Genomic DNA, 72089 nt, shown 5'->3' on the forward strand with positions numbered 1-72089 from the left:
ACACACCTGGGACCGCATATCATTCCATTTTCAGTATTAATGCGCCTCCCATTTGAGAATATAAGAGGTTATCCACTTTTTACCCGGTAACACACCCCCACCTCCATGTTTCTTTTAGGTTTGTCATTGCAAAGGATTAAAAGGATAAAAATTAAATATCCTACTGCCTCATAAAATATATTTATAGCTAGTATAAACAGTTCATAATAGCCTATTATATAGACTAGCATACATAGCCTACAATAAACAGTTCGACGATGATGATGTTGATATGAATGCTTCATTTTAGTAGCCTAAAACTTTTAGATAGGCAGACTTGCAACTTACCCACTGTCGTAAAAACAGTGCAGCAGAAGAACAAGGATCCATAGAATGACCACCTGTCCGGAGACTGCAGCCAAGTGGACTTGAACCCCTTTTTGATACCTTCCTCTAAATCTTGCACTAAATTGGACGTATTCCCTTCAAGAGAAAACAAAGTTCAATCATTATAGGCATCATTACGCATTACGCATTACGCATTACCACATAGGCTACAATAGCCTGTTATCCTAATATAGCCTACTAGAATAAACTATTGGTCTTATAAGATATATATATATAAGTATACTCATCTTACCTGAATGATTCTGAATCTTTTTCACTATACCTTCCAAAAATAACCGATAATCCTGTCCTATCGTCACGTCTCCATACTCGATATTTTGGAACAGCAGCGCGCCCAGCGCCGCGTACGCGATGAGGGACACGATGAGGAACACGTGAGGAAACACTCTCCAGACCCTCGACGCGCAGAAAGACTGCTCTCTCGAACTCATAGACCGTTTCTCCAAAGACATCTTCGAGGATGGAGCTGGGCTTGTACTGAACTCAAGTCGTTGCGAGCATAACTCCCATTATGACAATCGAGGAGACGACGGTGAGGCTACGAAACACTCTGGCAATAAACAGACCGCACCATCACTCAGCACTGTCTCCAAGTCCCCCGGGGGACATAGAGAGTTACCCCTCCCACTGTACTCTAATCATTGTGGGTGTGCAGATTGAGACTGCTGGAGTCAGTAACACACCAAGGTAGGCTGCCCACTGAGCAAAGACACGTCTAAAAGACGTCTTTTAGACTTTGTCTTTTTAGGACGTCCAAAGACATCCAATTAGGAGCCAGAATGAATTTTTTTTTTTTTTTACGTTCAGATATTGGACCCGTTTTGCACGTCCACAGACGTCTTAGAGGGGTCCAAGCCAGACGTTTGAATATTGAGGGGTCCAGCAGACGTACAAACGGGGTTCTGGACCGACGGACGTTATTAAGACATGATCTGAACGTCTCCCTGACGTTGCGTGTTTGCTGGGTGCCTACACGTACAGTATAATAACACAGTATGCGAGGTTAACGGAACTAGTTAGACGTTACAATAGTAGGGTACCCAGCAAACATCTGGGCTTTGTGTGAGATAGTAGCCTATAGCCCTAAATGTTCCCCAAGTCAAACATTTAGTCTTCACACAATGTGGCCTTGTCCCAACCCCTTTCCGGGGGACAGGTGCAAAGCTATCATCCTATATTTAGCTGTCCATATGGTCACGCTGTTGTTTTAACAACTGGGCTGAAATACCAGACAGCAAAACACGCAGTGCTGAAGGAATTAAGAGACAGGAAGTATCTATTTTTACAGCCCAGTCAATTCAAATGCATTCAGATGAAATTAAACTTGAGTACCACTCATTAAGAAAGTATCGGATGTTAGGCTAATTAGATGTAGAATAGCTTTTTATTTGATTTCAATGTTTTCAGTCCCTTTCGGTTTTTTTTGTAGGGTACCAGTAGTGGCCATGGCCATGGATCAAAGATAACAGTTGTAAATTACCTTTCAGAGGGTGGTAAGTGTTGTCTAGATATATTATTGAGCACAAGAAGTCATCACCTTGCCTCTTTGCACTGGCGTCCAGTCACTTTTAGAGTGGACTTCAAGATTCTGTTATATTTAAGGTAAGGCAGGTAAATGGTAATGGTAAATGGACTGCACTTATATAGCACTTTTCCACCTTAGCGGCACTCAAAGCGCTTTACAATGGCCCCTCATTCACCCATTCACACACACCAACGGCGGCAGCTGCCATGCAAGGTGCTAACCTGCTCATTGGGCGCAATTTGGGGTTAGGTGTCTTGCTCAAGGACACTTCGACATGTGGACAGTCGGAGCTGGGATTCGAACCGCTGACCCTTCGATCACTGAACGACCCGCTCTACCAACTGAGCTACCCCAGGGTCTTGCTCCAGAGTATATTAGTGATCAGATCCAGCCTTAAAGCTCTCTCCCCTGTAAAGCTAGGTTGTGGTTGAGGTGAACTGCCATGGACTGTGTGACTGACGTCTATGTCCACATCTTTAGTCTCTCAGTAATGGACCATTAGCTGCTAAACCACTACTTCAGACTGATGGCAGGACCGCTGCTTCAGGGGAATGTGCATCAGGCTTACCACATATCCTCCTCGGGAACACCACAATACAGGACATGCACAATGTCCACACAGGGAGGAGGGGACGTCCCGTCCCAGCAAACACGCAACGTCAGGGAGACGTTCAGATCACGTCTTAATAACGTCCGTCGGTCCAGAACCCCGTTTGTTCGTCTGCTGGACCCCTCAATATTCAAACGTCTGGCTTGGACCCCTCTAAGACGTCTGTGGACGTGCAAAACGGGTCCAATATCTGAACGTAAAAAAAAAAAAATCATTCTGGCTCCTAATTGGATGTCTTTGGACGTCCGAAAAAGACAAAAAAGACATCTAAAAGACGTGTCTTTGCTCAGTGGGGTGCTGACTGGACAGTTAACAGTAACGGCAGCCGCCAACATTAACACTGTCGATCGTACTACTGGCGTGTTTACACTTAATCATTTAGCTAAAACATTGCTAATATTTCTTGAAATGTTCAGATAATGAAAATAACTTTTCCATGCTTATTGATATGAGAATGCACTACGGTCTAATATACTAGTACTCAGAGATCCCTGTAGACTACACACATATGAACGCCAAGGGAAAGCTGGTGGTAGGCCCACTGTTTCCATAAAAGCTACTGACTTGTCATGTTAGGCCTGGTTAAAGTCAATAGCATAAACATTTAGCTGACGTCACAGTTTGTGTATACAACACAGACCTGGGTGTCCGGGAGTCTCATAGCTCGAGAGATGACTGTCTGATCTGGGAATAACCACGCTACGGAAACGTTCGGGCCACTCGCTCAGCTATGACATAGTTTCTGGAGAATTTCTGCGCCTCCAGAACAGTCTAAAGTGATCTAAATATTCTGTTGTTTGGGTTAAGGTGAAGTTCTACAGGACGCGATGTTGATGCAAGAGCGGAGTGTCACGTGGTTATGCGCGGGCCTGATGGATGGGTCAGGGTAGAGTATGTCAGCTTGGAGAAGAACCAGTTAGCGCTGGTGTGTTAGCTGAAGTTGGGTTTTATTTAGGCTGGGGACTAAGTCATGGAAGTCATGGAGTCATAGGAATAGGGTATATTGGGTATTTCCGTTAAGTATTGCTGATTCTGATTTGATGTGGTCTTAAAGTAGCACTGAAATGAAAAAAGCATTCTGTCCCATTTTGGTTCACATAATTGGTCATAGTGTTCACCTATTCAATGATGTATGCCAAAAAAAACAACTAAATTCTACTTTTGTTTTAGCGACGGTCATTTGGCGTTAAAACGTAAAAAACAACGCATCACAAACTCTGATTAGAAATGTCAATAGGCCTACATGTTTTGGAAACTTCATTCCTGAATTTTCTGGATTGTTTTATCATTTATTTTTTAAACAGGGTTATCCATAGACTACAATCTTGCTGGACAAAACATATTATTAATCTTATATCAAAGTATATAATTTCTTACTTCCTGGAAAACGGTAGGTCACGTGCAATGACGACAACAGGTACCTTAGATTTTAGGCCAATAATCTCACGACATCCACCCGTCAATCAACGCTATCCTTCTATCGAATCTGTCTAAAGTTCTTAAAACCCGTCCACTTGTCAATGTTCCAATCAAATTCCTCTAAACATATGTCCCGCCCTCATAGCTTGTTTGCGTCGGAAATACGTCAAACTACGGAAGTTAGTTGAACTCAAACGTCCGTTTCAGTGCGACTTTAAGGGTATACAGAACAGGTATACCGTCTTCAAAGAAGATCCTGGCAACTTAAGTTTCCAGAACTACATACAGTAATAACACTCCATTAGAACCAGTTCACTTTGCCCGTATTATGAAGACTTAGACATTTGTAATTTGATGCTCTTGGATGAAGTGTAAATGCTTTCGATATAGTGCACTGTGCATCTTACCCAAGGCCATTAAGACAATTACAGGGTTCTCAAGACACAGCCCAGAGGGTGAAGTAATGCTCCTCGTTCTCTCTCTCTCTCTGTCTCTCTCTCTCTCTCTCTCTCTCTCTCTCCCTCATGGCATGCAGTTTAGACATCTCATTTACTCTGGGAGTCCCAGCTGCACACGACCGACCTTCAACATTGAAATATAGTTGGATTAACTACGAGGAATTTGCCTTGGTGCATAAACATAGCGAGGCAGAACAGTGCAAAATGTCAACGTGATAGAATACGATATACAATAGCCTACAGTCTACAAAAATGTAGGCTATATAGCCTACACAGCTGTCAACGCTAGCAGTTGACAAAAGAGATACCCTATCTGATCTTATCTACATACTGTAGAAATGGTCTTTATTGTGTCATTTGTAAATTGAGTATTGTAGTTTATCTGTAATGACCATAACCTTGGAGCCGGCGGCAACATTTCACTGTGACTGGACATTACTGCATGTGACAAATAAAGGAATCGTGAATGTTTAATCTGGAGGAGAGATATGCAGGCTACTGGAGGGGGGCCGGCGTGCCCACCGTTGTCCGCGCAAATACTACCTGACAGATTTTCATGAAACTCGGTGGAGGGGTGTAGCATGGGACAACAAACAACTTTGGAGCAGATCTGAGTCACGGGTTGGGTCCAGGGGCCGCCCAAACACAGCCCAACTGGCCATTCACCTCCATTCATTTTTTTAAATTATGATTACGCAAAAACTCCCAAACTGATTTTTACTGTATGAAACTCAGTGGAGGGGTCACCATAGACCACCTTAGAACCCATTACATTTTGGAACAGATCCGAATCACGGGCCGGATCCTTGAATGAAAACAAAACTTAAAGGACAGGTTCGGAACTACAAATGGTGATAACAAAATTTCGTCAAACGGTGCATTCTCAAGATATAGCCCATCGCCGCTAACACACTCAATGGTAAATGGACTACACTTATCTAGCGCTTTTCCACCTTAGCGGCACTCAAAGCGCTTTACACTGGCCTCTCATTCATCCATTCACACACCAATGGCGGCAGCTGCCATGCAAGGTGCTAACCTGCTCATTGGGAGCAATTTGGGATTAGGTGTCTTGCTCAAGGACACTTCGACATGTGGACAGTCAGCTGGGATTCGAACCACTGACCCTTCGATCACTGAACGACCCGCTCTACCAACTGAGCTACAGCCGCCCCAATGGATCCATAGGTGCATAGACAAAATCCCTCAAAAACACTATAAACTCATTTTCAGAGACACGAAACTCACCTAGTGGTCACTGGTGTCTGTTGATGTTCTGGAAAATAGTGTGTACACAATACACAAATGTGCAAGTACAGTACACACAAGCTTCTGGGTATAAATTCCGCACACACACACACACACACACACACACACACACACACACACACACACACACACACACACACACACACACTTGTTTTTCCAGTCACTTAGCTGGCTGACCTGTTGACGGGAAGTGGTGGAAGGTCAAACGCAGCGGTTGTAAGTGAGGGTGGAAGTGATACCACTGAGGCAGTGACCCCTGCTGGTGTGGACCTTGTGGACCATGTGGTACCGATGAGCCCAGGTACACAGCTGGTGTGGTTCTGATGAGCCCAGATACACAGCTGGTCTGGTTCTGATGATCCCACGCTCTAGACCTGTGTACTTCAACCTGTAACTGTTTTTAATTATTATTATCGTTCATGGCATTTGTTTTGTTGATTTGAGTCTCGGTGTCAACTCGTCATCACTGTAAATGAGGGAAATCTCAGTGATTCACAAGTATAAATAAAGGTTTGAGATGAAATGAAGGTACACAGCTGGGTCTGGTACCAGCCGGACTCCGCTCCACCTGGGGGCGCTGTGGTGTGTGGAGTTGGTTTAGGGTGGTGAGTGTGTCCCAAGTTGAGGGTGGAAGCAGTACTGAGTAGTGTGACACTGAGAGACATGCCTACACACACACACACACACACACACACACATGTAGTAATGATTGTAATATTATGAGTAATAATATGACGCTCAATGGCCTAATGTAAGTTTACAGTTCAGTTCAATTTTTTGTATTTAAAAATATATACATTTTTATTGTAATAATAATGATAATAATAGTAATTACAAAAACAACAACAATAATAATAATAATAATAATAATAATAATAATAATAATAATCATATAATTCTGGACCTCAAGGGTCTTTATTGGCCACATATATTGTCAGAGATACGAACATGACACAAACAATGAACAGACAAAGACAAGTCACTCAGGAGACAGTCAGTGAAGGGTTAACTGAAGAAAACACAGAAAACACAACAGGGCTGAGGGAACGAGGGCTAGGACTTGGACTAGGTACTAGTTTTCTCCTAGTCACTAGGACGATGCTTTTGTACGGTACAGCACGCTACGTACAGTACATACATGAATTGGACATCACTGGATTCCTCTTGGCCTACAGAATCTATCTATCTGCTTTTGAGAAGTTTGGAGTCAATAAGCACAGAGAATAACTGCCCACTGACCACCATTCAGTTGGGACAGAACAAACAGGGGCACACGGACACTTTGCTTTAGTGTTTTAAGTACAGTATACTTTAAATCGTTTTGTCCACAAGAGGGAGCTGTTGATCCAGGAACGGACATGAAACGACAGCACACTGACAATGTGTAGCGTAAATCACCTGCTCTCAAATAATCTGAGGATACTTTACACATTTCTCTTTATCGGGCCACTTAGAAGGGGTTAAATAATGTCAAGTTTGGCCCACTGTTGAACAAATTCTTTGTCTGTAAAAACGTAAGGTAGTCTTAGGCTGTTAAAATACGTAATATGAATCTAAACCTTACGCAATTGGTGTTGGTGTAGCCTATTCAGTGACTTTATAGAATTAATAGCCTCCTATAATAACCTACTGCTTTGATAGGATAGGCCTACACATACTTTTTTATTTATTTCGATCATATAGGTAGGCAATATATATAATTAATAATTATATATATTGATAATTAATGCCAGTGAAAAAACAAATGTCCTATGGTGGGCGTTGTGTGATAAACTCTACAGACAACAGAACTATAATGGACAGAATAAGTGGTAGATACGGATCTCACTTTACTTATGGTGCATGTAATTGATTAAGTGTTTAAAGGCTAACCTTCACTATAATCTACTTGGTGTTAACATTTACACACGACAACGTAGGCTTATTGATATTTCATTATATGATGAAAACGGTTGTCATTCAGTGTTGTCAGTCAAGTGTCATGTGAGACAATTGTTGTTAGCACATATAACAAGATTAGTGGTGTTATGTAAAGTAGCTTGCACTCTTAAGAATGGCTTTAATTAGTTCAGTAGATCTCTTTTTCGTAATAATGAGATAATGTTAACTGACGAATCCACCATTTTATGCAATGCACAGAACTACTCCAACATTCCATTGGCCTATTTGAGTTAATTGATTGATTGAATTGATTGATTGATTAAACCAGGGACTTTTTGGAGCAAACGGTTTGTGATTTCAGGAGCTAAAATGGGTCTTATGAAATAGATTTATATGCTGGCCTACTTCATTAGAACTGTTCAGTTGCTGGTTATTGCCTGTTTTGGACCTAAAGATGCTAGAATCAGCTATGGTGCCAGATAGGATTCACCCCCTACATGGTCTATTAAGGATTAATGCGGGCTGACTACACCAAGGTCTTGATCCACCGAAGGACTTAGACTTATCATGAGATAAAGGTGATCGAATCTAAATCAGATAATATAGACAACTGCGATTTCAATTAGATGGGTTTGAGCTATTTTAACCATTGCAATTATAACGCCATTCTAAAGAAACCATCAATTTACAACAAAAGCAGTACGTCTTTAAAACTGTACTATTTTATATGCCTATGATTATTTTGAAATACGCGACTTCAGAGAGCCTACAGGCCTAACTTTTACGTATAGCCTATTATCCTGATGCCTTAACCTCGAAAAAATACGTATGCTATAGGACCATCAACGATCCATTCATCCAACACCTGCAAGTTGGACAACATGACAGGATAGTATTTCAGTTAGAGGCAATTAAGAATGACACTCACGTAGACTGTTGGGGGACGAGACGCACTAATTAGGTGTTACTTTTTAATGTGACCGTTATGACACCTGGCAGACTGTTTAACATATTTTGCTAAACAATTAAAACGTGTGAATTCAATGCGTTCGCCATCTTAGTTTGGCTTCACAATCACGACACGTAGGCCTATTATTTAGCCTATTAGACTATATTTATCCTACTTGGGAGTGAGACGTTTAGACGTTTGCGACGGTCATTTGGCGTTAAAACGTAAAAAACCAACGCAGCACAAACTCTGATTAGAAATGTCCATATAGGCCTACATGTTTCGGAAACTTCATTCCTGAATTTCCTGGATGGTTTTATGATTTATTTTTTTAAACAGGGTTATCCATAGCCTACAATCTTGCTGGAAAAAACATAGGGTAGGCTATTATTATTATTATTATATTATTAGGCCTTATTGATTCTTAAGTGCCTAGTTACCAAATTAATTATACCATGACTTAATAAAATCCCAGGGTATAGACCTATCCCATATCCACCTTAAATACGGCCCTATAGGCCATAGGCATACACCCCTAAATCCTATAGGCCAATAATGTAGATCCTCAAACCCGTGACAAATGGTTGGTTATAGTGAGGGTCCCGTTTTTATTGAGTCAGTCCAATATAGTTTTAGGTTTTTAAATGTTGGTTGGTACAATCTAACCATTTGGCGGTTTATATAAGGTTAAGCATGAAGGTAATTTTATTTAGCCACATTTTATCATATTGCTCTTGAAATGAAAGGGGCTCATAGTAGACTATCTAACTTGATATAATCGTTTTTTGTTCTTAATTAGCATTCACTTTCTCTAGGATATTATTGAAATCAGTGCGTCAGGCCTAGGCCGACACGACTATACGCACACAGGCCTATAGCCTCGTCCTTTTGTAAGATGAAACAGGTGATGCTTTAGTGAATATAACAAAAGGTCAAGGGATTCGAACCCCAGAGCATCAGGGACAGGGGACGTAGGGGACAGGGTTTTGTCCAGGCGGTGTCCAGCAACAAACCATAAGCTATACCCTATAGGCCTAGTAAAAGGGCCCTAACAATCCTAGACTTTCGATTATTTCAATACATTACATCTTAATCGAGCTTTCCACGGTTGATGTTCTGACTGGATTTTTTTGTAGACTATTGAGTTAAATGCCCTTTGTTTCCTTGACAATGTTGGTTGATAACTATATAGGCTAATGAAATTAATTAGGCTATGTGTCCGCTTCAGCGCTTTGAACCCTCCCAAAATAATGATGAAGCAGTTTATTGGGATCAATACTGTGTGGCAGCACTAAAATAGCGTGATGCCCTCTCAAACTGAGATTGTCTTAACATTAAACTTTTGTTGCGTCAGATATAATTTATGTCAGTGTTATGTTATGTATGTTAATTAGACTACCTGTAGTATATATTTAGTTAATCCCTCAATTAGCCTATCTCATGTTTAATTGTCCAAAGGCTTGATAGAAACGAAAGCAATACCATAGATGTTTGTGTAGGCTCCTGCAGGGTCAATCAATCTAAACAATAAATGTTATATTTGTAGGCCTATAGGCTACATTTGCAATTAGCCTAGTCCTACTACATTCTAATTCGAACATGGAGTTTTTTGATGTAAGGATTAGAATAAAGCAATTGCAAATAGCCTAACTTTATTACAAATACTTTTAATAGCACCGTAACAACTAAGACCACCTTAACAACTAAAACAATAAATCAAACAGCACCAATTGGATTATTTGTTATTTGTAAATATTATTTTCAATCAATCAATCAAAGCTTTATTTGTATAGGCTTATTTATTTGTGAGGCAACACAATGCGCTTCACAGAGAACAAGGGAGGAGGGCATACGACCCACTCTCTACATATTCCAGAGGGAAGCAAAAAACAGTAATCACCCAGGGGCCAGAAAAGTGAGCTATAAAAAATTTCTTCCCTGACCCCTCTCAACAAGGCGATGGAGCAAGCTCCTGGAGTATGTTTGTCTACCGGCTAAGAACATTTATAAAGCAATACATTACATTAAATTACATTTTCAGAGTAAGAGAGGCTAATAACATCATAGGAGAGACATGGCAAACACTGGTGTGTGTTTGCTATGGTCCAGGCCTAAAGCCGGAAGTGGGCTGGTCTATGTCTGTGTGTGTGTGTTAACTAAATGCTACGACATCCACAGCAGACACAGGGGTATCTATCGGACTCAGGGAGGTCTGCTGGTGACAGTGGGGCATCCACTGGACCTGGTTAGAAGATAGGAGGGAGAGAGAGAGGCAATCCACAGCTGACACTGCTGATCTATCTATCTATCTATCTATCTATCTATCTATCTATCTATCTATCTGTCTGTCTGTCTGTCTGTCTGTCTGTCTGTCTGTCTGTCTGTCTGTCTGTCTGTCTGTCTGTCTGTCTGTCTGTCCGTCCGTCCGTCCGTCCGTCCGTCCGTCCGTCCGTCCGTCTCTCTCTCTCTCTCTCTCTCTCTCTCCATCCATCCATCCATCCATCCATCCATCCATCCATCCATCCATCCATCCATCCATCATCTATTTAATCTAGTCCAACCCAGTCCAAACTGCGTGTCTCTATGACCTTCCCACCCGGAGATATGGCCGTTGCAATCCCACCCATCGCCCTCCGGTGGATAGGAGGGGCAGTGTATGGTCGTCCCAGCGGTGACCCATCCAACCGTCCACTGATCCACCCACCCACCTGCCCACCTGCCCGTCCATTTCCATCAGATAGATGATGATCATCTAGAATGCTAAACTGTGTTTTTCCTTATCTAAATGCATTTTGCCTGTAAAATTGATTATTATTTGCAAATTGCTTGATAATCTTTATTATTTTCAACCAGTGACAGATGGTAATTTACATTTTCAGGGAGGATGGGACACTGAGAATATTTCTGGAGCAAATTGGGAGCAGTGGGTACGGTGCTATATTGAGCATTAAAAGGTGTGATTATCAAAAAATAGGCTATGTGAGCCTTTCATAAAATAAATATCACTGTCTCGCATGATTATCATCGTGCAACTATTATGAAATCTATTGACATTGTCAACAAATAAAAACTAGGGACAATTTGGGAAGAGATCCAGTCAGCATTTCCATGTTCTCAATATTAATTATGCTCATTAGCCTATAAATTCTGTATCCATTTCATGCAGAATATGAAATAGCTGAAAAAGAAAACAAAAACCATATGGTTTATTTACATTTAAAGTGATGTCATGTTTCTTATAGTGAATAAAACGGTCCAGTCACGTGATCAGAATGGAACGTTAGTCCTGTCGTGATGTCACGTTGCTAGGCAACCGCTGCGCGTGTAAACAAACCGGCTTCTCTCTCAGTTCGGTCGAGTATCCATTCAAATTAGATTTAACATTATATTTAACTGTTAAAATGTCGTTTAAAGGCTTCGTTGGATGCAAAAGTCGTATCTCTAAAGAGGAGCAAGAGTTTAACGATTTGAAAAATAAAGCTGTGGAGTTTTATAGGGCAAATGCGGTCCCGCAGAAGATCGAGGGGGTTTTAAACCAGATGTTCTTCGATAAACCCGATGATATCTACGGTTACCTGGTAGGAATTGATGTATTTAGCACTCAGCTGGTTATACTACGTTGTAGCCAACTATACAGCTGCGATTTGATAACTTTAGCTTTCTGTAGTTTGATATTTAGCTCCTTGCTGCGAGGCTAGAGCTAAACCTGGCAACCCTTGCTAGACCTAAACCTGGCAACCCCAACCAGCGCATGTTGAATTCTGGGAAATGATTGATTCATTTAGGAAGCATTTTTCATAATGAAACAATATCAGTGCTGAAACAATCACAAAGCCATTAAGAAAAACACATAAATTAATATATAAAATATATACACATTATATACAAAAAGCCTTTCTAAATAAGTAATTAGACTGAGAGACTGGTGGCCTCAGATTATCTATTAAGTTATGAATATGAAGTTATCTAGCTTGAGAGAAAAAAGGTTAGCTATCTATAGAGAAAAAAAAATTCTCGCTAGAGAGAGTGAAAAAAAAGTTCGCTATCTAGAGAGAAAAAAGTTAACTATCTAGAGAGAGAAAATTGCTAGTTAGAGAGAGAGGAAAACTACGGAAGAGCATTAGGGCCAACAGCAGAGTTTTTTTTTTTTTTTTAAAGCTTCTGAGTTTAAAGTCATAAATTCTGACTTTTTTCTCAGAAGTTATTTCTGACTTTTTTTTCTCAGAAATTCCAAGTTTTTTTCTCAGAAATTCTGACTTTAATCTTAGAAATTCTGGCTTTAATCTCAGAAGTTATTTCGGACTTTTTTTCTCAGAAATTCAGACTTTTTTCTCAGAAATTCAGACTTTTTTTCTCAGAAATTCAGACTTTAATCTCAGAAATTCTGACTTTAATCTCAGAAATTCTGACTTTAATCTCAGAAGTTATTTCTGACTTTTTTCTCAGAAATTCTGACTTTAAACTCAGAAGCTTAAAAATTATAAACTCAGATGTTGGCTCTAATGCTCTTCCACAGCTAGCTAGCTAGCTAGAGAGAAAAAAAGTTAGCTTGCTAGAGTGCTGCTCTTACGGCTCAGGGGAAGCACAGCACTGTTTCTCCATTAAAATGCCATTCCAAACTGTTTCACTAACAAATAGATTTTATTTCAGGCAAATTACTTCACAGCATTTTCAACGCCTCCAGTGATAAGCAGAGTGTTTGGGAAAGACATTTACGATGGAAAAGGTCAATTATCTGTCCAGGCTGAAATCTTCTGTATCATCAGAAATGAAGAAAAGGTGAGGATCATGAGCAAATTAAGCTACTTAACTTGTTTCTTGTTACATCGGCTCATTATGGCCATTAAATTGCAATAAACTCCTAACCTATTTGGCACTACCCAAATTCAAATATGTCAATTGTGGTGTTGTGCACTGTTGACAAACGATGGCTTCAGGTTTTGAACAGAAATGTGACATTTGGTTGTTTGGTGATGTTTTGACATACTATGTATACTACATCTGGTCTACATCTGGTGTACTAGTACTGTAGCATACATAGTATGGACATTCGGACACATCCAAAGTTAATCATCAACTCTATTGGTTTTTACTTTGGCCATTTTTTATATTTTGTTGTCGTTTCACCTGACATTCATTGACATCTCAACACAAGCAACAGACTGTGCTGAGACTAGCTTTACATCTGACAGGGACTCACACAATAAACTCAGTGTTTTTCCTTGCGTGGGAGTTTCAAGGTCTTATTGTCCCCCCAATGTGCAGAAGACATGTTCTGCAGCGATATCCAGCCATCGTGAGGCCTTGGAGGACAGTTCTCAGAACCCGAGCGGCGTGGTCATCAACGCCGACACGAGGAGGGATTCGGTAACGGCCGCCATCCGCTGGATCAACGACCCGCTGAGCGTCATGCTGAGAGGCTGTGACCCGCGTGACCAGGCGGGCGTGGATAAGATTCTCAGGTGTGTATGGGTCAGGGACAGGTCAGTCTGAGGTACTGGGGGTGTAAAGGAAAAATCCTACTTGGTTTAGTTTAGATTTCAAAGAACACGCTGAGTGGTCGGTCAAGCTGGTTTCAAACAAAGACGATCGTTTATTCTATGTTACGATTTGCAAAAAGGACTCGACCGCAGGAAGTGAATCCGGGCTCGAGTGAGTCAGATGTGGACGAGGTCGATAGGTTTTAACGTGAAAAAGGAAGTGACATAGTTTCAGGATGAAGAGGACAGGGAAGTGATGTCACACAGGAAGAATATGTAGTTTTAACAGACTGATCTATGAGAACGAACTACAAAGTTAGAACAACAGTCAAGTAGGAAAACAAAACACTTTGATACTTGAATTTCATTCACAGGGGTTGTGGATGGACAGGTCAGTCTGAGGTACTGGGGGTCAAACCCCAAATTTCTCCCAATGACCTTGCATAGCAGCTGTCACCATTGGTGTGTGAATGGGTGAACGAGAGGCCATTGTAAGCGCTTTGGATAAAAGCGCTATGTAGGTGCAGTCCGTTTACTATTTATTTACCATCTTGCAAAGACCACAGCCAGATCTGGTGTGATGTCGTCGTGTGCCACAGTGATTTCTTCATGGCTCGCTACCTGGAGGAGCAGGATCTCCAGAGCCAGGAGAAGGAGGCGCAGGCTTCCAGCCAGCCTGTCCCAGAGTCAGCCCCTCCCTCAGCCCCCTCCAAAGACAAGAAGGCCGGGGACAAAGGTAGGACGGCTACACCCGTCTCTTCGTTTACGCCGTGCCAGTGCTGGAGAAAGGTCTGGCTGGACTCGTCGCCATAGGGGGACATTTCTATAAACCAATCACAATCGTCTAGAGCAGAGCGGCAGCTAGGTAGTTGTTTTTTCACATAGTCTGAGTTAGCGATGGAAAGCGGCTTGCTTATCAATCTACTTTCGTCAGATATATCCATTGAAAAACATATTTTTCTATCCAGGCATCTTAGTTTTAACAGTATAATTGTGACTGAACATGTTTTGTTTGCTAGTAGGTGGTATTCATTCTGTTTAGAGCTCGGCGGGTTAGCCGCGAACTTCATGCCCCAACGAGAGATCCCGTCTCTGGGTGGACAGCTGTTCAACTCGCCTGGGACCAAGTCCCCTGGAGCTATTTTGCCTGGCTGCCCATCGCGTCGTTGTGAACAGAATGAATACCACCTACTAGCAAACAAAACATGTTCAGTCCCTGAGCGTCGTGCCGTTAGAACAAGGCCTCGTCTTTGCGCGGCGGTTCAAAACAAAGGCAACAGCGCGCTTCTTTGCGTTTGCGTCTTTCCTAGGCAAAAAAGGCAACAGCGGCGAGAAGGCCGTCCCCCCGCCTGACCCCCCGGAGCGCGCGCTGCCGGGCAGCGAGGCGGTGGGCGCCGTGTCCTTGGGCGTGGCCAAGACCGGGGCGCTGCTGCAGGGCCTCCCCCTGTACCGCCACATCGCCGCTCTGAAGAACCGCCAGGTCAGCGTGGAGTCGCTATGTTTACTCTCTCGTCTCTCTCACACACACACATTTCAATTTCTTTATTGGATTTTCAATCAAAGATACAAATCAATATCAAAATCCAACAGTAGCAAGAGTCACACGACGCAGCGCAAGATCACATTCACATAATGTAGTCCCAGCAGGGAGGTCAAAGCTATTTATGGATATAGGCAGCAGCGTCTTTTCCATATGAAATGACTGCCAAAGACACACACACACGCACGCACACACACACCGAGTTGTACTGTACAAGAGGTCGTCAGTCAGGTTTGGGTGTGTGTTTATAACCCACCACATCCTCAGTACAGCATGGACAAATGAACTTGTGTCTTTTACATTCTTGACAGGAAGTAGCAGAGCTCCACATTCCCCTGCCCCTGCTGACTTTGTTGAGCTGTGGCAAGACGTCCCCCGGAAAGCTAAACTTGCTGGATGAAGTTATTTTGATCCCCAAAGCAGGACAAAGAGTCAAACAAGTACTGACATTCAAAACCAGGACTTTTTATCCTTCATTACCTCAGAGACGTAATGTTTTAGTGTTTAGTGTTTTGTGTGTGTGTTTGTTTGTTTGTCCGTCTGTTAGAAGGATTACGCAAAAAAACGCCGGACCGAATTTCATGAAACTCAGTGGAGGGATGTAGCATGGGAATTTAGAACCACCATAAAATTTTGGAGCAGATTCGAATCACGGAGCGGAGTCCACGAGCCGCCCAAACATGGCCGCCCGTTCACCTCCATTCATTTTTTGGACTTGAAAAATTCCCTCCATTCATCATTATCAATTGAAACGGCGATATCTCGACATGGGAAGGTCACAGAGACATGGGGTTTGGACTGGCATAAAAGTCTCGGCCTAACGGATGCAGCGATATCAAACGAGCGTACAGAGCCGCGAAATGCATCCGAGGGGCGAAGGCCTGTGCTCTCTGAGCCAACATTTCTAGTTCTCCTACAGTATGTGTTCACCGAACACAACCCTATGGCCTAGAATCGTCTGTCGGCGCTCGCCTTTGTGCTACAGTATGTTTCCTATCGTCGCGCTGCTTGTTTGAAGGGTTTGTCTGAAAGAGAGTCCAACAATAATGCTCAAAGTTACTCATACCCTCATATTTGTCAGAAACCTGGCATAAAGCAACATTCAAGTCTTTCAGCGGAGCTGTTCTCGTACCCGCAGGTCATCACAACCGCCCTGGTGCTGCAGAGGGAGATGAGGAGAATCATAAATGCCACCTCAAAAACCGGGGTGAGGAACGCTGTGGCAGTACACCTTCTCTTTTAACAATAATACCTATTTTGTATTGTAATAATACCTATTTTGGTGAGTCAAACGTCTTATAAGATGCCGTAAATAAGGTCCAGGTTGTCAAAAACAAACATTATCCTTTAATGGTATAATACAGAGTTGGACTGTGATCTTTACTTTTCTGGGAAGCCTTTGACTGGCAACTTTATTGTCATGCTGGAAACATTCCCCTGCAGTCATTCTAATTAAGTTTATGCATATGCTTCCTGTTTTTGTGAGTGAATTAGATGATCCATTAGTCAGTCTGTCTCCCCTCCTCGTCTTCCAGCCCGTCCTGATGTCTCTGTCGGACTCAGGAGCCTTGGTCGTGGGTTATGATCGTGCTGAACAGGCCCTGGATCTGCTCACTGAAGCGTGCGGCAACCTCGGACTGACACTCGGCAAGGATGCCCATCTGGCCGTGAACTGCGCCGCTCACGAGCTGATGGATTATGTATGTAAAGGTTGATTCGACTTCATTGTTCTGTTTATGAGTTTTACTATTAATACCAGTGTGAAGATCAGTGGACTTGGAGCTCATTTAAAAATGTATGTTTTGACACGAAACCCTCCTAACAGAAGCTACAGAGAAATCTATATTGAAGCACTAACTCATGAGAGGGTGTGGTACAATATATATGGCCAATATACCACGGGTTGTGCAGCGGTATATCCGTCAACCAGCAAAACCCGTGGTATATTGGCAATATACCACAACTCTCAAGTGAGTTATTGCTTTTATACAACGGTTACATCATTGGCAAACATTTATGGGATGAATACCGACTATTTCAATGTCTTAATATCGATTTTCTATGCGCTGTGCTCTGCGCATGCGTGCTGGAACAAGTGGGGAAAGACGTTTCTAAAGATCATATTAGAGGCAACAGACCACAGATGTGAAAACCACAACAAGCCCTCGCTCTAAGGAAGCACAACTAGCGATTCATAAAGACAGATTGATGAAAACAACCGTTTCGCGGCAGAAAATACATTTTTTAGAAGCTGCATTCTCGGTGCCCCGTCCGCCGCCATTACATGGATATACTGGCTCGCGCTGGATTTTAAATTTCTTCTACAGGCCTCCGAACTACACCAAAGTGATCTCGGTGCGTCAAACGTCTTATAATATGCCGTAAATAAGGTCCAGGTTGTCGAAAAAGAGCCTACCCCTTTAACACCACCTGATATCAGAGTTTTTTCACTAAGCCATAGTGAAAGAGTGTTCTACCTAATAGTGTTCTACCTAATAGTGTTCTACCTAATAGTGTTCTACCTAATAGTGTTCTACTTCATTGACTCATCCCTACCGGTGGCTTAGCTCTTGTTATTCCAGAATTTCTACCTGTGTTATCAATAGCCAGCCCTGTGCCTCATATGGCTCTGGCCATTCCTCTTAGCCGTTGGTTTGTAAACAAGCTCGCACGAGTCCCTTACTGCCATCTAGTGGTAAAATGAAAATGAATGAATGCAGCTTTAAATGTATTTTTCTGTTCATGTTGTACCCCCAGTCCAGAGGGAAGTATGAAGTGATGACCGGCTGTCCCAAGTCACCTGATGAGCTGGTGGATCTGTACGAGGCTCTGATCAGTAAATACCCCGCAATCAAGACCCTCATCGACCCACTGAGGAGAGAGGTGAGACCAGTAGGGCTGAGGAGAGACCAGTAGAGCTGAGGAGAGAGGTGAGACCAGTAGAGCTGAGGAGAGACCAGTAGGGCTGAGGAGAGAGGTGAGACCAGTAGGGCTGAGGAGAGACCAGTAGGGCTGAGGAGAGAGGTGAGACCAGTAGGGATGAGGAGAGACCAGTAGGGCTGAGGAGAGAGGTGAGACCAGTAGGGCTGAGGAGAGAGGAGAGACCAGCAGAGCTGAGGAGAGAGGTGAGACCAGTAGAGCTGAGTAGAGGTGAGACCAGTAGAGCTGAGTAGAGACCAGTAGAGCTGAGGAGAGAGGTGAGACCAGTAGAGCTGAGGAGAGAGGTGAGACCAGTAGAGCTGAATAGAGGTGAGACCAGCAGAGCTGAGGAGAGACCAGTAGAGCTGAGGAGAGAGGTGAGACCAGTAGAGCTGAATAGAGAGGTGAGACCAGTAGAGCTGAATAGAGGTGAGACCAGTAGAGCTGAGGAGAGAGGTGAGACCAGTAGAGCTGAGTAGAGAGGTGAGACCAGCAGAGCTGAGTAGAGAGGTGAGACCAGTAGAGCTGAGGAGAGAGGTGAGACCAGTAGAGCTGAGTAGAGAGGTGAGACCAGTAGAGCTGAGGAGAGAGGTGAGACCAGTAGAGCTGAGTAGAGGTGAGACCAGTAGAGCTGAGTAGAGGTGAGACCAGTAGAGCTGAGTAGAGGTGAGACCAGTAGAGCTGAGTAGAGAGGTGAGACCAGCAGAGCTGAGTAGAGAGGTGAGACCAGTAGAGCTGAGGAGAGAGGTGAGACCAGTAGAGCTGAGTAGAGAGGTGAGACCAGTAGAGCTGAGGAGAGACCAGTAGAGCTGAGGAGAGAGGTGAGACCAGTAGGGCTGAGGAGAGAGGTGAGACCAGTAGAGCTGCGTAGAGAGGTGAGACCAGTAGAGCTGAGTAGAGAGGTGAGACCAGTAGAGCTGAGGAGAGAGGAGAGACCAGTAGAGCTGAGGAGAGAGGAGAGACCAGTAGAGCTGAGTAGAGAGGTGAGATCAGTAGAGCTGAGTAGAGAGGTGAGATCAGTAGAGCTGAGTAGAGGTGAGACCAGTAGAGCTGAGTAGAGAGGTGAGATCAGTAGAGCTGAGTAGAGGTGAGACCAGTAGAGCTGAGGAGAGAGGTGAGACCAGTAGAGCTGAGGAGGGACCAGTAGAGCTGAGTAGAGAGGTGAGACCAGCAGAGCTGAGGTGAGACCAGTAGAGCTGAGGAGAGAGGTGAGACCAGTAGAGCTGAGGAGAGAGGTGAGACCAGTAGAGCTGAGGAGAGACCAGTAGAGCTGAGTAGAGAGGTAAGACCAGTAGAGCTGAGTAGAGAGGTGAGACCAGTAGAGCTGAGGAGAGAGGTGAGACCAGCAGAGCTGAATAGAGAGGTGAGACCAGTAGAGCTGAGTAGAGAGGTAAGACCAGTAGAGCTGAGTAGAGAGGTGAGACCAGTAGAGCTGAGGAGAGAGGTGAGACCAGTAGAGCTGAGGAGAGAGGTGAGACCAGCAGAGCTGAATAGAGAGGTGAGACCAGTAGAGCTGAGTAGAGGTGAGACCAGTAGAGCTGAGGAGAGAGGTGAGACCAGTAGAGCTGAGTAGAGAGGTGAGACCAGTAGAGCTGAGGAGAGGTGAGACCAGTAGAGCTGAGGAGAGAGGTGAGACCAGTAGAGCTGAGGAGAGAGGAGAGACCAGTAGAGCTGAGGAGAGAGGTGAGACCAGTAGAGCTGAGGAGAGGTGAGACCAGTAGAGCTGAGGAGAGAGGTGAGACCAGTAGAGCTGAGGAGAGAGGTGAGACCAGTAGAGCTGAGTAGAGGTGAGACCAGCAGAGCTGAGTAGAGGTGAGACCAGCAAAGCTGAGTAGAGGTGAGACCAGTAGAGCTGAGTAGAGGTGAGACCAGCAGAGCTGCGTAGAGGTAAGACCAGCAGAGCTGAGTAGAGGTGAGACCAGCAGAGCTGCGTTCACACGGTAGATTTTGCAAGCTGTTAAAAAAGCGAGGCGCACCTCATTGTCCCTGACCGACGCTATTCGCTGCCAAGCGACAGAACACAACAATTATAGGGCGCCTCCGTCCGCGCTCCGCGAAAAAGTTCAAACATTTTCAACTTTTCGTTGCTGATAAAACACGAGACGATGATGCGGAAACCACGATGATGCGGAAACGCTTTGACTTCATCAGGGAATATTTTATTTGTAGATTATTACGTTGGTTTTTAGTCGTGATGTATTCAGAATCGTGTTTTTAGTTGTGATGTATTTAGAAGCACCTGCTGTGTGACTCCTCCCTCAGGACCGGGATCAATGGCAGAGGCTGAGCGCTGTGATTGGTGCATCCTGCTCGCTGCTCTCCGACGCCACCTCCAGGCCACCAGCTCGCAGTGTGAAGGAAGACGCCCCGCCCCTCCGAGGGGTCAGAGGTTACATCCTCAAACAGACCAACGAGATGACCGTCAGCGACCTGATTAGAATCAGCACCGAGCACAAGGGTGAGGTTGGGAATGAAAGCCGTGGTTGTAGAACGGCCCTGGTAAATGTGACAAATGTGTCAGTCGGACGTCCCGTTCACCTCCGGCGTTGCTGAAGAGGTTCTGATCCGGCCCAGGGCCCTCGGGGTCGCGGGTTTTTGGGATTTAAGGGGCGTGTTTATGTTTGTATTCGTCCGTCAGGCGCGGTGGTCGTGGGGACGACGTGCGGCGAGCCCTGCAGTGACCACTCGCTGGCGGATGTGGTGAGGCTGTGTTCCTTTCTGTTACTGTACCCCATCCATCTGTACATCAGATCTACAGTTACATGAATGAATGGTGAATGGACTGCACTTATATAGCGCTTTTATCCAAAGCGCTTTACAGCGAAGGCCTCTCATTCACCCATTCACACACACATACAAACACCAATGGCGGCAGCTGCCATGCAAGGAGCTAGCCTGCTAATTGGGAGCGATTTGGGGTACAGCGTCTCGCCCAAGGACGCTTCGACATGTCGTCAGGAGGAGCCGGGGATTCGAACCGCCGACCCTACGACCACTGGACGACCCGCTCTGATTTATACAGCCGCCCACATAACACTATGGTCCTGATCTATACATCAGATCTACAGTCAGGTTACATACCACTATAGTCCTGATCTGTACATCAGATCTATAGTTAGGTTACATAACACTATAGTCCTGATCTATACATCAGATCTACAGTTGGGTTACATAACACTATAGTCCTGATCTATACATCAGATCTAGTTATGTTACATAACACTATAGTCCTGATCTATACATCAGATCTATAGTTAGGTTACATAACACTATAGTCCTGATCTGTACATCAGATCTATAGTTAGGTTACATAACACTAGTCCTGATCTATACACCAGATCTATAGTTAGGTTACATAACACTAGTCCTGATCTATACATCAGATCTATAGTTAGGTTACATAACACTAGTCCTGATCTATACATCAGATCTATAGTTAGGTTACATAACACTATAGTCCTGATCTATACATCAGATCTACAGTCAGGTTACATAACACTAGTCCTGATCTGTACATCAGATCTATAGTTAGGTTACATAACACTAGTCCTGATCTATACATCAGATCTACAGTCAGGTTACATAACACTAGTCCTGATCTATACATCAGATCTACAGTCAGGTTACATAACACTATAGTCCTGATCTATACATCAGATCTACAGTTAGGTTACATAACACTATAGTCCTGATCTATACATCAGATATAGTTAGGTTACATAACACTATAGTCCTGATCTATACATCAGATCTATAGTTAGGTTACATAACACTAGTCCTGATCTATACATCAGATATAGTTAGGTTACATAACACTATAGTCCTGATCTATACATCAGATCTACAGTTAGGTTACATAACACTATAGTCCTGATCTGTACATCAGATCTACAGTCAGATTAGGCCAGAGAGGAAAGTATATTGCCGGTACTGAATTGTAGATCAGATTCATTATTTATTCAGCATAACAGCGTACGGATCCGGCGTACATGTAGGCGCTCTGCGGCCATAAACCTGTCCCTCTCTCTCGCTGCCCCCCCCAGGCTGTGGGAGTCGGCGCGGGCTACATCAAACTGGGAGGCCTGAACCGCGGCGAGCGCCTGACTAAATACAACCGCCTGATTGCTATAGAAGAAGAGCTGTCCCAGCAGGGAATCCTGGGTATGTCTGTCCCCCTTTCAGCCGGGGCGGGAGGAGAGAAGACACACAAAGCCAGGGGGAGATGAGGGCGTAATGGCCGACAGGGCTGAGAACAGCTCCTCTCTCTCTCTCCTCTGCACTTGAAAGGGAACCGTGTGTCAGGAATCATAAGAAGGGCGGGCTGGCGTATGAAAAACCCGACGTTGGTTCTGTTAATTGGCTGGATAATTACATTCCCCGTTTGCCCCCCCCAAAAAAGTGTAGAAGTCAGGGACACTGGACAGTGAAAAGCAAGTTTATCTTTGTATAAATGAGGAATTAACTCGTGGACCAGTTGCATGTACAAGGAGAGCATTAGGTTCTGGCTTGGTGTGTTATATATATTTTATATATATATATATATATATATATATAAAACAAAACTCTTTCAATACACCACCAAACATGGCTTTTTTTCCCTTTGTCCCTCTTTTCTAAAGCCATTGTTGTCCATTCAACTTATTCTCACAACTTTTTCTTGTCTACAGATACAAGGAAGCAACACCCCCCACCTCTATTCAACCAGGCTCAGGAGCAGTCATCACAATAACACGGATTAAACGGATGGGAAATATCTCATTCTGAAATAAGATTTTCTCTTAGAATGTATTCAAATGATTACATTGTTTTCATAGAAAATCTGTGATCACTTAAATCACAACTAGCTCTCGTTAGGATTTTCCCATCTTCCTTCAGAAACAAAACCACAACGATCAAATTGAATTTGGCATTTTAAACTCTAAAATAAACCATCAATTAATTGCTCGGAACAACAACAAAAAAAAACCTAACCCAAATTATTCATTTCAAATTGACTCGAAAACCGTTATATTGAATAAACCTGTTATCCATATATCAATCGTGTTTGTGTGTTTTATTCCTGTAGTCCATTCAAGGGGCTAGTCTGGTCATTGTGGTCCAGGCAGTGTGTCTGCAGGACGTTACTGTTCGATTGTGGCTTCCATTTTGAACAAGGCTCTTTATGGATGCTTGTGTTCTTCACCAGTCCTTTGTGTAGAGAGAAGGTCTCATAGCCAGTATATTTCTTCAGGTAGCTTGTGTAGTAGTGGATGTCAAATAGCTGTTGATGTACGTAGGCTAATGGACATAATTTGGTGACCTCGTCCGCTTCTCTCAGTCACAGCCCCGGCAGGTGCATGGCCGCCCTCCGCAGACAAACGCATGAAAAGGCGCGGCGATAAGACACCGAGCCACACCGACGATCGCTCCACTCACCAGGCTCAACGAGCCGCTGGAGTGTGAACAGGTGGGACTACCTCACATCAACCTTCATTAGGAACACACAGAACCAATGCGACGGCTTGATATCGACAGTTGAGAAGCTCTCCGCGAACGTTAGATGAATGTTTGATATTACCAACAGACGGTAGTGTTGAATATCTTTATTGAACAGAGCTGGATCATTTAGTGCTATCGCTGTGGTAACCTGCAGTATAATGGCGGTCAAACCGAACGGTGCATCTGAAGAACCACCCAAACACATGCCAGCGCTCAACAGAGCGAGCTCTCTCAGTGTTGGCCCAGCAAATACAGCCGTCTCATTGTGCGAGAAAGTGCCCCTTCAGAATCACTCAAATCCCCCTCTCACGCCTCCACAGTTCCTAGAGGAAACGATTATGTCACTTTGAAAAGACACAAAATTCCGGCCTGAACAGTTCCGACGATTCGTGGTGCGACAGAGGGACAGCTGTGGCAGGAAGAAGCAGAGGATTCTGGGAGGAGAGAAGACGGCATCAATGTGAGTTCTCATCCGCGCCTCTTCTCGACTCGACAGAAAACATTGAGGATTATTTTTCCTTCAGTGTTACGTGTAGGCGTTCGCATACGAGAACATATCTACAGTATTTTGGTGGTTATTTTATGGATGGATCTGTAAATGCAAGCAGATTTTTAATGACTGCACAAAAAGTATATGACTAACATAATGTGTCATGTCCTGAATGTGCTCTACATCCAAGGGAGGAAGAGACAGAAAGAGAGTGTGTGTGTGTGTGTGTGTGTGTGTGTGTGTGTGTGTGTGTGTGTGCGTGTGTGTGTGTGTGTGTGAGAGCCGTCCACATCCTCTAATCAATATGCAGGCAGAGAGACAGCCCCCCAGCACCGGCGGGGGCAACCAGGGCGTCCCACCAGCCAATTACTGTGTTTGGAAAATAAATTAAATTACACAAAAAAGAGGCTAGATTAAGTGTTTCTCAGACACACTAAAAAAGGCCTCCATAATTGCCCGTCCCTTTAAATAAAAGCAAAACAACAACAACACAAACCTGTATTGGCTGATGGTAAAAAGACTAGCGAGCCGTAGAGATGGGAAAAGAAAGGGAACAGCATGGCGTCGGGTAATTATGGACACTCGCCTTGATTGACAGAATGTTTACTGTTGTCAATCACTGTCACGCCTGATACAGTAGCAGGAGCTGCAAGCAAAGGAAGACGATGAAGAATGTTACTGTTATAACCAATGAACAGGTCTGTTACTGTGTTATAACCAATGAACAGGTCTGTTACTATGTTCTAACCAATGAACAGGTCTGTTACTATGTTCTAGATGACTTCTACCAAGCTCTGAAGTCATCCAGTACTACTTTCACCGAACATACAACAACCATCTCTTCGCAGCGCGGATGAATTTCGCAGAGGTTTACAGCGTGAAGAGATGGTTGTTGTATGTTCGGTGAAAGTAGTGCTGTTTACAAGTTGGCTGTTGTTTCGAAATGCAGAGGCGAAAGGACCTATGGTGTTTACAGGACGACTTCAGAGCTTGGTAAGAATAAACCATGTAATTCCTGAACTTGAAATCCACGTATATCATACTTTTTAGAGTTTTTCGAGTGTGCCCATAGCTAGCAATGAGCCAGGGTGCGCGCCGACGTTATTGACACAGAACTCTGTACTGCACAAAACAGAAATATTTTAACCTGTACTAGTCAGATACATGCCAGGGAAGCCAGGAATAGGGCTAAACATGAAATTCAGTGTACTTATCCTTTAAAGATGACATACAGCTCAAGTACAATGGTTTCATAAAGGAGATAAGTAGACTGAGGCACTATGTCTGTTATATCTGTTGCCTCTTGCTCTCTCTTTCTATATAGTTATTTCGTACATTCTGGTGCGTGGATCAGCTGACTCCAGCAAAGTCTGCTACTCAATGGCCCTCTAGTCCCCCTGGCGTTAGCAGACTAATGCTGAGTTAACCTCATCTCCCTTCACCATGAGAAAATGGAGGGCTAAATGAAAACAAGTCAGTTGGCACAATCTGTAATTTCCTAGTGCCCGGTCACCTGATCCACATCTTCTTTTGTCCATGAGAATAATGACAAAATACTTGTTGAAGCTAAGTGTGCTGTAAAATAAAATTAAAGAGGGACTTCCTCTGTCTTTCTGTCTGGCGATGAATGGACGTGCGAAACCTTTCGACATTGGACTCCAGATGAAGTCAACCCATCGAGACGCTTTGTTGATAATCTAATGCAACGCCACAAGGCTTTCCTTCTGGAAGTGTTATTAAAACCAGAGTAGGCGGCGTAGAATGGTCTCCCCAAATGACATTTCCTTCGTCGTGCTGGGGGGCTTTGGCGTCTCCTTGTTAGCTGAGCTCAGAGTGGAAATTGTACCTCAGTGTCAAATCAACAGACAAAGGACAAACGGACCTTCCTCATGTTCTCCTCCTCCCAGGTTTTCGCCTCAGACGCAGACAGTGCAGGTGATGGACAAACAAAAGCGAGACAAAGCCCACCCTCATGGTCATCTAAGCGTGATGGTCATTGTAGTTTTCGAGGGCTTAATATTGAGCCTTCCTACTCCTGTGTAAGCAACACCGTTGAGAAGCTTAACCTCTAGGTGACATAGACAAGCATGTGGAGTCCATTTTAAAGCTCTGGCAACTCTAGTGGTGGCATCTTAAGCCCTTTCATTGTACTGTGACATGCTTCAACATGTCCAGACCCCATTAATGGTGATCAATGGATTCTCTTCAGTTGAAAAAAAAATCCATACAGCATCGCAGTGTCTGTAAAAAGCACTTTACTTTAAAAGAGAAGTCCCATTACCTTAAAAAGTATGTTTTTCTTAAAGTGTAGTCGTAGGTGGGGTTAGAGGAAGGGGTGCAGTGGAAACCAAATCTACAACAGATCCTCTGTAATTGTTCCCTGGGAGTCTGGCAAGGTTAAGAGCGGTCTAGACAGACCAATTTGAAGACATGCTTTGGTAAATGTTCAAGGCCACCAGCGCCAGTGGACGGATCCTTGTGGCTCAAACAAAGCCTGTCAATAATATGAGCTTCACCTTCACCATTAGAAGAGTTTGACAAAGGCTGGTGACGGCGCGGCTGCAGAGTATTTCATTTCATCCGAATTAAGTGCACCCGACAGCTGTCTTAGAGGAAGACATTACAACTTAATACAATGTGAGGTCGAAAACACGCCGGGTCCGTTTTGTAAAATGTTCAGGGCTGAGTTTCCTAGAGGCATCGTAGTGCTACGTTCATCGTAAGCTACAGCGCTAAGCGCTACGATGCCTCTGGGAAACTCAGCCTAGCTTTATGTAGGGAAATGTCAAAAATAGTCGAGTAACTTATGTGAATCCAGCTTTATCCTGCAGACTGAGGTGGAATTCACCCTTAAAGGATGTTTGAAAGACTTGTAGAACATGAGCCAGGTAAATGTTAGCATGCTAGCTGATAGAACTGTTGTTACCTCCGCCCGAGGGACAGCGCAGGGTACCACAGAGAACGCTACATGCAATATGCTAATGTTAGAAACATACAAAGAGCCTGCAAGAGGAAGGAAATGACAACACAGAAGACCGGAGGTTTGTACCAAATTTAATCTTATTACATAAACATGATACATGATCATTTCATTTCTCGGCTTGTGGTGACAACAAAGAAAACCTCCAACAGTTTCTCTTTGAGACACGGTCTACGTCCAGCAAAGAGCAACTTCAAGACATCACTTTGATAGTTGGACATGGGTCCGAGTGTCATGTGATCAGAGTGAGCAGTGGCACAGAGCTTGAGGTTTTCCCACTACAAACACTTTTCTCAATACAGGAGGAAGCAGGCGCAGACGCCCGACTGTTGCTTCACTGTGCGCATGCCTCAGTATAGTTCACATGTTGTGATCAGCAGTCCCGACACTGATGTGTTCATAGCCATCGCTCTCTTTTAGACGTATTTTTTGTCTTTTTCGGACGTCCAAAGACATCCAATTAGGAGCCAGAATGAATGTTTTTTTTTTTACGTTCAGATATTGGACCCGTTTTGCACATCCAGAGACATCTTAGAGGGGTCCAAGCCAGACGTTTGAATATTGAGGGGTCCAGCAGACGAACACACGGGGTTCTGGACCGACGGACGTTATTAAGACATGATCTGAACGTCTCCCTGACGTTGCGTGTTTGCTGGCCTCTAATGCACTGCTTGGCCTCCACTGTTTCAGACTGTGATGCAGTGAGTGTGTTCTATGCTAATGGAAAAGTCAAGGCAGTAAAGATACTTGAGTCCAGCAGAGAGCATTGTGTCGCATTCCTAACATTGGGAACAGCTTTCCGACTACCAGAAGAGCTGTATGAACAAACAGAGGCATTTACCTGTGACCTACATGACCTTAAAGGCTGTAGGGATGTCAATTATGCGAGGTGTCAAATGTTTAAGAGCGGAAAGTGCAATGACAGAAGTCTACATCCAAATAAGACGCATTGCATAAACACAGGATGTCCCTGCAGAGTAGGGCTGGGTATCGAGTCGAATTTCAAGAATCGATTCGATTCCGATTCACAAGGTTCAGAATCGATTATCGCAATTCAATTTGATTCGATTCAATATCGATTCGGTTAGTGTTACTAAAACTTTTTTTTTTTGCTGTAACCTTAATTACATGACTGCCAAGTTATGCAACACATCAATACTAGGGCTGGGTATCGATACTTATTTCCAAAAATGAATGAATGAATGAATGAACCATTTATTCATTCATTCATTAAATAAAAGATCGATTTTGGGATTCATGAATCGATTCTGAATCATTTGATTCCCTCAGGGCCCCAGAGGAGAACCAGGCCGGCTGGTTGAGTCTAGCATGGACTGGAGTCCTGGGAGGCGTGTCCGGGCAGCGGCGCTCTCGTCCTGGTGACGTCCAGCACACTACTGGGGAAGGGACGGGCTGAGGAGGGCGAACCTGAGACACACACACACACACACAGACACACACACACACACATTGTAACCTTCATTGGAAGAACATACAGAGAGGGCTGCTGACCCATTTGCTGCCATACTTCTTTTGGTCTCAATTGCAACAATTTTGGTGTGAAGTTTATACTAGGCCACGTAATACAACATGGATCCCTCAGATAGTTAATTAAAATGAATGACGTCCAGATGAAGGAGGCAACAACCACACAGCAGAGATGACTGTACTCTTACCTCTCCACAAGAAAGCTGAGAGCAACTCTTCACTTATGAGCCAACAGACTCTTCAGAAGCCTGTCAGCGAAGGATACACTTATGGATATTCTGGACATAACTCACTATTTTGTTTACAAGTTTAATAGTTTCCATTGAGCTATTGTATCTACTGCCTTTAAAAACACGACACAAGACTTGCTTTGTCCAAGTTTTTATTTGACCAATAATTACCTCCGCCCCAGCTGGGCGACAGGTAATGTTTTCGGGGCCGTATTCATCCATCATGTTGTACTCCATCAGGGTTTTGCCTGTAACCCCAGGTAGGGGGGCTAGGGGGTACTACCACTTGCCCAAGGTGGACCCCCAGACTAGTGGAGGGAAGTGGGACCACTGAAACATACACAGCACAAATAAAAGCCGTGTCTGATAGAAGCTGTGTAGTAGAAAGGAGACTCACTGTTGTCCTGTGGGGTCTCTGTGACGCCCCGGCGTCTCTGTAGAACTCTCTCCAGCTCCGACTCGCTGGTCGCTGTTGGACGTCCTGTTTGACGTTGAGGGGACGGCTGCTTGACGGTCTCCTGGACATTTTTGGAACCAAAATGATTCGGTCACGGTCTTTCGGAGAGAAATAAAAATCTTAAATCGGATATCAAAGACGTTTTTGCATAGATTTGCCAAATACATGGTCTCGTTGATAGCTTTCTGAGTTTATGCAATGACAGCGGGTAGGTAGAGAACAGATTCTCTTATATTTAAATTGAAAAATCTCTCATTGTAGCCGTCAAAATGTTCCATCAAGAAAATGTGCAAGGTCCATTACCAGAATTCCTTTAAGTTGCTGAATTGCAGAATTAGAGGGCGCTCCTCCTCTCTAACAAAACCAAGAGGAGACAGAAGCGTTTGGTAAATAAACAGCAGTTTATATCAACATTAGTGATATTTTCTATCATTCACTCCCCACAGCCTCTTAGCATTATAAAGGGCTAAATTACCTACAGCCAAAATGACAGAGGTACGAACACAACAACACACAGGCTGTACGGCTTTATTTAAAACCAAGGAACTACTACCGAATAGAATAATATCAATTACAAATCAATCTTCCAATCATCATATTATCAATTACCATGTCAAAGTATCAGAGTAAAAGATTTCGATCTCAACTGTTTTTTTATCTGGTTAAATAAAGGTGAAATAAAAAATTGATTGAACTGGTGTTGCAGGGAGGCTATTCCACCACGGAAGAGTGTTGCAGTTGTGCATCTACTGTTCTGTCATGTTTGGCCACCTTTGACCCCTCGTCTGACCTCCCCACTCCGCCGGTCAGAGGACTGGTGAGGCGCTGGTGTGAGGGGCGCTCTGTACCTGGACGGGTCTGGTCCTGCTGACAGACTGGCCCACAGGCCGGAGGTGAACTCCCTTCTTGATTCTCTGCATCATCTCATCCACGGCTTGCTGCCTGACGTCCGGCTCTGAGAGAGAGAGAGGCAGAGAGAGAGAGAGAGAGAGAGAGAGAGAGAGAGAGAGAGAGAGAGAGAGAGAGAGAGGAGAGAGAGGAAGAGAGAGAGAGACATAGAGGAAGAGAGAGAGGAACAGAGACAGAGAGGAAGAGAGAGACGGAGAGAGGAAGAGAGAGACAGAGAGGGAGACAGAGAGACACAGAGAGAGAAAGAGGCAGAGAGATAAATGGAGAGAGACAGAGAGAGGTAGAGAGAGAGGCAGTGAGAGAGAGAGGCAGAGAGGAAGAGACAGAGAGAGAGAGAGGCAGAGAGAGAAAGAGAGATGAAGAGAAAGAGGACACATAAAGGAATCAGTTCCTCAGGCAGTCTGTACCATTTTCCCAGTATGCATACCTGTACTAACAATACTACTACAGCAGTCACCCACTCCTCCTGCTGGGGAAGTATGCTAGGAAATAAGAATGTGACGTGTTAAGAACAGAGAGATCATGCATAGGTACTCAGGCCACTGTCATTGCTAGTCTGTTGATATTTTATTTTGGAATAATCTAAATTCCACGAATAACAGAAGGAGAAAGACAGTATTTTGCTGCCATTCATAAGTTCTAATGATAATGAGAACGTCTCTCAAAATGGTACACAAAAGATCTTCCTTATTTCTTAAAATGATGTTTCTCAAAAGGATTCTGAGAAAGATTCCTGTTATTCACAAGTTAAGATAATAGATAATTGGGGACTATTCAGGTCAATCTCGTCTTCCACCAAAAACATTGAGATACAGAAAGTGAGCTGGTTTAAAAGGACTGAAGATACTTTGTACTATCAGACAATGCAAACATCCCTCCTCACTCAAACTATTCAAGGTTTCCTTTTGTCCGAGTAAATTAATGAGCGTAACTTTAACTGACCTGAGAGGTCAATGCCCAAGACATGGAAGATGAAAATTCAAATCACACACTGTCCTTATTGTTCTGTCAAATCATCTGTTTTTCATACGTTCTTTATTAATTGAATTGCTTTTGGATTATATGTTGCAGTATTTTAGTTGTTCAGTTTCAACTGCCAATTTCTCCTGCTAAAGTATCTCAATACATTGAATTATAGTACTGAGAAAGATGACAGGAACCAAGCAATTTTGTACTGAGAATTAACATTTTATGTGAATTTGCTGTTGATTGATGCTAGACCACATCATATAGTATAACTGAGAATTCTTAAATCAGGATGATCTAAGATTCATCCTAAATAAATTATGAAGTCAGCCTAATCCTAACATGGGATTAATACCAGCTCATAAATAAACTGAAATGAACCCAAAAATTGATGGTCAACTAATTATTATTACCTCCGCAATGTTCAGCGTTTGAGCGAAAGTCCACATGCATGGTGTGTTATAGTGCTGTATTACTGTGCTAGACAGGACAGCAGAGAGAGCGAATGAGTAATTGAAGGATACAAGAGTACTATTTGATCCGTTAGCAGTACCTGGCTTCTTTGAAGAGTGTTGGAGCTCTAATGGAACATCATTACTGGCGTTTCTTTTTCGGAGGAGCATGGACAGAAGTGAGCTGTAAAGAACCACAAAAGCAAATTGTGAGGGACGGACGGTTGGAATTGAAAAATTGTTCGTTAAGTAGGTAGTCAATCAATTTAGGACCCCAAAATATTGCCTGGACTGAATTTGTAAAGAATTAAGAGACATTTTGAAAGCAAATGCTGTTTACATGTTCTTCCCATTAAGCCCATGTCAAAGAAATTCTTCACTATCATGCAAATTTGATGTACAAAATATTTTTTTCGGACGCTGAAGCTTATGAATGCCTTATGAGGACATGGTACATGGTAAACGGTACATGGTGCATGGTACTTGATGGTACATGGTTGTATTATGGTACATGGTGAATGGTAGATGGTACATGATGGTACATGGTGAATAGTAGATGGTACATGGTACATGATGGTACATGATGGTACACGATGGTACATGGTGAATAGTAGATGGTGCGTGATACATGGTACATGGTACATGGTGGTACATGATGGTAAATGATGGTAAATGATGGTACATGATGGTACATGGTGAATAGTAGATGGTGCGTGGTACATGGTACATGGTGGTACATGGTGAATAGTAGATGGTGCGTGGTACATGGTACATGATGGTACATGTTAATCTCACCTCAGCGGGTTAGCAAGCATCACCGGGGGGGGAGGAGGAGGAGGAGGAGGAGGAGGAGGAGGGGGCGGGGCTTGAGCTGGCGGTGGGTTAGTCGCTGTCTGGAGCTTTTTCTGAAGTTCCTCCACTGGATCAGCGGTAGACACACCAACCATCCCATAAACCAATCAGTCCAGTTACCGGAGACACAACGCTGCACTGTTCTGCCACTGGCTATCGGGGTACATTTGATATCTTATTATATCTGAAACAGTAGCCATGTTTCCATCCACACGTTTTATGCGAATTAAGTTATATCGAATTAAAAATGCCTCATGGAAACAGTAAAATTCGATTAAAAATCATGATAATCGACAAAAAGTTTGTACTGTCGATCTCATCGGATTTTCTCTCGTTCGATAAAAGTCTTTTGTGATAAATGCTTTATCCGATTTAAAGCTCTAGATGGAAACGCACGTTCGCCGGCTTTATTCGCATTCGTATTTTTAGCGATCCTCACACAATTCGATCGACAAGTGGATGGAAACATGGCTAGTGACTTTATCTCACAAATATAGAATATTCTGATATTCCAAACCGTTGTAGCAGATGGCTGTGGTCATGGTGATGGCCAGAGGCCTAGTTCTAAGTATGGCCATGTTTTTCTAGCACTCCTTGGTAGGATTGAGTGCAACTAGGTATGTTTTGTGCCGTTTTCTTCTTGTGTTCAATCCTTTACAGTTTGTTCAATCCTTGACTCACCGGTGTGGCGGAGATCCTTGGCCTCCGTCTCAGCCTTGGAGCAGCGCTCCTCGCCCTCCTTCCTCTCCTCCTCCAGGAGCTCCAGACGCCGGCGCAGCGCCGCCACCTCCTTCTGCAGCGCACTGGCACTCAGCTGCTCCTCCTTCTCCTTCATCTGGAGCCGCCACACACACACACACACACACACACACACACACACACATACATACATAGAAAAACACATACACACACATACACACACACACACACACACACACACACTCCCGCACAAACACACATACAGTACACACACATACACACACGCACATACACGCACATACACGCACACACACATGCACACACACATACACACACACATAAACATACACAAACACACTCATGCTTACGCAAGCACACATACGCACACACACACATGCACACACACACAAACACACACGCACATACACACACACGCATGCATATATACACACACACACACACACACACACACACACACACACACACACACACACACACTGTTAGGGGCCAACCAGAGAGAGCCCTAGCAACAGTGTTTTCCATGGTGGACAGAGCAGTGGTTCATGAAGACAGTTGGAGATCCTGTCCTTGAAGTGCAATAACAGAAGGATGAATGTTAAATTAGTGGTACAGTATGGTTCTGTGTGATAGTGAATCCCCTTTTTGTCCTCTTTATAAGACTGACAGAAAAAACATTGAAACGATGATAAGCTATGTCATCGTGTGTCTTTTATCTCCTGGAAAGCTATCAACCAAGACGTACAGTAAGCTGTACAGTAAGCTGCTCGGCGCCTCCGCCATTAACAGCTCCTGTGGTGATAATTGCTGATAAGTAGCTTTGGGAGGATTCCAGTCCACTTTTTTTTCTTGTTTCCGCTCCTCATAATGTGTTAATTGTTCTTTAAATGGCCGGTCTGGCTCACCTCCACCCTACGCTAGGGAAGACTACTGATCCCACTCTTGTGTTAATTGTTTTCATCGGTGTGAGTGCCCACGAGACACGAGGGGCCCCCGCTGTTCCTGGTCATAACGGAGCCAGCAACGTCCTGCCCACAGAGCTACTGACAGCCATTATGGCCGTCTCGCCTATATTACTCAATTACTTTCAAATTTCTGACACGTATGAATATAAATATTGATCCTCAAGGGAATACGGTAGGTAGAATATCAGGCTCCAAGCTCCATCTGTGCATCGATGAGCGGAAGCGTCCAACGCCGGTGCGGACACAGTTAAGCCTTACCTGGGTCCATTCCGGTAGGGGGAAGGACCAGCGGCCGGGATGACATCAAGGAGTCTGGAGGTGTTTGCCTCCCACTCCGCACGCCAGGTGTAGTCCGCCCATCCTGCCTCACTGATGTTATGATCTCTGCATTGCTGCAGGAGATCCCGTGCGGCCGGCACAAAAGAGTATCGACTTGAGACGCCGGGGAGGCTCTGCTGTTGCAGTGAGCCTGTCGTGGAGCAGGTGGTTCGGCTCCACGGCCTGGCAGGTGAGATGTGCGATGCCTTCTTTTTGGCCGAAAAGCTTGTCTTGAGTCAAGTCTCCCACGCTCCTGTCAATCGATGATTGGTTAGACGCGGGCGTAGATGAGACGCTGGAGGATCTTGAAGGGGATACATAACAGAGAGATGCCGTTGGGGTCCCCTTCAGGCTTGTTCGGCTTAAAAATCGGACAACTAGGGCTCTTCTCCAGATTTTGTGGATCTTGAGTTGGCGCAAGGAGGAAGAGAAGAATGCTCTTAACCAGGACTTCAAGGCAGGGGTGGTATGGAGTATAAGCTCCGGGCAGATAGACTCAGGCCCTGGAGCTTTCCCTGGCTTTACAGGCTGGAGGGCAGCAGCGAACTCCTCCGGTGTGAATTCACCAGAGACGTTACCGCCGCTAGGAGTTGTGGCCTTCCAGAGGTCAGAGGTCAGACACTTCTTTTGCCACGAGACGTGACGATTCGTGGTCTTTGCCCTCGTATGTCCCACTTTTCACAAACTGTGATGCAATTTTGTTTGCAGAGATGGGGCAGTGACAGGGGGAGCGTCTAGACCTACCAGTGAGGTTGTTATGGATGCTCCACGCCTTGCGGCTGGAGTGTGAGAAGTTGATGGAGTTACCGAAAGTCTGTGTTTATGTATGTATATGCTGAACGCTGTTTGTGGAGTAGCCAATCATGTTGGAGAGACAGAAAAGTGGGGATTATGCGCAGTGAGGTGTGAGGGAGGAAGATATACTGCACTATCACAGTTCACACACACACACACACACACATACACGGACACACACACATACAGAATCCTAGAAAAGTAGAGGGCCAATAGAGAGAGCGCTAGCAACAGATTTTGTCATGCGGTTGTGAAGAGAATTGTCTTCAAGGAGAGACCGTGTGTTATCGTCTGTCAGGCTGGTATCTCTGACCTGCTGCTGGTGCTCCAGCCTCTGTGTCTCCAGGGCCTGGGTCAGCCTGGCCACCTCGCTGAGGGCCGCCTGCAGGGCGTGGCTGGGACAACTGCTCTGCAGCAGGATATGACTCTGCCGATTCAACTTCTTCTGCTCGACCAGCATCTACACACAGACACAGCAGACACCCAGCTAGCAACACAGGTCTACACACACACACCCAGCTAGCAACACAGTTCTACACACAGACACAGCAGACACCCAGCTAGCAACACAGTTCTACACACAGACACAGCAGACACCCAGCTAGCAACACAGGTCTACACACACACACCCAGCTAGCAACACAGTTCTACACACAGACACAGCAGACACCCAGCTAGCAACACAGTTCTACACACAGACACCCAGCTAGCAACACAGTTCTACACACAGACACCCAGCTAGCGAACAAGTTCCCTGTTATAGGTCTTTTTAATTCAGAGATTAACAGTACCAAATTGACTAATATTACTGTAATAATGACATGATTCCACTGTTTTCTTATGGGGAAACAGCCTTGGCATATCATAAGTGTCTACGCGTTGGGGAGTTGTTAGGACAACAGGCCAGGTGTGTGGGGTTGGGGTTAGGTGAGCGCCATGCTAACCGCAGCTGAGGTGAAGTGTGAAGTTGACAGAAACATCCCTCCAAAGCGGCTGAGCTCGGTTCGAGTGCTGAGAGAGAGAGAGAAGGTCTCACCTCTCTGGCAAAGTTCTCCGCCTCGGCCCTGAGGTCCCTCTCCAGGTTCAGGTTCTCCTGTAATGACTCGTACTCCTCCACCGCATACAAGGACACTGGACAGAAATCACTGACTGTGAACATGACAATGCTTTTCCTTAACCTTCAACCTGACTTCAAAAGTGTATGATGGAAGACGGAGAGAAGCAGGAATAACTGAAATACAACAAACACCTGTGGATGTAAAAAGGTAGGGCTGAGTTTCCCCAGAGGCATCGTAGCGCTACGATGAACGCCGTAGCTTACGATGAACGTAGCGCTACGATGCCTCTGGGAAACTCAGCCCAGAACTCTGATACAAGTGCGATTTGGGTGCATTTTTTAAAATGTCACAATACAGAACAAGGCTGGTGAATAGTCACGGCTACTTGTCATTATGAAAACATCCCAACTCAGATTTATGAAAACCCTAGAACCTAACTATAGAGGGTGATAATGAAAAGTAGGCCAGCGGTCTTCAGAGAAGTTAACTTTTCAATTGTGTCTGATACCAAAACCTTGGAAACCTGGAGAAGTTTTCCATTTTCATGAGGCATTTAGTCAGCCTTCGATAATAATCGGCGCTCAGAACCAGTGCAGACCCAATATACAACAACTTTAAAGAAGGGTCCGCACTCAACTATGTTTATGCTCTTTAATTCATAATGGTGGACAGACCGTTTAGTCAGCCTGCCATTCAGCCGGTCGAGGGACTGGTGAATGGTGACTTTGCCATTTAAACACAATCTCTGAGATGAGCGTCCAGACGACCCTGGACACTGAGGCGGGTTCAGGCTTCACTTGACTTCCCTTTCTGTCGAACAGAACACCACTGAAGGTCACTGTACACAAAGAGCACTAGGGGAGTGGGGTGTGTTAATTGCTTCGAGGTGAAGGTGCATGAGGATGCCACGCCCGTTTCCAGGGACAAGTGGCCGCGTCCGACTCTACAATCCTCCGGTGAAGAAGACCCTCGCTGACCTCTGTTGTATTTGGCCAACAGCTTCTTCTGACGCGTCATCTCGGCAATCAAAACGGCATTGTGGTGCTTTTCTTTCACCAGCTACAGCAGGGGAGAGACAGAGAGGCCAGAGAACAGTGGTGCTCATTGGGTGGCGAGACTCATTGATTTGTCACAATAGAACTAGGCTGTCATGATTTAACCGCAACGCCACTTCACACCAGACCAGCGGGAGCCGTTCTGTTCTAGATTTTACTTTGAGTTTCTGCTTTCAGAATTTCCACACTTTCCACTGCATCATGGGATGGATCTGGGTGAGCTGAACTGGAGGTACTATACTGTCTCTCTGAGATAATGTCATATTTTAACAATCGTTTTCCATTCCAGAGAAACACGCCGGCTACTTTTCGATCAGTCATATCCTTGTTTTAAGTCACAGACGTCAGAATGAAAGACAAACCCCACGGCCCAAAAGTAACATTTAAACTTACTTCTTCTTGGATGTCCCTTAGCTGCTCTCTTGTTGTCTGGAGATCAACAACCACTCGCCTTTTCTCTTCTGGTGCGAACTCCAATTCATTCAACTCTGTCTCATGGACATAAATAGAAACGCAGTGTCAGTTAGCCAGTCTGTGTAGTTCCTGATCAGTTATAATGAATATGCTGGCTCAACCTTGGATTACCAGGGCTACACTCACAGATAGGAATTAGGCATAATTATAAACAAAAAAGGTATTTAACATTAAGATACTATATGGAGATCCATATCCTCCACGTTTCGTTGCTCTGATTGGTTATAGGTCTATCTAATTGTGTCCAAGGGGCATTTTGGTCTATGACCGTTGATAACGGCCCATGAAAATCAGAAATAAACTTTTCCAGACCCTTCGCACTTTTGCAAATTGGCTCTAGCAAAGCCCGGCTAACCATGTAGACTGAAATGCTTCATGCCATGTGAGTGAAATAGATGAGAGCTCAAGTAGGCCTAACTCCCTGAATCAGGACACATTGGTATTGGTTGCATAAGTGTGAATCACTAAATAGCTGAGTAACAGGTTCCTCAACATTTCCATTACCAAGATGTGTGTCAGGAGTGTGACATCACCCAGTAGGAGCTGAGGTGGATGCTGGCGACCCCCCAGTCCAGTACCTGTGATGGTGCCCGGTCCCTGGGCTGGGCCCTCACCCTCCTCTTCCTCCTCCTCCTCCTCCAGGCTGATGTTAGCCATGACGTGCGGTCCTAGCTGGGAGAGCAGCACCATGCTCTTCCTCTTCAGGGAGCGGTTCTGCTGACTCAGCTGACGAGAAGAGGATCATTGTTGTGTTAAACTGTGTAACAATAGAATCACTGCTGGAAACTCAAGTGGTGATACTCAAGGACAACATAGTGGAGCCATGAACGCGGCATCTGTTCCGACAAGTTAGAATATAAGGTATTTTTATTATATATGGTATCCCACGATACAGGCGCAGGAAGCATCAACACAAGCATTAATATGTGAACATTCTATCAATTCTGAATGTCTCAAGCAAATTTCGCACCAAAACCAGTATGATAATAGGTGATGTGCGAAATATGCCAGTTGAAAAGGACGCTTCAATCTCCTCATTCTTCGTCCCCGCAATCATGCACACTGAAGCAGGAAGTGTCAATCATACAGCGCACCGTAGCAGGAAGTGGCATCAGAACGGGAGGCATGAGAAAGCAGGTGTGAAATAACAGGCCTCTTGGTAGAACAGTCATCGGAAAAAAGCCCTGAATATCTAGATAATCACAGTACTCTATGAAACATGTCGTTTTACATGTACAGTTCCCGTACGGCACTTTGCGCTGCATTTCCACGCCTTTCAGATTCCATGCAATTTAATAATTTCCGTCATAGCCGAACATCTACGATGGAACATTCCATTTCTAGAAGGTTCTCTCTTTGAGATGAGCCATGCGTGTCAATTAAGGGTGCTACTACCATGTAAAGACTAATGGCGGCCATGGAAAGAAGATGGATGCAACTTATGTATATTTCTTGAAGTCAATTCACGCTGAAAAGATGTCTGTGGAAAAAGAAAGAAGGAAAAAGCAAAGTGAAATCAGAGTCGTAGCAGAGGAGTGTTTATTAATGACGTCTCGGTCCGAGCAGATTTTCTGATGACGCTCTGAAGAGCGCATCTTTCTTGAAATGCAATAAAGAGCGCGTTACACCGAATCACACTCTTTTGATGATAATAATCTAGTACTGATGAGAGGGAATGTGTGAAATTACACAGTGGGAGAAATCAGGGGCCATTAACATTGGCGATCCCTCTAGGGGTCACAATTACAAAGTCACTGCCCCCTCATCTTTCTTGGTAAAACATGAACACAAAAATGTAACACATCATGTCTGCACTCCTGTTTGACAGGTTGCAAATAGCAGGTGCCCTCTAGCATTGCTTTTTAAATTGAATACATTCCAACAGTTTAACTTTATTTCTTTCTTACTGGACTTGGCAAAATTGAAACATCGGAACAAAGACTTGAGGGGAATTTGTCTGTCTTTCTCATAAAGTACCTCCAAAAATATTTGGTCGTATTTAAATTTAAATGATCTATCATTTTGAAGAGTGTTGTATTTCAGAATATTGAAATCTGTCTCTGTTACCACAACCAAGGTCAACATTTGACTCTAAAAAGCAAACAGACCCCCAGCTATTATGGCAATTGCAATGATCCAGGGAAACTATTACTACTTATATTGGCATTTCTCACCACCGTCTACGACTCTTTTATACACATCTTAGTCATATGTGAAACACTGGAATGTACCATTTCTGTGGTCTTTATTATTAGACTTGAAGCGGAAAAACTGACACTTTTAAAATTATATATATGTGTGTGTGTGTGTGTGTGTGTGTGTGTGTGTAGGGTGTGTCAGGGTTCTCACCCACACCAAGCCCTGGCAGCCCATCACCCCCACTCTCATCCCCCTTCACTGGCTCCCTGTGAAATTGCATCTCCTACAAACTCCTCCTCCTCACCTACAAATCCCTCCACTCCCTGGACCCCCAGTACCTATCGGACCTCCTCCACCAACACACTCCATCCCGAAGCCTGCGGTCCTCAAAACATGGGTCTACCCCCCCACCCCCCTACCAGCCGACGCACCTTCGGGGACAGAGCCTTCAGTGTGGCTGCCCCCCACCCTCTGGAACTCCCTCCCCTCCGAGATACGTAACGCCCCCAACCCTGGACCCATTCAAATCAGCCCTCAAAACCCACCTGTTTGCCCAGGCCTTGGGCCCATAGTTAGCCAGTCACTTCTCAGTTAGCCTACCCTGTGTTGTTAGTCCTGTCTGTTGTTTTGTCTGATTTGTCTTCTCTGTTCTTGTAAAGCGTCCTTGGGTGTCTAGAAAGGCGCTATATACAGTAAATCTCATTTATTATTATTATTATTACTGACAGTGTGGACTACGCCAGATCTTAAAGCTTTTTACACGTATACGGACAATCCAGCCTTACACAGGCTCTCCACGATAGAGAAACGGAATGTGAGATCATGTGATCAGATGGCGAAGCCAGGCTTGTGCATTTGTGCTACTTAAGTGCAAAAAAAGTGTTTTTTATACAAAAAGGTGGCGAGCGGGAACGTCAATCCGCCTCAGGGAAAAAGGCTTTCATCATTCAAACAGTCCTCACTTCAGCGAACGGGACAAAATACACATTATCTGTGTAGATAGTGAAGAGCAGACTGAGTGAAGACAGCAGCCATGTTTCCATCCACTTGTCAATGGAATTGTGTGAGGATCGCAAAAAATATGAGTGCGAATAAAGCCGGCGAAGGTGCGTTTCCATCTAGAGCTTTAAATCGGATAAAGCATTTATCACAAAAGACTTTTATCGAACGAGAGAAAATCCGATGAGATCGACAGTACAAAACCTTTGTCGATTTTCATGACTTTTAATCGAATTTTACCGTTTCCATAAGGCATTTTTAATTCGATATAACTTAATTCGCATAAAACGTGTGGATGGAAACATGGCTAGTGAATGGAGAAATGTGTGGAGCAAGAGCGGGCGTACGGGACAGATCCCGCCCCACTCACGGCCTGGCCCAGCGCTATCTCCCTCCAGGCCCCTCCTCATCCGCTAGACCCCCTAGCCAACGCTGCCAGGTGGCTGCAGGGGGCTTTTGTCCAACATTGTAAGGGTAATGATTACAGTGGTGAGTCCAGCAGTGAAGCACCAGCCTGCAAACACTCCCCAACACAAAAAACATACTGGCACCGAGTCTCTCCACCCAACAAGTCCAGCTGAATCAGTCACTCAACCCAACAAGTCCAGCTGAATCAGTCACTCCACCCAACAAGTCCAGCTGAATCAGTCTCTCCACCCAACAAGTCCAGCTGAATCAGTCACTCAACCCAACAAGTCCATCTGAATCACTCTCTCCACCCAACAAGTCCATCTGAATCACTCTCTCCACCCAACAAGTCCATCTGAATCACTCTCTCCACCCAACAAGTCCAGGCTGAATCACAAGAAACGGGTGCTGAAATTCAGACTCGGACAAATAGGGGAAGACTTTGACAAACGGCAGAAGGTTGAAACGTTGTCCGCTTATTAAAATCGCCTTACATCAAGAGCCAGTGTGTGTGGTTTCTTTCTTTTATTCAAAAATGGGAAATGCACAATCGATCCACAATCGATGGCACATGACAAATAATGAGCACATTGTTTTTAAAAAATAATATAAAAAAAGAAGAAGAAAAAGTTAAAGTCGCACTGAAACGGACGTTTGAGATCATCTAACTTCCGTAGTTTGACGTATTTCCGACGCAAACAAGCTATGAGGGCGGGACATGTGTTTAGAGGAATTTGATTGGAACATTTACAAGTGGACGGGTTTTAAGTACTTTAGACAGATTCGATAGGATAGCGTTGATTGACGGGTGGATGTCGTGAGATTATTGGCCTAAAATCGAAGGTACCTGTTGTCGTCACTGCACGTGACCTACCGTTTTCCAGGAAGTAAGAACTTATATACTTTGATATAAGATTACAACAAAAGTTGAATTTTGAATTTTTTTGGGCATACATCGTTGAATAGGTGAACACTATGACCAATTATGTGAACCAAAATGGGACAGAATGCTTTTTTCATTTCAGTGCGACTTTAAGACAACAGAAAAGTATGCAGTGAGCAGACAGACATACCTTAGAGGCCAGAGCCTCAGACATACCTTAGAGGCCAGCGCCTCAGACATACCTTAGAGGCCAGCGCCTCAGACATACCTTAGAGGCCAGAGCCTCAGACATACCTTAGAGGCCAGAGCCTCAGACATACCTTAGAGGCCAGAGCCTCAGACATACCTTAGAGGCCAGAGCCTCAGACATACATTAGAGGCCAGAGCCTCAGACATACCTTAGAGGCCAGCGCCTCAGACATACCTTAGAGGCCAGCGCCTCAGACATACCTTAGAGGCCAGCGCCTCAGACATACCTTAGAGGCCAGAGCCTCAGACATACCTTAGAGGCCAGAGCCTCCACACTCTGTCTGCACGTCTTCTCAATCTCCAGGTCCTCTTGAATGCTGTTTACTTCTTCAATAACCATATGGGACACTGCAGTTGCAGGACAGAAACATCACACAATATGGATAATATACTACATTATACCTGATATTTCTGTTAAATATAACTGCATACAGTATGCGGTACATAGAAGTAAACATACAGTATTGACTACCTGAATAAATAAAATAAAGCTTTGATTGATTGATTGATTGATTGATTGAATGAGTGGCGAAAATGTCGTCTAGTCTATGGTTGGGATCTCATTGGAGCTCTGAATATACTTATATGTAACAACACTTACAAATCGATTATCAACACTTACAAATCGATTTGTTTGGTGTACTATATTTCATGTTAAAGTTTCCCAACGAAACGTGAATCAAAACAATCAGTTATTTGTTTATTTTCGAAATGCCTCGATTATATGATTCCTTGTAGTCTAATAAACATGTTGAATCACTTGAATGTCTTTCCTACCTTGTAATTTCTTCGCAAAATTATATTTCGCTAATGTTTTGAAAACAACAAAGATGTGTGAAACGTCACTATTATGTGCTCCACGTATTGACGCAATGACGTAGTACACGATTTTCGGGGACCACCTTCTCAAATTTGCTCTAGAGCGCATAATAGTGGTCAAAAACTACATTGGGTACCTTTAAGGCTCCTCAACCCTAGACTGAGACGAGCTACAGCTGGGTCGTAACACTAGTAGACTAGGCCTACATCGTGAGGCGTAACGGTTATTGAAGAACTGTGATGTCACTCGATAATAGTACAGTATAAAGAAAATAGGTCAAATGGTCCGTGTCCATATTTAATTGTAACTCGATGTTCTTTTCAATGACTTTCCAAAGACTGAGGTATTCCTACAAATTATCCGCGTATTTTCAGAGACACATGTTCCAAACATTGGCATCATTTGCACCCGACTAATAACTAGTTAAAGAAGAACAGTCTTACTGCCACTTAACTAATTAAACATTGTGGTCGAGGGGGAAAATAGGAATTAATGCCATTGCTTCAATCCTTTTCCTTCCCCAATGACACCTAATTAAAACTTGATGAACGCCTGCGCCTCACAATATCCAAGTTCCTCCAGTGCCCCCATCTCCACGTCAGTCATTCAGTAGCACTTAGCTGCCATGTTTCATCCCCTCATCTCTCTCTCTCCCTCCCTCTCTCTTTCACACCCTCCCTAATGCCCAGCCACACTCTGAACCAGCAAAGCACGCTTTGAACTAAATGACACGTTAATTATAATTACTGGTAGGCTATGGTAAATAAACAGCGCTGGAAGTGGGAAGTGTTGGAGCGCGCTCCGACGGGGGGTTATACACGTCAGAACTGGCAGTTGTATGTTTTGCCCGCCATCATCACTCCATCTTGTTTTTAGAAAAAAAAATATTTTCCAATCCTATTTTCCCTCAGGAGAGACAGTGATTACCCCTGTGTCGACATGCCGCATAATGGTATCAGCGCCTCCGACCGCGCAGTGAATTAAATTGTATCTGCAGCCGCGGCGAAGGCTTGATGAGGGGGGCATGCCTTTGTGGTGTTATCATTATAACACAATGGTCATGTTGTCATCAACCTTGCCATCGCCAATTGAAAAGACGTGATTGTGTGTTGCGGGGCTTTTCCCCTCTCCCTCATCCTCCCCGCCGTTTCGTTGTGAATAGGAGCAATTTTCTAAGAGCTATGAAATCACGTAATAGCGCCTAATACGCAGCTGCTTGGCATCCCGAGGCGGGCGCCGTTAAAGTGGAAGTCAAACACAATATGTGTTTTTGGCTGGAGGGCCACTGGAAATATGAGCAAAGGCCAAATTTATTCATATACAATTCCTCACAACTACCCGTGATTACAAAGAAAAAGTATTTGAACCATCTTTGACATTTTTTTTTTGCAGCATACCCCTTATTTTAATTCAGCAGATCAAATCACAGACTGAGTCTTTGCTATGGGATCCATTTTACTTATGAAAGCCACTGCTTGGAAAAAAAGACCGGAGAAATATCACATCTTTACACCTCAGTGACCTCAGAGTCGGTGGTTCGAATCATTGCCCTCGCTTGGCTACACAGGAAGAGATTCATGCAATTAGATTATACTGTGTAGTATCAATTATGATGTCACCACATCACTCCAATACTAAGATTAACTTCTCACATATAAGGCCTTACCCACTGAGCAAAGACACGTCTAAAAGACGTCTTTTAGATGTATTTTTTGTCTTTTTCGGACGTCCAAAGACATCCAATTAGGAGCCAGAATGAATGTTTCTTTTTAACGTTCAGATATTGAACCCGTTTTGCACGTCCACAGACGTCTTAGAGGGGTCCAAGCCAGACGTGTGAATATTGAGGGGTCCAGCAGACGTACAAACGGGGTTCAGGACCGACGGACATTATTAAGACATGATCTGAACGTCTCCCTGACGTTGCGTGTTTGCTGGGTACATGGCTTAGCCCCACCCTACCTATCCTGCACCCTGTTCCCCTGACTCTGGTCTACCTGTAGTCCCAAACACTAAACTGCCCCCCGGGGCGGCAGGGCCTCCCTGTGCTGCCCCAGCCTTGCCTGATTTATATTTTTTTATTTAACCAGGAAAGAAACCCATTGGGACACTGTCTCTTTCACAAGGGTGACCTGACCAAAAAAGGCAGCAGTCATGAAAAATACATAACATAACATACAGTTGAAGCTTTCAAATCTGGCCTAGACTTGTTAAACATGCCATATCTATATATGTCCATATATGCCATTATGTCTGTCCTTATATACGGTTTTATCTGTGTAAAGTATTTAAATGTTTTGTTATGCAATTTGAGCTTTGTGAAAAGGGGTTCATATAAAAATAATGACTGCACTCATTGAACGTTATTATTATGAGAGCTGTGGGTGTTATTATTGTGATTAAAGGAGCAGTGATTATCTACAGGAGAGACATTGATAACATCAGTGCATCTTTTCCTCAATGTCATCACCGAGCATTCAGGGTTTTGTCAACCTGGCGAAAGGTTACGTCGGCATAAATAAATCGGCCTACTGTATGTTGTCATTAAGTGAACTGTGAGCTTTGTATAAGATACTGTAATATAGCAGAATATTAATGGCATTTACATGGCATAGCATACTGTAGCATAACATGGCATAGCATACAGTAGCATAACATGGCATAGCATACTATAGCATAACATGGCATACTGTAGCATAACATGGCATAGCTTACGTAAGTAGTTGCTCACAATCACAATATCTCCTTCTGTCCACTTTTGTTAACTAATGATGAAGTCATGCTAAGAAAAACATATCTACAGTACATTAAACATTAGATCAGGGTTGTCATATGAGGTTGTGCAAACTTTTAAACTGAGGTTGAACAAAATGAGAGGCTCACCTCTTTGGATGTCTTTCAGCTTGTTGACAGCCTCATCTCGCTCGGCCTGCATGCGTTTGCACTGGTGGACCCAAGCACACGAGACAAGCAGCACAATATCAATACAGTTCACATTGTGGTCTGTAACTTTACTCAGCTAACGCCAGGGCCTCACTCAATCAATCAATCAATCAATCAATCAAAGCTTTATTTGTATAGCGCATTTCATACCCAGAGGCAACACAATGCGCTTTACAGAGAACAAGGGAGGTGGGCATACGACCCACTCTCTACATATTCCAGAGGGAAGCAAAAAAACAGTAATCACCCAGGGGCCAGATAAGTGAGCTGTAAAAATTCTTCCCTGACCCCTCTCAACAAGGCGATCGAGCAAGCTCCTGGAGTATGTTTGTCTACCGGCTAAGAACATTTATAAAGCAAACTCAACTGTAGCTCGGTATGAAAACCATGGGTTTCAAAGTGAATGACAATTTATAAGGATGATACGGATGACTGCCGAGAAGGCGCTCCCAGAATCTCGTTTTATACCCTCCATCATCCAGCAGTGGGATGAAGAAAGAGTGACATCATAATCATGATGCTGTTTTCCACATCTCTTTTATTCTAAGTAAGAAAGAAAATCTGAAAAAGCGCTTGGTCGTTATTGTCTGTGAGTCTAGAAAAAATGTCTAGGACATGTTGTGGTTGTTTGTTCTTGTTCTGCCGTGCGACGTGAACCCCGAACTGAAGAGTTGGGGGTAAATGGCAGTGATTGGATTTGCCCACTGGGTGTCCCACGCCACATATGCCTTAATCAGGAAGGCATACAGCACCAGGCCTGCCACAACACCACCACGCCAACCACCCCCTCCCACAAAGCTCCAGATACAGTCTCCAGCTCTCTCTCAAATTCAAATGGTTTTATTGGCATGATGTAACACTGTACATATTGCCAAAGCAGGCGTACATGTAATGTAATGTAATAATGCAGGCGTTTGGACATTGAAAAGCAACATTAATTAGATTTCTCTCTCTCTCTCTCTCTCTCTCTCTCTCTCATCTAAGAAACACAAGCTCAGTCATTGCCAGACCATTTTGTGAAGTGACCTTTCTTTTCTTCAATAATTCATCAATATCAAACATTGATTACTACGTTATAGCATTCTGCTGTCTCCCCTTCACTCTCCCCAAGTCACAGACCGACTCTTGCTTGGATGCTCATAAAAACTGTTAGAAATAGACTTCCACCAGGCACATGAACACTCACCTCTGTTAGAAACAGATTCCCACTAGACACATGGACACTCACCTCTGTTAGAAACAGATTCCCACTAGACACATGGACACTCACCTCTGTTAGAAACAGATTTCCACTAGGCACACGGACACTCACCTCCATTGAAGCCCTCTCACACTGCCTCTGAAGGGCCTCGTACTCCCGCACAGCTGAGAAAAACAAATACTGTTCAGATCTTAACACACTCCGGTGGAAACATCACAGTATTTGGAATCTTTGCCGGCTTCCTTACTTCTAAATACAGAACCACATGCGGAAAGAAATATTCAGCATCTGATTAATTCCAAATAAATGACTTGCTCATGTCCTGAGGCTAACATGACTATTAATCACACCCCATCTTAAAAAGTACTGTCAAAGCCACAGATGGAAACAAAACCCATTGTGATTCATCACATATTTGGCTGTTCAAATCCAAGTTGATGGTATGCCACAGTATATACCTGGGTATTGTAACAGTGGTAATACTGCTCTGTCAAAGACAGTTGATTGAGTATTTGATTTGAGGTCAAGGTCAACTTTATTTATAAAGCACGTTTAAAATCAACCGAAGTTGCACCAAAGTGCTGTACAATATATAAGTGAGTGGTTGCTTAGCAGATGCCCTACTACTACAGATCCTACTTCTACTATGGTGTAATATCCTGGCTGGTTTGACTTGTAATGTATTTACCTGTCCACTAGATGGAGACACTAGGGTTCATCTGTACACTATATATGGGTGCTTCCTGTTTCATAGGGCTCTCTCTGAGCAGCCATGTTGGTGGTGCCACAGTCAATTGTTTGGTGTGCTCTACTCCTGTGGAAGTAAACAGTCAACTCGCCTTATTGGTCTCTGCGTGTTCCTTGGATAACTCGGCTATCGCATTGGCGACGGGGATCAACTGAAGGTGGAGGAGGAAAGGAGCCAGTATGGGCACAGTAGGAACTGTGGGCCCATTTGACAGCCAGTCCCAAACTTGGGAGGAGTACTGTGAGGTTTTGGATTTTTTTTTCGTGGCTAATGATATCACTGATGCTGGTAAGACAAAGGCTATTTTGCTCAGTTGTTGTGGCCCAGCTACATACAGTTTGTTGAGGAGTTTGGTGAGCCCTGCTACACCTGGGGAAAAGACCTACCCTCAATTAGTCGAGACATTGCGGGCCCATTTCAACCCCAAACCTAGTGAGATCGTGCAAAGGTTCAAGTTCAATACAAGAACTCGACGTCCGGAGGAATCGATTGCTGAATATGTGGCTGAACTTAGGAAGCTTGCACGTGACTGTAATTATGGAGAGTCTCTGTTACAGATGTTGAGGGACCGTTTGGTGTGTGGGGTGAAGGATGACAGTATTCAGAGGAGGCTTCTGTCACATGGGGATCTAACCTTTGAGAAGGCCTGGGAAATTTCACAGTCTATGGAAACGGCTAATAAAGATGTTAAGGATATACAGGCCCTGTGGAGAGATGAGGCTGGAGCGGCGGGGCGGAGCAAACCTGGGGAGGCGGTTTACCAGGTGTCTGAGCGGAGATCCACAGTCTCGCCATCTCCGGACCAGCTGTGCTTCAGGTGCAGGGGGCACCACAACCCGGCTGACTGCAGGTTCGCTACAGAGACATGTCATGGTTGTGGTAAGAGAGGCCATATCATGCGGGCGTGTCGGTCCAAGGGAAAACCCGCCCAGGGTCAGTCAGGTCCACGGGGGTCCCACGTGCCGAAGACAGCTAGGGGGAAGTCCCGCAGGGCTCATTTGTTACAGGAGGGGGAGAGTAGTGACTCTGAGTCAGAGCAGGATATGTATGCAATGCACACTCTATGCCTGGTAGGACAGCGTAATCACAAAGTGCCCCCTATTCAACAATCTGTGATGATCAACAGCATCAAGGTCCATTTTGAAGTTGACACAGGCTGTAGTGTTACGGTTCTTAGTCAAAAGCAGTATGTTACGCTGAGGGACCTAGCCGTTATGCCCAATTTGGAGAGATGCCCGATTAAGCTGAAGACATACACCGGGGAGAAGCTTAGGGTTAAAGGCATGGCCCGAGTCACTGTGACCCACAAGACTGTCTCTAAAGTGTTGCCTGTGATCGTAGTGGCTGGCTCAGGCCCAAATCTACTAGGACGGAGTTGGCTCCAGGAATTGGCCATGGAGGTGCACACCGTCCACCGGGTGGAGACTATGAACTACGGCAGGCTGGAGCAGGTCCTTATGAAGCATGAAGCGGTGTTCAAAGATGAGCTGGGGACTCTGAAGGGCGTCAAAGCAGCTATACATGTGGATCCTGAAGCCAAACCGAAGTTCTTCAAACCCAGGTCGGTCCCATATGCGGTTAAACCTTTAGTGGAGGCTGAGCTGGATAGGCTCCTGGAAGCTAAGATCATTGAGCCAGTGACTCATTCAGAATGGGCTGCCCCCATAGTACCCATACTCAAGCCCTGTGGGGGGGTCCGCATCTGTGGGGACTACAAGGTAACTGTCAATCAGGCTTCCAGTGTAGAGCAATATCCCATTCCAAGAGTAGAGGATCTGTTTGCTAAGCTATCTGGAGGAGACAAGTTCTCTAAGCTTGACATGAGCCATGCTTATTTACAAGTGGTTTTGGATGAGGTCTCAAAGCCATATGTTACTATAAACACACAACGAGGGTTGTATACCTATAACCGACTGCCTTTCGGTGTTTCATCCAGTCCTGCTATTTTCCAGAGGATTATGGAGGGGATCCTCCGAGGGATCCCTCACTGTTGTGTGTTTTTGGATGATATTCTTTTGAGTGGTCCAACAGAGGCGGAGCATCTGAAAACCCTGGAGGAGGTCCTGCAGCGTCTGGAGGACCATGGCCTACGCCTTAAGCGGCAGAAGTGCACCTTCCTGAAGGATGAAGTGATGTATCTGGGGCACATGATTGACAGGAATGGGCTCCGTCCAGTTTCTGAGAAGGTGGCTGCTGTTAAGGATGCACCCGCACCTAAGACTGTGTCAGAGCTAAAAGGCTATCTAGGACTGCTGAATTATTATCATCGATTCCTACCTAACCTATCTTCCCTTCTGGATCCTCTCCATTCACTACTCAGGAAAGATGTTCGCTGGGATTGGGGGGCCGCACAGCAAGGGGCTTTTGATCACTCTAAATCTCTTCTACAGTCATCACAGGTCCTGGTGCACTATGACACGAAGAAGGAGGCGATACTGGCTTGTGATGCCTCTCCCTATGGAGTGGGGGCAGTGTTGTCCCATCGGATGCCTGATGGGTCGGAGAGACCTGTTGGGTTTGTATCCCGCACATTAACTGCTGCAGAGAGGAACTATTCACAGCTGGATAAGGAGGGTCTGGCAGTGATGTTTGGAGTGAAGAAGTTTCACAACTATGTGTATGGCCGTAGATTTACCATAGTTACAGACCATAAGCCTCTCCTCAGCCTGTTTAGTGAAGCTAAAATGGTCCCTCAGATGGTTTCACCCCGAGTTCAGAGGTGGGCTGTGACCTTGGGGGCCTATGACTATGTGATGGTTTACAAAACAGGAAAGGATCATGGAAATGCTGACGCTTTGAGCCGCCTGCCGCTGCCAAGAAAGGAGGATGATGGAGTGATGGACCCGGAAGATGAGGGCAGAGTGATGATGCTCGATCACCTGGAGGCACCTCTAGTTACGGACAGACAAGTGGAGAGGTGGACCAGCCGAGACCCTGTTTTGGCCCGGGTGCGTGAGTATGTTGAGAGGGGCTGGCCTAAAGGGGTTATTAATCCCTGTTTTGCTCCCTATTACCAGAGACAGAACGAGCTCAGCATCCAAGGGGGGTGTGTCCTCTGGGGGGCCCGGGTGGTCATCCCTCTGAAGGGACGTCCAGCGGTGTTGCAACAACTGCACCAGTCTCACCCAGGAATCACCCGGATGAAGGGCCTGGCGCGAAGCTACGTCTGGTGGCCACAGCTGGATGCTGAGGTTGAGGGGGTGGTGAACGGCTGTGACACCTGTCAAGTGAACCGGAAGATGCCGATGCAGGCCCCCTTGCACCCCTGGGAGTGGCCAGACAAGCCATGGAGGAGGCTACATGTGGACTATGCAGGTCCATTCATGGGACGCATGTTTCTGGTCATTATGGATGCTCACTCCAAGTGGATGGAGGCCTACCCTCTCCACTCATCAACTACAGCGGTCACCATTGAATGCCTGAGGAACAGCTTCGGCCGGTTTGGATTACCAGAGATGCTGGTCTCTGACAACGGGACTTGCTTTACTAGTAGAGACTTTCAGGAATTCATGGTGCGGAATGGTATCCAGCATGTCACCACCGCCCCCTGGCATCCAGCTTCCAACGGCCTGGCTGAGAGGGGGGTGCAGACACTGAAGGCCCTCTTGAAGAAGAGTGCAGGGGGGTCGGTTGAGACAAAGCTGTCACGTGCCTTGTTCAGTTACAGGATTACGCCTCAGTCCACCACCGGCAAATCTCCTGCAGAGCTGCTGCTTGGCAGGAAACTGCGGTCAACTCTGGATCTTCTGCACCCAGATCTTCAGTCGCGGGTGCAACACAAACAGCTGAAGCAGAAGGAACAGCACGATCAGCACGCCAGAGCAAGGAGTCTCCAGGAGGGGGCTCCAGTCTACACCAAGAACTTCAGTTCTGGGCCCACCTGGATACCCGGCACTGTAGAGTGCGTGACTGGTCCGGTGTCATGCACAGTGCTGCTGGGTAGTGGTCAGCGGGTCAGACGACATGTGGACCACGTACGGCATCGTCCAGTTTCCCCATCACCTACCAACGGGGAAGGGGGCTCATGCCTAGACACTCCCAGGGAACTTCCCCGGGCTCGGTGTCTGTCTGCCGTCCCTGAAATGGACATAACAGAGCCCCTCCCAGTTCCCTCTGTAGTGGGGTACGGCCTACCTGAGCTGGGGGTCAACAGAGATGTGTCCCAGCCTTCCCTGCCGACCTCCCCTGTGACTTTGTCCACTCCACCAGCACTGAGGAGGTCTACCAGGGAGACCCGACCGCCAGATTACTTTAGACCGTAGGATATGTTGGACTTTGTTCTCAGGGTTCTGTTCAATGCTGTTTTCAGACTGTCTTTATCAGGGGGGGAAGGGTGTAATATCCTGGCTGGTTTGACTTGTAATGTATTTACCTGTCCACTAGATGGAGACACTAGGGTTCATCTGTACACTATATATGGGTGCTTCCTGTTTCATAGGGCTCTCTCTGAGCAGCCATGTTGGTGGTGCCACAGTCAATTGTTTGGTGTGCTCTACTCCTGTGGAAGTAAACAGTCAACTCGCCTTATTGGTCTCTGCGTGTTCCTTGGATAACTCGGCTATCACATATGGTTACTACTACTACTACTACAATACTACTGTTACTACTACTACTACCACTACTACTGCTGCTGCTGCTACTACTACTACTACTACAGTACTATTGTTACTATTACTACAACTACTACTGTTACTACTACTAATACCACTACTAATACCACTACTAATACTAATACTACTACTACTACTACTTCTTTCAGGTCACATGTGCCCCTGCCACTCTAGAGAACGTGGTGTTAGCTAGCCACACCGCTACCATGCGCTTGAACATCTCAACAAGGTGTCATTTGCTAGTCTTGCAGATCTGTGCTCGTCATTGGGTTATAAATGTGCAGGTGATTCAGAGGGAGATTACCATTGACCTATTTGGGATACACAAACAGATACTGTACTGTTGAGTTCCTTGTTCACATTTATTTACAGTAATGTTCCACATACAGTACACTTACTCTTTGAAGGGCTGTGAGCTGGGTGTATTAATGCAGTCCCTGTGTGAACTAATAGGCCCATTTTAGAAGTAAAGCTGTTGTCTTGCTGACTTGTTTCTGTCTGACCACTAGGCAGCCACCCGAGGTTCAGATAAAATAGCCTACTAGCTGTGACCGTCACTGGCAGCAAGTTAAGTTGCTTGGGGAAAAAGTAGCCTTGGACCGAAATGAAATGTTAGTTATTTCTGGACACAATCACAGCAATACTTGTGTTGGACTTTGCCCTTGAAGACAGTCTCACAATGGCCATGGTATAAAAGTGCATGTAATGCTATTGTATGTATACGGGCAGGTGTTGCAAATGAAGGAATGAATGGCAGGGGTTGCAAATTATATGGCTAGAAATCCTAGAATGCAACACGTGTCATGTTATTTTAACCCGTTACAATGTTGTTTTCATTGTCCCTGACAAATAAAATAATACAATTATAAATCTTGCTCCATGGACAACAAGTCATGTTATATCAACATTAAAAGCTAGCTAGCATAGCTGTTCAACTAAATAACAGCCTACTTGCCTTGATTAGAGAGGTCGGCAACAATGTCCATTTGATTGCGTTCTTCTCGGTTCGCCATGACTATATAAATGATTAACAGAAAATATGGGAGGAGCTTGCAGGGAAATACCTTTACAGATGACGATCTTTGAACAAGTGGTAGGCTGATTATGGCTATTACTTGAGTGCTACATGTAAATTAATGTTTCTACTCATGCCTTACCCAGTGCAACATGGTCATGTAAATGAATGTTTCTACTAAAGCCTTACCCAGTGCTACATGGTCATGTAAATGAATGTTTCTACTAATGCCTTACCCAGTGCAACATGGCCACACCAATTGTCAAAGGAAATGCTGGCTAGCCATCAGGGGAAGTCAAAGATGAGTCAGATGTTCTACTCTAATATAATTTAATTTCTTTATAGACAGATAAACACACGAATCAATACCGATACACAGATGCAATATCTGCAAACAACCAAAGATAATTAGCATTGAAGAGATGGGAATGTTTAGTATTCTTTTTCTCATTACATCACATACAACAAACAAACAAACGAGGAAATGTAAACATCCTTTGTATTCTTTCCAGGGTAAATGCACCAAGGGCAAACAGAGGGAAAACATGTTACAGTAGGTGAAATGGAAAGGTTCACAGATCTAGTAATGACATCAATTTCAAGTGGCCAAAAGTTTGTCCAATATCAAGCTCCATACCTCGCCACACCTGTGAACAGTTAAGGTATGTGCTACAATAATATGGTCAAATAAATCACATTTATCATGAGCATTTCCACCCCAACCATATTCTATCACTAATTAGTAATTTAAATATTTTACATCGATAGAAATTCAATATTCAGGTAACTCCTACGTTTATATTGGACAAAATTCAAACCACTGAAATGTAATGAAGAGAAAACACAATTCCCTTTGAAATCATCTAAATGCACTGAAATCATCTAATGTACTTCTTATAGGAAGGTTCCACTTCATTTTGACGTGGGGGTGACAATATTCCATGAACCCCCCTTCCCCCCCAAAACTACAACTCAAAAAAATCCAGCAGTAACATACCCCAATAAATAAAAGGATTGTTATGTTTTTTGCAAGGGTATGTTAACGTTTTCAGAATAAAATGTCGATATTACGATCACAAACACTATCCACACGAGATCGGGGACACGGGTACAGTACAACATCTACAGAGGGAGGCTGGACTGCTGCTCTGTTCTCTGGGTTGGGAAGGGGCCAGGAGGCGAACCTGTTTCCTTCAGGTGGGAGGTGTGTGTGTGTGTGTGTGGGGGGGGGGAGGGGAGAGTCAGAGCAGCCCCGAGGCCCCTCCTAGTGGCGGGCGGCGGATTCCCGGGGGTAGAACTCGGCTATGGTGCTCTGGGGGATTCTCTTCAGCATCTCTTTGGGGAAGATTCGGAGCAGCTGCCACCCGATGTCCAGGGTCTCGTACACGGTCCGGTTGTCATAGGGACCTGCATGGGGGGGGGGGGAATAGCATGTAATCAAACCCTTCCTGAGTTTACTCTATGGGAAAGAGATGATTGATTCATGTATAAAAGGGGTAGTTCTTATTCTTATTTTTGACAAAATGTCTCATTAACCCTTTTAACCCTGAAAATAGTGACAACATTTTGAATATTAATTGGATTTTCCCTATAATACTAGAAAGCGCAATTTCTCAGCTTTCAGCAAGTGTTGGAGTGAGGAATTTTTTAGATTTGTTAGATATTTTTTTAATAATATTAAATATTTGTTAGATATTTGTAAAATGTTGCCGGTGACATGGTCGTATTAAAAGGGTTAAAGACCATTATGTTGCTGATCGATGGAGACCATTTTCAGCTAATTCCATTCTGTCCTTCTTTTGGGCATGCATATTATGCTAATGCTAGCGCAATGCAATGGTACTGAGGTAGCATCCACTACCAAACACACAAACAATCCACAGTGCAACCAAAGAAAAGAAAATATGACAGTCTACTGGGGTTATTTGAGTGTTTAACATAATTTTTCGAAGACAAAGTATCGCTGAATCCTTTGTCAGTGAGAATCATAGAGAACTCATGTCTGGTGGATTTCGTTCAAGGAATTTAAAAAATTAAAGGTCACGCTACTTCCACAGAGAAAATCGTTCCCCAAAGAGTCAAGGATTCAACGATAGTTGAAATGAACCCCAACTGACAGTTATTAACCCCAGTCAGACCGATATTGTACTCGCTTTGGGTGCACTGTCAAGTGTTTAAGTGAGTTTGGTAGTGGATGTTAGCCCGGCACCGTTGCGTTACGCTAGTGTTAGCAACATGTGCATGCCCACAAGAAGGACAGCGTGGACGCAGCTGAAAATGATCTAGGCCAAGTCATAAATGAGGCCCTATGTCCAAAATTCCAGGCCCTGTGTCCAAAATTCCCCTTTATCCACCGTAATGAGGCACTTCTTAAGATGGAGGAACACCAAGCCCACGGTGCTCCTGACTGCTCCAGGTTCACTGTCCCTTCCGTTCTGGGTTATGTGCGAGAAGTAACAGCATGCCAGCCCAGAGGGAGGCCTCAGTGAGCACGAGTTCAGAAATCAGAAATCAAGACTGCAAGTGAACCTGTCGTCCCCCACCCTTGACGCATGTCGTCAGCATGTATAGTTGTTGAATGTCGGTACAGTGGGCTTTTCTAGTTTAGATTTCTCTATAGACTTATCTATAGAGCCAGCATATCAGCCCATCGTAGTTTTTGTTTGGTCTAAACTGTAGGCTAAGCATTTATTCGGATTTTCCAGAAGCTCTCGCTGCGGCGACAACTTCTGGGGAAAAAACTATTATATTCGTGGACACCAATGGGAAAACTCTTGGATTGTTCGCGGAGAATGATTGGCCCGTGCAGATAGTGGGCTGTGCGGGGAGGCTGATTTGGCCTCTGATTGGTCACTGACCGCAGCTAGTATTGCTAGTGAGTCCTGCGTTAGTACGAGCTGTAGGTAGTATATCTGGCACAAAGTGCAATTTAGGCTTCTTCCAAGTTACCCAACTTCACAGAGTTGGCTAACTAGTTTTCTTCTTTTCTGGAATGGATGAGTTTTTCATTTAGTCCCGACTATACGCTCCTGATGAACTATGTCCAAATGCAGCTGGTTTTGAAAGGTAGGCGCTGGCTCCGCCCCTATGCTCATGTTTTGTGACATTTTACTCCCGACTACCAAAAGTGCTACTTAACACCTCGAGCACTGAACTCAGTGCATTTAGAAAGTAGACAGGCTCCTGAGTAGAATAGACTCATACTTTTACTGAGACACCAAGCATAGTTCGAAAGCAAAATGTACTTGGCCGTGGGGAAAAATGGATTGTGGCGAGCGCCCCCAGGTGGTAGGCTCTGGTACGTGTGTGAGGGATGAACGAACGCATAATAGGCTCATTTCCTCCTGACATATCGGCTCCAAACAGGAGCTGAAAAAAGCCAGTATCTCATGACAGAACGGACACTGTTTTCTTCAGTGTAAAATAGACCCGTTTGCCTAGGTTACAGATGAACGTGTACTGATGCATGATATTGACATCTCATACAATTTCTATTGAGCATATGGATTATCTTATGTTTTCAATGCCTGTTTTCTAATGAGATGTGAATTTAATGACACTGGGGCTTCAACTTCAAATCGGACACTAGGAACGGAAGAATTCTTTTAGAAATCTTGACGCGCCAAGGACGAGTAACAGAACAGATGTGGGTACGGTACACGCTTTGAAGAAGGGAAAACATTATCCCTGAAGGACTCTCGGCACCATTTGCGGGAAATGAAAAACATCTATGTATCCGCCATGAAAGTTGACCATTGTCTGGCATGAAAGGATTCCATGGCATTATTCAGCCTATCTAAATACTCTATTAAATCCGATTGTGGCTCCCCTCTTCAGAAACCATCACGAGGGAGGCACTGACAAATCTACAAAAACCACAAAGACTGGATATACTTCAAGAAGCATAATAGAAATTAATCACTGTCCCGTACAATGACATTCTATAATCGCTTGTTAAAGAATCTTAATTCTACGACGGAAAGTTTGGATACTTGATTCTGATTGGCTAGCAGTTGTGCTTGCATAGAGCGAGGGCTTGTTGTGGTTTTTCACATGCCTCTGTAATACGATCTTTAGAAACGTCTTTAGAAACGAAATAGCTTCCCCACTTGCTACAAGTGGGGAAGCTATTTCGTTTCTAAAGACGTTTCTAAACATCATATTAGAGGTATGTGGAAAAAACACAACAGGCCTACGCTCTATGTAAGCACAACTGCTAGCCAATCAGAATCAAGTATCCAAACTTTCCGTTGTAGAATTAAGATTCTTTAACAAGCGATTATAGAATATGAATGACTAGCGATTCATAAAGACAGATTGATGAAAACCGTTTCGCGGCAGAAAATACATTTTTTAGAAGCTGCATTCTCAGTGCCCCGTCCGCCGCCATTACATGGATATACTTGGCCTCCGAATTACACCAGAGTTATCTCTGTGAGTCAAACGTCTTATAATATGCCGTAAATAAGGTCCAGGTTGTCAAAAGCGAACATTCTCCTTTAACCAATGATCTTCTTAGCTCCTGGTGTACTTGTTGTTGATTGTATGTGGTGAGATGTTTATATTTTCTGCGCAACATGCTGCTCCCCACAATAAAATCTTAATATTGTGCTTTTGGAAGTATAATCTTGATAAAAATAAAATAATTACACAAACACGGTGCTAATCACCAAACCACGTTACCCTGAGCGATGAAATTCTTCTCAAACTTCTGCAGGAACTCCAGATAGAGCAGGTCATCTGAGGTGAGGGCCTCCTCGCCCACCACTGCCTTCATGGCCTGCACGTCCTTCCCGATGGCGTAGCAGGCGTACTGGGAGGACGACCAGAGGATGGGGCACATTATTATTCATTCTAGGCAGCTAGGCCAATAGATTATTTCTGTTCATATAACCTAGACCTAGAATTCTGGACTAGAGGCAGATTTTTTTCGGGATTCCTGTGGGTCTACATTAGGGATGACTTGAAGTTTGGTCCTGAGGTTATAGGTCCTATTTTGGTTATTCTCAGAACGCAGAGGGGAACTTGATGGAGGTAGCCCCGTGTCTGCAGATGCAAAAAGAACGTAGCTGAGAAAGGGACCGACACTTCCAACCTTATGAGTCCTCTCCGTGACTAACCACCCACTGCAGGTAGGTAAGTAACTTTGGCTAGTTAACTTTTAGCTCACGGTGTGGGGACTTTAGAATGGGGGGATGTCATGATTTGTCTGTCTAACATGCTAATAGCTTGTATTGTGTCAATAATGTAAACTGAAGCTTTCATTCCTCGAAATCTCATTCCTCCATTGACTCTGTCTTGGGATTGGGGTAGGACAGGAGTAATTGTATTACTCAGGTTATAGATTATAGTTTATGAACACTAACAAAATAACGAAAACAAGGCGTTAAAAACATTTTGAACTAATAAAAAAACGAGAACTATTCCAACGTTGCTGTCCCAGTCGTGAGATGTGTGTGTGAAGCAGAGCGGGGGTTCACCAGCTGGTTGGAGACGTCGGCGTGGTCCTTGCGTGTCATCCCCTCGCCGATGGCGGACTTCATCAGTCGAGAGAGGGAGGGCAGCACGTTGATGGGAGGGTAGATCTGAACGGCGGATAAACGCAAGATAATTCATCAAAAGTCGATTACGTATTCATGCTTTAGGCCTGGGCCGTAGCAAACACACACCAGTATTTGCCATGTCTCTCCTATGATGCTTTTTTAGCCTCTCTTACTCTGAAATGTAATTTAATGTAATTTATTGCTTTATAAATGTTCTTAACCGGTAGACAAACATACTCCAGGAGCTTGCTCCATCGCCTTGTTGAGAGGGGTCAGGGAAGAATTTTTACAGCTCACTTATCTGGCCCCCGGGTGATTACTGTTTTTTTGCTTCCCTCTGGAATATGTAGAGAGTGGGTCGTATGCCCACCTCCCTTGTTCTCTGTAAAGCACATTGTGTTGCCTCTGGGTATGAAATGCGCTCTACAAATAAAGCTTTGATTGATTGATTGATTGATTGATTGAGTGATTCAACCGACTAAACAAAACGCGGCAAACGTCCGTCCCGTACCTGTCTGTTGTGCAGCTGTCTGTCCACATAGACCTGTCCCTCGGTGATGTACCCGGTCAGATCAGGGATGGGGTGGGTGATGTCTGTCAAAACAAAGGACCTTCAACACCACAGCTCACCGGACAAGTTATTAGAAGATCTATCCAAAAAAAGAGAAAGGCCCCTCAAAGAACAACATCGAGCGAGACCCCTCTCGTCCTAGTGAGAGACCGGTGCGTGAGCGTGCTCTCACCGTCGTTGGGCATGGTGAGGATGGGGATCTGGGTGATGGATCCGTTCCTGCCCTCCACACGGCCGGCGCGCTCGTAGATGGTGGCCAGATCGGTGTACATGTACCCGGGGAAACCACGGCGACCAGGGACCTCTTCCCTGGCGGCGGACACCTGGGGGGGACAGGGGACAGGTGAGACACGGGCGGGAACCACTAATAATAATAATAATAACTTTAATTTATATAGCACCTTTCATAAAACCCAAGGTCGCTTTACATAGGGGCAGAACGGACAAGAGACAAACATGGTAGACAGAGACACACAACATTAAGAAACGGAAGCTAGAGGTCAAAGTCCAAAGATCACTAGAGCAGGAACCACTCATGAGACATGATTCTCTGAGGACTTGATATTTCACTACCGCAGTCGATTTCAATGATAAGCTTATTCATTCTGGGGAATTTGGATGAATAAAGGAGTGAAACAATGAGATTTAAAATAGGTTTTAGAAAAACCATAAATTAAGGATCATTGCACACCTGAATCCAATATTAGTGACAGGTGCGTAGGTGGAGTAGTGTAGTATTTTCACTTGCTTCATATCATTTAACCCTTTCGATACGACCACGTCACCGGCAACATTTTAAAAATATCTAACAAATATTTAATAATATTTTTAAAAAAATCTAACAAATCTAAAAAATTCTTCACTCCAACACTTGCTGAAAGCTGAGAAACTGCGCTTTCTAGTATTATAGGGAAAATCCAATTAATATTCAAAATGTTGTCACTAAGGGTTAAAAGGGTTAATAAAACGTTTCAGTCAGGGACTGTGTGCCTGAAGGTCTTCGACATTGAAACGTATTAAATGATAGAGAAAGTGAAAAAAAGAGTTGTGGGTGATTCCTCATAGGAAATATAACATTAAAACAACCATTATAAATGATCATGTTAAGGAGTAAAACCACTTTTCAGCAATGAATTACAAAACAATGCAACACACTCAATCCTATTCTCCTTCATTCACTTTATTCAAGTTTCTCAGTTTAATATAATGAAATTATAAAGACCTATAAAAATAAGAAATCCTATAGGATTGTGAAGTGCTACCTTGCTTCAATCTGATCACTCATTTCTTGGCGAGTTTCTGTTTCAGAATTAGGTAAGAAGGAGAAGTCGAGCACTACCGGTCAGCAGAATGACCAGAGCCAATTACTGCTAAATACTTCAGCTCAAGTCAGCAGAAGGAAAACACAGCTTTGCACTCATCCTGGCCTGTGGAGGTCAGCGAGAGCTTTAACACTTGCGAACCGTCACTTCATTTCCAAAGTCAGCCTTCGAGCGTGTGAACTGGAGAGGAAGTTACATTCAAATGCCCACGTTTGCTCTTTGTAAAAATACCCAACAAGGCACATAACGTTTGGTCTTTGTAAGAGTGGTTTAATACCCAACAAACCACATAACGTTTGGTCTTTGTAAGAGTGATTAAATACCCAACAAACCACATAACATTTGGTCTTTGTAAGAGTGGTTTAATACCCAACAAACCACAGAACATTTGGTCTTTGTAAGAGTGGTTAAATACCCAACAAACCACATAACATTTGGTCTTTGTAAGAGTGGTTTAATACCCAACAAACCACATAACATTTGGTCTTTGTAAGAGTGGTTTAATACCCAACAAACCACATAACATTTGGTCTTTGTAAGAGTGGTTTAATACCCAACAAACCACATAACATTTGGTCTTTGTAAGAGTGGTTTAATACCCAACAAACCACATAACATTTGGTCTTTGTAAGAGTGGTTTAATACCCAACAAACCACATAACATTTGGTCTTTGTAAGAGTGGTTTAATACCCAACAAACCACATAACATTTGGTCTTTGTAAGAGTGGTTTAATACCCAACAAACCACATAACATTTGGTCTTTGTAAGAGTGGTTTAATACCCAACAAACCACATAACATTTGGTCTTTGTAAGAGTGGTTTAATACCCAACAAACCACATAATGTTTGGTCTTTGTAAGAGTGATTTAATACCCAACAAACCACATAACATTTGGTCTTTGTAAGAGTGGTTTAATACCTAACAAACCACATAACGTTTGGTCTTTGTAAGAGTGGTTTAATACCTAACAAACCACATAACATTTGGTCTTTGTAAGAGTGGTTAAATACCCAACAAACCACATAACATTTGGTCTTTGTAAGAGTGGTTAAATACCCAACAAACCACAGAACGTTTGGTCTTTGTAAGAGTGGTTAAATACCCAACAAACCACATAACATTTGGTCTTTGTAAGAGAGGTTTAATACCCAACAAGCCACAGAAACTTTGCTCTTTGTACAGTAAGTGTGTTTAAATACCCAACAAGCCACAGAAACTTTGCTCTTTGTACAGTAAGAGTGTTTAAATACCCAACAAACCACAGAAACTTTGCTCTTTGTACAGTAAGAGTGTTTAAATACCCAACAAGCCACATAAACATTGCTCTTTGTACAGTAAGAGGGTTTAAATACCCAACAAGCCAAAGAACCTTTGCTCTTTCTTAGTGGTTTAATACCCAACAAGCCACAGAAACTTTGCTCTTCGTAAGATGTGGTTAAATACCCAACAAGCCACAGAATGCGTGCCAAGGTTAGCGCTGGACAATGCGCCGAGGGAGCCGCGCTTTCACACATGCATTAACTATTTAAAACGCCATTGTGCGGCCGACGCATCCAGACATCAAAACATGCTCTGGTGCATAAAGGCATCATGACAAGGGGCAGGTGAGAAGGCCTGGCTCCTCGTCACAGGAAAGCAGGGAAGTGGGCGGCTGAATGGAAAATAAAACCCTCTTCCCATCTCCCGCCCGGAGCCAGGGAACATGATGAAGCAGAGGCATCTCCACCAGGCTGAAGACATTATCCTGCCTTCGAACCAGAATACAGGAGACACGAAGTCCAGCACTCCACCACGTGGAAGGGGTTGGGGGCGTGGGGGGGGTCATGGGTCGTATGCTCTTACGAACAACTTCCTGGGTGACGTTAACCGCTGCTGAACGGTTTCAACGGTGGCCGATTTGAGGCGTGTGATTCAGAGCCCAACTGTCATCTTATATCTTAACCAAAATCACAAAACCGAAATATCGAGTTACTGCTGCGTCGTTCACGGGATCCTTTCCAAATAAGAAAAATATATGCTTTCAATCGGACAAAGAAAAAATTTAAATGTAAGTTAACTAAAAAGAACGCTCAGAAAAGGCAAACCTCTTCCCATGAAAACATGTCGCCAGCATGTGCAGTGACATTAGGTTACCGATACTTAGAGGCGAGAAATGTCCAAATATCCTGGTGCTGCAAGCTTAATGGGTTATATGTCCGCCCATGCTACAACCCTCCACCAAGTTTCACGAAAATCTGTCTGGTAGTGTTTGCGTAATCCCGCTGATAAACCAACGGACGCCAAACAAACGCCGCCGAAAACGATAGCTTCTGCCCTGTGCTGTTGGGAGGGTAAATTATATAAATGTTAAGTGTTTTTAGCGTCCAATTTTAGCGTCTACTCCTACATCTAGAAACCCAATCTATAGGTAGTTGTAATTGTTAACTGATCGTCATATGAACTATTACTGATTTTGCGCTTTGAGCTAGTCTTGTTAACATTTGTTGTCATTGTTGTAGCGGTTGTTATTGTTGTTTTTTGTTGTCATCGTGTATCGTAACCTTTATGTTTAGTTGTGTATCGTAACCTTTAGGTCTTTTATTCAGGAAACTGTGTTGCTGCCACGATTCTCTTGTAAAAGAGATTTTAATCTCAATGAGTTTTTAACCTGGTTAAATAAAGGTATAAATATATATATATATACACATGATAATATTTTCGTACGGCAAGGCCCATGAACCACCCTCTGATAAGGGCCAATATAAGGACCTTGAGCTCTGAAGATCAGGTGTGGGAGGTGGGAGAGAACATCTTCAGGAATATAACCTTCACAACCTTCACATGGCTCTTCAACCACGTCTTACGAGCACACATGTAAACCCTGCCGGTTCTACAGCCCTGACTCGCTTTCCTCCCGATGTATAAATGGTTCTGCGTGAAAGAAAAACAGGTCTTTAAGATCGTTCTTCACATTACTTACCGTCTCTGAGGTCACTGTGTGTGTGTGTGAGTGTGTGAGTGTGTGTGTGTATTGAGAGAGAGAGAGAGAGAGAGAGAGATGTACATGAACATGCAGACTGTAGTTCAGGAATTGAGGTAACGTTAACGTTAATCTCACATTTGAGGAGGAGGCCATGTTTACTAGCTAAACTGTTTTTCAGCACTATGAGATTGTCTTTCAATGAAAAATGCTTTATAAATAAACCGAATTATTATTATCGTTATTATTACTATTAGGGATGCACCGATGCATCGGCCGATGTTGGCCTTGTTGACTGCCATCGGCGCATCGGCAAATAAAAGGACATTCACCGATGGTAGTGGCCGATGTTATGTCGCAACAATTACGGCTTTTTTTGTTGCAAAACATAACCTACCCAGCTGCAGATTCGGAGAAGATCTGGTAAACAATGCGGATTTTCTGTCGGTTTCACAGCGCAAATGATCTGTCTTCTAGTAAGACCCACAGTTTGACTAACTAGGTCTATACTGTTCGTTGAAAGTCAGCTCAAATGTCCGTTTCTGTGCGACTTTAACCATTTCTCTGGAGTTTCCAAACTCATACCCCAGGAGGAAACATCTATTAGACTGATGGACAAAGCTACTGAATTACATTTCTATATGCTCTCCTGGCCTGTGTTCCAATTTTTTTCAGCGTGACCCACAACTTTCACGGAAATCTCAGCATTCTGATTGGATCTCTTCCCAAATCGTCTTTCTCTAACAATTCCGTGTAGTTTTTATGTGCTGATGAAAATATCAATAGATTGTCAAGTTTTTATTTAGTTATCGTCTCGTTCAGCAGCTACGCCCCACTCCAATCCTACTGGTTATTCCCCCACGTGAAGATGTGAGGTTAGCTGTGGGTTCTAAAGATTAGCCAATCAGGATGGGTCTAACGCCATTGTCAAGCTGTTCAAGCGTTGTCAAGCTGTGTACTGGGACCATGTGACACCCGAGAGGATGACGATTGGGTAGTAGTTGGTAGTTTTAGTAACAAAGTAACAAAGTGGGCAATTCTGTCTGCTATCAGGCATGTGCGAAGGGCTTTGAGGAGCGCGGCGTGTCCGGGCCTACCTCTCTCAGGGCCTCGGCGTAGGAGCTCATGTCGGTGAGGATGACCAGTACGTGCTTCTCGCACTGGTAGGCCAGGTACTCCGCTGAGGTCAGAGCCAGGCGCGGCGTGATGATGCGTTCGATGCTGGATGAGAAAATGTCATTTTGTAACTGTCTGTTCCAATATCCCACAAGGTTATTTTAAGAGTATGTAGCATATAAATAAAGCTTTGATTGATTGATTGATAGCATGGACAGATGTGATCTGACAGTTACGGTGTGTACGACTGTAGCCGGTATTATTACTGCTGCGCAAGGAGGACCTCATCTTCCGGGACTCACGTGGGATCGTTGGCCAGGTTTAAGAACAGGCAGACGTTGTCCATGGAGCCGTTCTCCTCGAAGTCGGACTTGAAGAAGCGAGCCGTTTCCATGTTGACCTGAAGGTTAGAAAAAATAGATTTTTTTTTTTTTTGATTATAACTGAACTGTAGATGTCCTTGAAAAAAATCAATAACAAACACTTTGAAGAAAAATGCAGCAGTGGCCTTCAAGCCAGTGAAAAGGAACAAAAGGAGCATGTTTTTCGACATGTTCTTAAACTCAGTAGAGAGGCAACTTGAGTACTGTTCACCGCACTGTACTTGTCCATCCGCATTCTACCAGCGGTAACCCGATATATTCTACTGTTGCATGAACAAGGCTTTAAGTGTTAATGAGATGCTAACATGGCCTCCTTTATACAGTGTTATTCCCCTTAATTGGAGTGTCCTTTTTCAAGAAGAAGATAAGCTCCGGTGTGCACACATCCCTATTCACACTCGTCCGCCAGAGAGGCTGGCGTTTTCACGCTCCCGACGAGGCTTAGCACTTGTGTTACAGCCGGGGCCTCAATGGGGTGTGAATTAATCAGCAGGGAGGGCTGGGGGGGTCACTGGGGGGGGTCACGGACATCCCTGCCGCAGGTCACATACCCCCCTACCCAGTAATATACCCCCTAACCAGTCACATACCCCCTACCCAGTCACATACCCCCCCTACCCAGTCACATACCCCCCTACCCAGTCACATACCCCCTACCCAGTCACATACCCCCTACCCAGTCACATACCCCCCTACCCAGTTACATACCCCCCTACCCAGTCACATACCCCCCTACCCAATCACATACCCCCTACCCAGTTACATACCCCCTACCCAGTAACATACCCCCTATCCCCTACCCAGTCACATGCCCCCTACCCAGTCACATGCCCCCTACCCAGTCACATGCCCCCTACCCAGTCACATACCCCCCTACCCAGTCACATGCCCCCCTACCCAGTCACATGCCCCCCTACCCAGTCACATGCCCCCCTACCCAGTAATATACCCCCCTAACCAGTAATATACCCCCCTAACCAGTAATATACCCCCCTAACCAGTAATATACCCCCCTTACCAGTAATATACCCCCCTAACCAGTAATATACCCCCCTAACCAGTAATATACCCCCCTTACCAGTAATATACCCCCCTAACCAGTAATATACCCCCCTTACCAGTAATATACCCCCCTAACCAGTAATATACCCCCCTTACCAGTAATATACCCCCCTAACCAGTAATATACCCCCCTACCAGTAACCAGTTATATACCCCCTACCCAGTAATATACCCCCCTACCCAGTCACATGCCCTCTAACCAGTAACCAGTAATATACCCCCCTACCCAGTAGGGCATTAAACGGTGAACAGGAGAGCAGCGGAGCTGGAGTGAATGTGATGGTGTCAGGATGAGTGTGTGCAGGGAGGGAGGGAGGGTGGCCAGGCTCTGCCCAGGGGAGAAGCACTAACATGGGGGACCCAGCGCCAAGTCCCCTGGTGAATGAGAGGGAGTGTGGGGGGGGGGGGGGTGGACGAGGGCGGCGCCAGGGTTAAGAGGACAGCATTAGCAGCACGGTGAATAAAGCAGACAAGCCAGAAAGAGAGAGAGATAGAAAGAGGAGGAGGGGGAAAAAGGTTTTCGTCAATCGATCACGGCCTCACCCCCATGGCGGCGAAGACGATGGCGAAGTTGTCGTCGCTGTAGTCCATCACATCCTTGGACTTCTTCACCAGGCCGGCCTGGCGACAGATCTGGGCGGCAATCTGAACAGAAAAAAAGATCCCAATAAAAGGTCTGAACACGGCCTGATGCTCCAAGGTTGATACAATAAGGTTTGGACAGGGTGGGGGGTGGGGGGGGCACTATTAGCAAGTTAACAAAGCATTTTGTGCATCGTTACGTTTGTCAACATAGAACGTGTGGTGGGGGTAGGGTTGCAAAATCCGTGAATATTTACAAACATCCCATGCGAATTAAAGGGAATTAATGGGAACCTATGGGAATAAATGGGAAATTTGAATGAAAATTTGGGGAATTTTGGGCACTTGGTGAATATTCACGGTATTTCGCAACCCTAGTTGGTGGGGGGCAACAACTTTGACCAAGGGAATGCCGAGTGGGTGTGGAGGGGGGGGGGGATTTCACGCTTATCACTTAATGTAACGGCGTGTGTGTGCTGATGCGGGGTGACCCCTCTGTGACCCCTGAGCTGAGACACCTGGCCCAAAGAGGGGGCCGGGCTGAGGGTGACCCCCCGTGACATCTGGCTAATGAGACCGGACGCCCGGGGGGTTCCGCGGCGCTCTCCGCAGACACGCCAAGTCGACCGCCATCATTAGGTGGACAACGCGGAGCCTGTTCTAGGGTTTCTACTGTAGGCCATATATCTATAGACTATAGACCTGTCACCATGTCCCTCCTTCTGTCTCTCTCTCCTTCTATAGACCTCATGTCCCTCCTTCTGTCTCTCTCTCCTTCTATAGACCTGTCACCATGTCCCTCCTTCTGTCTCTCTCTCCTTCTATAGACCTGTCACCATGTCCCTCCTTCTGTCTCTCTCTCCTTCTATAGACCTGTCACCATGTCCCTCCTTCTGTCTCTCTCTCCTTCTATAGACCTGTCACCATGTCCCTCCTTCTGTCTCTCTCTCCTTCTATAGACCTGTCACCATGTCCCTCCTTCTGTCTCTCTCTCCTTCTATAGACCTGTCACCATGTCTCTCCTTCTATAGACCTGTCACCATGTCCCTCCTTCTGTCTCTCTCTCCTTCTATAGACCTGTCACCATGTCCCTCCTTCTGTCTCTCTCCTTCTATAGACCTGTCACCATGTCCCTCTCCTTCTGTCCCTCTCCTTCTATAGACCTGTCACCATGTCCCTCCTTCTATAGACCTGTCACCATGTCCCTCCTTCTATAGACCTGTCTTCATGTCCCTCCTTCTGTCTCTCTCCTTCTATAGACCTGTCCCCATGTCCCTCCTTCCGTCTCTCTCTCCTTCTATAGACCTGTCACCATGTCCCTCCTTCTGTCTCTCTCCTTCTATAGACCTGTCACCATGTCCCTCCTTCTATAGACCTGTCACCATGTCCCTCCTTCTGTCTCTCTCTCCTTCTATAGACCTCATGTCCCTCCTTCCGTCTCTCTCTCCTTCTATAGACCTGTCACCATGTCCCTCCTTCTGTCTCTCTCTCCTTCTATAGACCTGTCACTATGTCCCTCTGTCTGTCTCTCTCCTTCTATAGACCTCTGTCACCATGTCCCTCCTTCTATAGACCTGTCTCCATGTCCCTCCTTCTATAGACCTGTCTCCATGTCCCTCCTTCTGTCTCTCTCTCCTTCTATAGACCTGTCAACATGTCCCTCCTTCTGTCTCTCTCATTCTATAGACCTGTCAACATGTCCCTCCTTCTGTCTCTCTCTCCTTCTATAGACCTGTCACCATGTCCCTCCTTCTGTCTCTCTCTCCTTCTATAGACCTGTCACCATGTCCCTCCTTCTGTGTCTCTCTCCTTCTATAGACCTGTCACCATGTCCCTCCGTCTGTCTCTCTCATTCTATAGACCTGTCACCATGTCCCTCCTTCTGTCTCTCTCCTTCTATAGACCTGTCACCATGTCCCTCCTTCTGTCTCTCTCTCCTTCTATAGACCTGTCACCATGTCCCTCCTTCTGTCTCTCTCCTTCTATAGACCTGTCACCATGTCCCTCCTTCTGTCCCTCTCTCCTTCTATAGACCTGTCACCATGTCCCTCCTTCTGTCTCTCTCCTTCTATAGACCTGTCACCATGTCCCTCCTTCTGTCTCTCTCCTTCTATAGACCTGTCACCATGTCCCTCCTTCTATAGACCTGTCACCATGTCCCTCCCTAACTACACCTAGTTAGTCTATAGTTTATGTTTATTTAGCACATTTTAAAAACAGCCCTCGGAGGGGAGTGAAGCCCCGTTTTGACCCTTGACCCTGCAGAACCCTTCAACTGACCTCGTTGTGAGGCAGGCCGGCGGCGGAGAAGATGGGGATCTTCTGTCCTCGGGCGATGCTGTTCATGCCATCGATGGCCGAGATGCCAGTCTGGATCATTTCCTCGGGGTAGATACGGCACTGAGGGTTGATTGGCTGACCTGGGGACAGGTGATGAGAGATTATGTGGGGTCCCCGTCCCTTTATTGAAGACCCCCATAACGGTCAAAATATCAACATATCTATCGCTGCTGTCGGGCTGAAAACCAGTTAATTCCATTTTGGAGATTTTTTTTTATTCCTTTTTTTGTACACCTCCAAGCTATGGGACTAATTAATGCCCTAGTAACTGCCCTAGTAGTTCACACAGCTCTAAACTGCCCTAGTAACTGCCCTAGTAGTTCACACAGCTGGACCTACTCTAAGCTGAGGCTAGCCCGTCAGCAGCAGCCCTGGTCAGTGAAGGCGTTGTCCTGACGAGCGTCTCACCCATGATGTCCAGGTAGTCCTCGGCCAGCACGTTGGGCCCGCGGTCGATGGGCTTGCCGGAGCCGTTGAAAACACGTCCTGAAACGTTACACGTTTTCTGTCAGTTCACATGTCCACACGCGTTAGATCATAGAATACGTTGCGCAGTTAGGTAAATGGACACTTGAAAACGGATTTCAAGTATCCGTATAGAGTGGAAAAATAGTTTAAATAGTAGTTAAAACATATTTTTATCATGTGCGAGAGCCAAGAGATAAAAAATGTAAAGAGCAGACTCATGAAGGTACTCCGACCAAAACATTTCTCCCTTTTTCTCACTCCACACTTTTTGGTAGCACTCTTTTTTCGTACGGCACTATGTTTTGAAAGATTGAGAATATATTTTTGCATCCTTCACCTCAGTGTGGACATTCCCTTTCAGTATGCCGGCTCCTTCCATCTTTAAGGCTTGCTTACAGATTATACGATCGGTCAGATGGCCTGCCAAGCATTTCATAAACCACAATTTAAACTGCTATTTCAATGTTTCAGACAAGGATGCAGTGTTCAGCCTAGGGAGGTTCTGTGTTCAGGCCAGGAGGATCTGTGTTCAGATGGATCCGCCCAAGATGACTGTGATTGGTTTAATGAAATACTGCGTTTTTTCCCCCCTATTGCAGAATGGTAATATATCCAGCCAGACCTGTCTCCGGCGCTGACACAGCGTAAACGTAGTGTGGAGATAGGTCTGGCTATGAGAGACTAGGGTCATGGAGAACCAACAAGGCCCACACTGGGCCAACAAGCGTCATATAAGCACGAGAGGGATTATTTTCAGGTTTTTGTTCCTCCGATTTGTCTGCTAGGGAGTAACGAGTGGCTAGGTTAGGAAAACTGGTGCAGAACAATAGCATTTAGCGCATGTAGAGAGCAGCGCTTGGTTTGCGTTCCCTTTGTGTTGTGAGAGCGTTAGAGCTGGAGAGGAACAGCTGACGAGGCTCCAGGTGTCGGACTCGCTCCGCTCTCATCAGCGGCCGATTTCACGCTCTCCTCCGGGGGGGAGGGCTCGTCTTACCCAGCATGTCCTCGGACACGGGCGTGCGCAGGATGTCGCCGGTAAACTCGCAGGCGGTCTTCTTGGCGTCGATGCCAGATGTCCCTTCGAACACCTGCGGTCGAAAAAGACGCTTGTGAACTTCGCGACAACTTTCAATTGGTTTGGGTTGCAGGTGCGTGAGTGCGTGTTTGAGAGTGAGCGAGCGAGCGTGCAGGTTTATAGAAATGTGTGTGTGTGTGTGTGTGTCTCACCTGTACAACAGCCTTGGTGCCGATGACCTCCAGTACCTGACCACTCCGCTTGGTTCCGTCAGGAAGGGTCAAGTGGACGATCTCAGCATACCTGGGAAACTACACCAACAAAACAAACGGCTCATAAGCCACCTTGCTCTTTATTAGGGCTCGATTCTGGATCGATTCTGAATCAAATGATTCAGAATCGATTTGTGAATCCCGAAATCGATCTTTTATTTAATGAATGAATGAATGAATAAATAAATGAAGGAATGAATAGTTTATTCATTCATTCATTCAATGATTCATTCATTCATTAAAACAAAACAGGTTTTAATAACACTAACCGAATCGATATTGAATCGAATCGAGATAATCGATTCCGAACCTTGTGA

At 44.7% G+C, this 72089-nt stretch overlaps 4 protein-coding genes across 4 annotated transcripts in view; 1 reads left to right on the forward strand and 3 right to left on the reverse strand.

The window, feature by feature from the left end:
* Nucleotides 1–839, reverse strand: part of kcnk18 (potassium channel, subfamily K, member 18) — a gene marked incomplete at both ends in the record, with an annotated part of 7840 nt that extends 7001 nt beyond the window's left edge. The window contains 2 exons of the mRNA XM_084460906.1: nucleotides 328–462; nucleotides 620–839. Of these exons, the coding sequence (XP_084317032.1) occupies nucleotides 328–462; nucleotides 620–839 (355 nt within the window). The remainder of the gene's footprint in view (nucleotides 1–327; nucleotides 463–619) is intronic.
* An 11060-nt stretch (nucleotides 840–11899) lies between these two features.
* Nucleotides 11900–27805, forward strand: eno4 (enolase 4; the record flags this gene model as incomplete). Its single annotated transcript, XM_084460907.1, has 15 exons — nucleotides 11900–12076; nucleotides 13149–13277; nucleotides 13764–13960; nucleotides 14578–14714; nucleotides 15289–15464; nucleotides 15836–15958; nucleotides 16657–16725; nucleotides 17054–17218; nucleotides 18276–18401; nucleotides 20700–20895; nucleotides 21076–21137; nucleotides 22481–22598; nucleotides 23755–23873; nucleotides 24293–24375; nucleotides 27688–27805. The coding sequence occupies 15 exons, from the start codon at nucleotides 11900–11902 to the stop codon at nucleotides 27803–27805; spliced, it is 1995 nt and encodes a 664-aa protein (XP_084317033.1).
* Nucleotides 27515–49028, reverse strand: shtn1 (shootin 1). Its single transcript, XM_084460815.1, has 15 exons — nucleotides 47875–49028; nucleotides 46503–46563; nucleotides 43053–43147; nucleotides 38700–38847; nucleotides 38041–38135; nucleotides 37570–37651; nucleotides 36571–36665; nucleotides 35848–35994; nucleotides 33421–33574; nucleotides 32683–32806; nucleotides 31989–32071; nucleotides 30409–30515; nucleotides 29864–29914; nucleotides 29501–29621; nucleotides 27515–28813 (listed from the first exon to the last, which is right to left on the reverse strand). Exons 1-15 carry the CDS (start codon nucleotides 47878–47880, stop codon nucleotides 28710–28712), a joined length of 1473 nt encoding a protein of 490 aa, XP_084316941.1. The 5' UTR covers nucleotides 47881–49028; the 3' UTR covers nucleotides 27515–28709.
* A 5487-nt stretch (nucleotides 49029–54515) lies between these two features.
* The window catches only part of atp6v1ba (ATPase, H+ transporting, lysosomal, V1 subunit B, member a), a 32606-nt gene continuing 15032 nt past the window's right edge, over nucleotides 54516–72089 (reverse strand). The window contains exons 3-14 of the mRNA XM_084460816.1: nucleotides 71713–71811; nucleotides 71480–71573; nucleotides 70426–70503; nucleotides 69958–70097; nucleotides 67639–67740; nucleotides 65953–66050; nucleotides 65632–65755; nucleotides 60423–60573; nucleotides 60191–60273; nucleotides 59617–59721; nucleotides 58820–58949; nucleotides 54516–55543 (exon numbers count right to left, since the gene is read on the reverse strand). Of these exons, the coding sequence (XP_084316942.1) occupies nucleotides 55401–55543; nucleotides 58820–58949; nucleotides 59617–59721; nucleotides 60191–60273; nucleotides 60423–60573; nucleotides 65632–65755; nucleotides 65953–66050; nucleotides 67639–67740; nucleotides 69958–70097; nucleotides 70426–70503; nucleotides 71480–71573; nucleotides 71713–71811 (1347 nt within the window). The 3' untranslated portion in view covers nucleotides 54516–55400. The remainder of the gene's footprint in view (nucleotides 55544–58819; nucleotides 58950–59616; nucleotides 59722–60190; nucleotides 60274–60422; nucleotides 60574–65631; nucleotides 65756–65952; nucleotides 66051–67638; nucleotides 67741–69957; nucleotides 70098–70425; nucleotides 70504–71479; nucleotides 71574–71712; nucleotides 71812–72089) is intronic.

Source organism: Borostomias antarcticus, assembly GCF_949987555.1.
Source record: "Borostomias antarcticus genome assembly, chromosome: 34".
NCBI lineage: Eukaryota > Metazoa > Chordata > Actinopteri > Stomiiformes > Stomiidae > Borostomias > Borostomias antarcticus.

Coding starts and splice junctions, on each gene's coding strand:
- shtn1 (XM_084460815.1), bottom strand. Junction 38,136..38,699: donor GGGACCGGGCACCATCACAG/GTACTGGACTGG, acceptor TCCATGAGACAG/AGTTGAATGAATTGGAGTTC. Junction 29,915..30,408: donor GCAGGACCAGACCCGTCCAG/GTACAGAGCGCC, acceptor TGGTTTTGTTAG/AGAGGAGGAGCGCCCTCTAA.